This window comes from Cryptomeria japonica, chromosome 5, assembly GCF_030272615.1.
Source record: "Cryptomeria japonica chromosome 5, Sugi_1.0, whole genome shotgun sequence".
Lineage (NCBI taxonomy): Eukaryota > Viridiplantae > Streptophyta > Pinopsida > Cupressales > Cupressaceae > Cryptomeria > Cryptomeria japonica.
The window spans coordinates 719,613,731-719,685,819 of NC_081409.1; the positions used below are offsets into that span (position 1 = coordinate 719,613,731).

Sequence of the window (72,089 nt, forward strand, 5' to 3'; positions counted from 1 at the left end):
AAAAACTTTGAATGATGTCTAAAATTATTTCAACTAATTTAGATAGTTTGCTAAATTGCTTAACTAAAATATTAACATTCTTTTTTCACTTTGTATGTGTAGGTTAATTAACCATTAATTATGGCAAATTCTAATTGGCCACTAGAACCATGCCCATCTAGATATGTAGGCACCCATCCTAAAGGTGTTAGAGATAGGGCTTGGAGGTATGCCTATGAAGGATCGGATCTTGGGACAATGATTTGCATAAAATGTGAAAAAATACTTCATGGAAGCATAAACCGCCTCAAATACCACCTTGTAGGCATAGACAAGCATGATGCTAGAGAATGCATTGGGACCACTGATAAAATAAAAAAAGAAATAAATGTCGTACTTGCAATTGGGGAAGAGAAGAAATTGCAAAGGGAGAGGGCAAAACTAGCCATGGGGTGTATTTATGAGGCCATGGATAGGGCCAAAAAGTCTATAAAAAATTATTAAAAGAGGGATAGACTCAAATTTGATCCCATTTGGGAAATTATTGACAAGAGGTGGAACAATCAGCTCCACCAACCCATTCATGCAGCAGGGTATTTCCTCAACCCTCATTTTAAGTTTGGGGGTTCTTACTCAGATCCTAATGGACAGGTCATGGAGGGCCTCAGTACATGCATTCAGAGGATGAGTCCCGATGTTGAAGTGAGAGACCTCATTGTGGCCGAACTCCAAAATTATGAGGAAGCAAGGGGTAAGCTATTCTCTTCAGAGTTGGCCATAAGAGGAAGAACCACTCAAACCCCAGATATAACATTTGCCATTTGAATTGATAAATTGATAATTTATGTTTTCGCTTTTTTCTTTGCTTTCTAACTTTTCAATATTTTATTTTGCAGATGCTTGGTGGCAAAGTTGGTGTGGAAATTCCCCAAATCTCAAAAAATTTGCCCTTCGAATTTTATGTCAGCCTTGTAGTTCATCTAGTTGTGAGCGCAACTGGAGCTTGTTTGAAGCCATCCACACAAAGAAGAGGAGCAAGTTAGCACAAAAATGCCTCAATGACCTTGTCTTTGTGCAATATAATCTTCGGTTGCGCCTAAGGAAGGCAGAAGAAGCATCAGCTGGTCCACTTGACTTGGATGATATAGATCCTTACAGTGATTGGACATCACAGGAGCAACCTCCATTGTTTACAGAGGATGACATCACTGATTTGGAGAGGTAGGCTATGGAGGAGGGGGGTGGATTTGGTTTCACACTGGATGACATTGAGGAGGATGAGGAGTCATTGCCAGTGCCAGGAGCAGGGAGAGACATAGCTTCATCCAGGATGGAGGACAAGCCACAGCTTGAGTCAGACATACTGAGCGAGAAGGCACAATCACACTCACGAGTCTCGCCACGCCCACAACATACTTCTAGAACTAGACCCTCTAGTTCTACCTCTCCCCCAGTTTATACTAGAACTGGGAAGAGGAAGATGTAATTGTAATGATGTATTTACTTTTAGTTTTACAAAAACTATTTACTATTTTGCTTCCAGCCATCAACATTCCTCATGAGGATGCGATTTTGTACCCACTTTGCATTTAAATATATCTAGAATCAACTTGTTTCTTTTGTGTTCTCATTTATTGACTCATTGGATGCATGTTCTCATTGAATTTTGCAAAGAAATGCATTTTTAATTAAATCTAAGCAATTTTTTAAGTTCCCAAGTTTTTTGCTGAGTTTTTGCTGAGTACTGGCCCAGTTTTCCCAAGTTTTTTTTTCAGGCCTTGGCGAGTTTTTGCTAATGGTGAGTAGTTCAACTATGGTCTAAGTACATTATTTGGATCTCAAGCTTCCACTATCAAGATGTCAATCAAATAGAAACTCTTCAACCTTAATATGAGTGAAAAGGAAAGTGTTGTTCAACACACCAGTATGTTTCAATCCCTTCTAAATCAATCTATTGGTATACATTCTAAGATAGAAGACGACGATGCCAAAAATAATCTAAGTAGTATGCCTTCAAATTTTGATCCTGTTGTTTTTACATTCAATTATTGAGGAAAATACTTTGCTTGTCAAGAATAAGTCTACCATTTCAATAGGGAATAACAAAAAATTCAAATTCTATTGTTGTTAGAAAAATGGATATGTTGAAATAAATCACATTCAACATGCTAAAGGTCTTATTGACAAGAAGTTGAAAAATAAAGCTCTCATTGCAATTGAAACTACTTTGCTTGTCAAGAATAAGTCTACCATTTCAATAGGGAAGAACAAAGAATTCAAATGCTATTGTTGTCAGAAAAATGGATATGTTGAAAATATTGCATTCAACATGCTAAAGATCCTATTGGAGGGAATTTGAAAACTAAAGCTCTCATTGCGATTGGAAATGAAACAAAAGATTGTGGTTTTGCAATGCATAAGAAAGACTCCCCACCATGATAATGAGGAGGACTATTGATGCAGGAGCCTCACATTAATGTCTTCAATATGACAGTTCTAGAAACATTTGGAGTTTATTTCATATTATCTTAGGATTTGTTATATCTTTATAGTCAAATTTGATATAATCGGGTCCATATCATGATTAAGGTTTAGTAGTATTTTAAGTGTCTTTAGAAGACTAAACACTTGGGGTTTTACACCGGTCATGTTGAGTTATTTGTCGGAAGTTAGAAATTAGTTGGTTGTGAGTTAGTTATCGGTTTTGAAAGCTCTTTATGTCTGCAATTTACAGAATTGAGGGTAGCAGTGGTGAAGTAGGGTTGCGTGGAGTCGAATAGAATGGAGGGGAAAGAGAAATCAATGTAGGCAATGTAATGCAAAGATTGAATAAATTAACATTTTGTATCTACATTCGATTGTCTCTTTGACTGTTCGAAGTTTATGAAAGTTCATTTATTGAATTGCAATCTCTTTGTTATCAAAACCGTGAATGGCATGATTGGAGTTAATAGCTTATTAATCAGCTTGCTCAGTCCCGAGTTTGAATGAGAACCGAGTTCAAGAAGTTATTTTATTAATGGATTACCATATTTTGATGTTTCAGTTTCTATGAAAGAACAGACCAGAGAATGGAATCGGGTTTCATTGGAGTGATATTGTTCATTGTAATCAGTTGTGTTTGAAATTAACAACCGAGGTTAAAGAAATTATGTTTTGATTTGTGTAGATGCATATATTTGTTTTCAAAGGAGTACATAGTTTATATGTTTTAAAAAATGCAATAGGTTATTGAATTTCATGGAGAAAGTTTAATAGTTTTGGTATCGAGTTTTTGAAGTTTAATAATTTTGTTGAGTCGAGAGAAACCAAAATTGTGAATAAGTCTCAGTGTGTAACCGTTTTCCCAAGAACTGCTGCAAGTGCTTGTACTGGACTCAATCTATGGTATCGGCAAGGCTAATGAGCTGATTGATATTGAATATCACTGTATTTGTTTGGGCTAACCAAGCTTAGCGTTGTAGCGCTCTGCATCAACTATCTTTCTAGAAATTAAGTAGAAAACATTGGAGCTTGAAGGCATCAAATGAAATTAATGCTTCTCATGCAAAGAGATGATATTTTGCATGAGAAGCACTAATATCAATTTGTGTCCCTTAATGGAGCAAGGGGGGGCTTGGCATTTATTTATAGATCTTGTGGATAGTGTAATCCCTAAAATAGGCTGAGATTAGTGTATTTCAATTGGTTCAATTTTTTTTTTGTACATTAGAGGAGGGTTTGGTTCTCATGGCATTGGAGGAGGGATATTAACACTTTTAGAGAAAAGTGGTCTCTCAAAGGAGACTTGTTCTCATTAAGCATGGAGGATGGGATGATGTTGTCTCATGTTGTACATAATATTTGCAAGTTTGATAGCTAGGAGATACATTGATGGATTTAGTTTGGTGTTTGTTGGGTGAGCGAGGAGAATTGATGGAGGTATTTCATCAAAGTTGCTTGAAGGGTTGTTGTGTTTAGTCCTTGCAGTGTTCAATCCTTTGTTGAGATTGATGTAACAAGGGGGGAATGGTGGAATATATTGCATCCTTACTGTATTGTTTAGATAAATGAAGCAATAGTTAGTCAATAATAAATTAGAATAGTTTGTTTTTGGGAAGTTATTCCAATAGGTTATTTCAGTAGTTTTTACATAGGAAAATAAGGCTTTATAAAGCCACATTTAAAAGCAATGTAATATCATCTGAAAATGCCAAATTAATTATAATATCATTTGCACATTTTTGTCTAATTCAGGGCATGTTAACTTTGAAGTTTCATGCTATTACATTTTCTAAAATTGCCACCACGTTGCCTTACTAGCTTTACATTTGTTCTTCAAACACCAACTTGACAACCGACCAAAGCCAAAACAGTTCTAACATCAAAAGCCAACTTTTCATCATCAAGAGGTTGCTTCTAGATGAAATCCCTAATTTTCAGCTAGATATCCACTAGAAGAATCAAAGGTAAGTCCAAATCTACTAAAATCCATGGAAAAGTTGAGTGGGAGTGCCTTAGTGTTTCAAGGGAGATTGAAACAAATTAACTGTAGGTGTGTTGCCCTTAATTTTGACATGACAAGTTTTAATTTTTTGAATCCTCTAGTTGAAAGACGTCACTCAAAAATCTCTTTTTGGTAGTTGTGCTAAGTGCATTAATTTCTTTATAAATGTTTTTGTCATCTAAGTGTGGTTGAGTCAAAAATCATTAATTATTCATGGTCTCGGTCGTGAGCAATTAAAACTTGCAAGATGTCTATATCTAGTCGTAAAGTCACTTGTCATCATGTGTCAAGCTTAAATATCCTTGACAATCATATAATAAATGTTATCCAATGTTGCACAATGTAGTGTGCCAAATGTTTCAATTTTGTCAATATTGCAGGAGCTTTAATGTATAGACCAATGGCTTAAGATGAATTATAAGCTTCAAGGTATAATAATTGTAATGTTCCTTTTCAATTAATTCTTTATAGTGTCCCATAAACCAATTTCTTTATATTTCTTGATGGATTGGTGGAAAAAATCTCTTTTGAAGGGGGTTATAGTTTGGGAGAACTAGTAAAAATAAATAAATAACATTTAATGGCATTTTCCTATTTACTTACGTCAATTTTTGAGAGTTACAAATTGACTTTTCAAAGAGGGTAGTTATGTTGTTAAAGTGGGGGAGTTGAGTTATGGTGGCATTTTGATTTGAATAGCTGCAATAGCATTTGCGGTTTTGGGAATGTTTTTAGTTTGTGGGAGGAAGTACTCGGCTTTGGGCCCTTTGTCATACCATAAATGAGGCATTTGGATATTAGAAGTCTACATTTTTTGTTATATTTTTGCATTAGTGTTCTCTAGCTGATCTGAGGATGAAATCCCTTGAATGTGGAAACTAAAGGACAAAACAGTTCTGGCTCCCTTCCTTTGGTAATCTCATATAAGGGCTACAATCATGCTAAAGATATTCTATGGTGAATGTTTGGTGGTCTATCACAGTTGTGCATAGTGAATTAGTTTTAGAAAATTGTTTGGTCATTGCATGTTAGCATGCAATATATGTGTAATTCAATTATATGTTTTCAGTAAAACATAGTATTTCAGTATGGCATTCTTATAAATTCAGATATAGTAAGTTATGCAATTTTTAGAGAGGTTATAACAATGGTATCGGAGATAACATCTTGCCAACCTGTGGGGTATTGCAAAAAACAAAGGACCCAAGTCAAAAGAGAAAATAGTAAACCTGTTTCAAGACACCATGATAGGAATCTGGATGGGGCAAAGAAAGAATGATTGAATTGTTGACACAATTGTTGCATACCAGAAAAACATGCTCATTGCCATCCCATTACAAAATCAAGAAAATACTAGAATGTCAAAGTGGAGCCAGAAACTTTTTCCATGGAAGAGCTAGATAGATTATTCGGAGAATATCAAGGAAAGAGCAATTATTTCAAGGCAGCTATATCAAAGGTGTGTGAAGAAGCCAAGGAAATAATCAAGGTGACCATAGAAAGGAATTGAAGCATAAAATAAACAAATTAATTGCACACCCATTTGATGGCACAAACAAGATTGCTGTTGGGGCTTGGTTGTAGAAACTATAAACACATTTTAGACTAAGCCCATGAAGGAAGAAAGAGAAATTTAATTTACTACCTTGCACTTGGAGGGAGTAATATATGGTTGGTGGCTTTATGGCCTTGTCACACAAAGGATGGCCTTTTGCAAACTTATGAAAATTTTGACCAAATTTTGACAGATTTGAGTTGAAGGATGAGGAAGAGTATTTAAGAGAGCTAACCATAATAAAACAACAAACCTCATTGGATGCGTATGTAGCAAAGTTCCAAAGAGTTGTAGTAATGGTACCTAATATTTTAGAGGAGATTATTTTCTGCTTTGTTGAGAGTTTATTTGAGCCTCTTAGGGGCCTAGTTAAGATCTTTGCACTGCCTTCATTGCAAGAAGCTACGAGAGAGTATTGACACTTGAGCCCTTTGTGTTAAGGAATTAGTTTACATCATAGTCATAAACAAGTTATTGCTAGATTCCAGAAGGGAGACCTTCAAAGGGGTGGATTAAGCTTATAGCCATAAAAGATTACACAATGACCATTTACAATGAAGAAGATGGATGACAATACCATAACTAAACTCAAGAGAAAGAAGCTATGTTTCATTTTTAGAGAGCTCTGAGAACTTGATCACAAATGTCTTGGCAATGGTCAAGTACATTACATAGGGGTGGTGTTTGATGAAGAGAATGATTTTGAAGAATCAAAGCCACAACTAACTATAGAGGAGAAACCATAAAAGATAGTAGCAACATAGTGGATGGTAATGACACTCTTGTAGCTCTTTCGGGAGCACAATGGTACCACCCATTTAGATTTTATGGGGTATTATCTGAGCAATAGACTATTGTATTGGTAGATAGGGAGCCACCCAAAAACTTCGTTGATGAGAGCTTGTTGACTAAGAGAAAATTGAAAGTAGGGGAGTTTTTGGGGTTCATCGTCATTGTTGTAGATAGGTTCACAATCCCCTACAAAAAGTTCATGTGATAGCTCAAAATAACCCTCGGTGTTTGACGTATGTGATGATTTTTATGTTGTGGGGTTAGGGAAACCAAATATCATTTTGGGAGTGCAATAGTTGCATTCTATTGGGAAATTCTCTTATAACTATTAATCCATGGAGTTGAATTTTAAATCTCAAGGAAAATATGTGACTCTTAGAGTTATGCTTGAGGGGTCACCACAAGTGATAACTAAATTTTGGAAAGAACATTTTGTAAGGGACAGGTTGCATGGGCAGCAAGTTTCTTGGTGATGTAGGGCATGCACACTATTTAGTTTTTTGGTGAGCAACACAATTATCATGTTGATATTCAAACTCTTTTGGATAAGCATAGTATGGTGTTCAATGATATGCCTTTAAGATTGCCACTAGATAGAGGATTCTAACATATTATAGAGTTGGAACCAATCTCTAAGCCTTTCATGATCACTCCTTATTGTTATCTAAAGACATATAAAGATGAGATAGAGAAGGCTGTAAAGGAATTGCTTAGAATGGGCCACATCAAACCCAACCCTTGTCCCTTTACTTCATTAGTGGTCCTTTGAAAAAAAAAATGATGCCACCATGAGAATGTGCATAGATTATAGAGTCTTGAACAATAGGATATCCCATTCCTAGGATCAATGAGCTCATTGATGAGCTGCATGGGGTGGTTTATTTCTCAAACATCAATTTGATGTTGGGATACCATCAATCCATGTTTGCAAGGAGGATGTGCACCAAAAACATTCAGATGTTTTGATTAGGTAAGCATGAGAGAGGACCCAAACCTGTTACAGTTCGACTATCAAAGCATAGAAGACAAACAAAAAGAAAAAACCACCAAAAAGGTGAGAAAGACGAGTCTCACAAGGAGTGAGACTAATGAAACCAAAGGCTTTTGACTGGATTATTAACTGGTTGGAAACAAGGGTCTCAACCTTGAATTGAGATTACATTCTCATGATCTTCAGATTTTGATAGTGACCTTGAAAATATTAAAATATCACCTTGAGTTGTAATGAGAACAACTAAGGAAGGGTCCAAAGAAGAACCCCAATACAAAGGAGGCATGAACTAGCTACCAGCTATAGTTAAATCAAAAAGAGGAGAAAAGTGACTAAAGAGAATCATAGAAGAAGCGACAAAATAGAAGAGGTTGAAAATAGACAGAAACCTGAGCCAAGAACCTTGCATGAGCCTCCTATAGGGGAGAAATAACCCTTCAGCTGTGACCATCCAACTTGTAGATAAAGCCCTAGCTAACCTTGCTTCTAGAACCACCTCTATAGGATCAACAACAATAAAATCCACTGTAACCATGGAACCAACCTAGTTAGAACTAGAAGCCATGAGAGGGAAAGAACCCGCAACACTAATGGGTCCCAACTACTTCCAGAATGAACTCCACCTCAATAGGAGATGTTGGCATGTGGTCTAGAAATGGATCAATCTTCACCTCAATAGGAAACTTTGGAAAAATAATTGGGACGAGGCTAGTAGAGACACCATACTCATTAAAGGACCATCCACCTCAATAGGACTAGCAAACAAATGGATGTGGAAAATGACAATAGAAGCCTCAACCAAGTAGTCAAATCTAGGGAAAGGAGTAGGGAAAACTTGTATGCCTCAACCAACATCCAAAATCGCCCAAGCAACCCTTGTCATAGAATATCGAAGAAACCCCAATTGCCATAGCTGGAGCAAACAAAGGCTAAGGGAAGAAACAAAGTCATGGGCAATAAAGCCCTTAACATTCATCACAACCTCTATGCCCGCAAACCGAAGCATGTTTGATGCAAGGGCATCCACATGGAGGAAGAGAACTCCAAGTTTGAATTTTTAAATTTGCTTCCTGTAGGCACGAGACTATAGGTGTTTATGTTTTTTTTTTTTGTCAGGCTCATTTGAGACTCCCAAATGTTAGTAGTGGGATTGGACCGATTGGTAGTGGGTTTAAATTTTTGGACTGATTTTGGAAACTTTGTTTGGACATCCTCCCAGCCCATACATAAAATGGAAGGCATCGGTTATCTTGAATTAAATAGATGCAGACTATAATGAGTATGTGCAGTGAATAAATTAGGGGAAAATGAAGCCACGTGGGAGTGTGGTTCAGAAATAGAGGAGGAAGTGTAATAGATGGAAGAGTAAGGGCATCGAATGGCATAATGTGATAGAGGTGCAAACAGGGAGAAGGGGTATGTTGCGTAGCAAGGAAGAGAGGGGACAGCTGCATAGAAATTGGAAAACTGTATAGGGCATAAGAGGGGGAAATATTTTTGGATTGCAAAGGGGATGAGTACAGAGAGGATGTGATCAGATTTTTGGGGGAGTGAAAAGGAGAAGGATATTGGACCTGCGTATAGTTAGAAGGGTGTGAAGACAGGGTGCATGGGAATTTGAGAATATAATGCTACATGGAAGACATAGGAATGGAGATATGGAATGCGTGCAATAGTAAATTTGCATAGTTTGTTTGCATTATAAGGCAGATTAGAGAAGGCCATTGACAGGCCAATAAATGTAACTGTTTTGTTGTAGATTAGATGAATAATATTATTCTTGTTTGTAGAGTCTCTGCCAATGCTTTGTTGTTTTGTCCTCGAGTTTGAGTTCATAGGTAGGTTTGTTTCTTATTGCATTAGTGGTATAAAAGCCAAAAGATCTTGAGTGTGCAGGCAGATTTCCTGGAGGGAGGTAGTTTTCTCCATGATCGAGCTTGTGGGTATTGTGAAAAATGTATGTGAGAGGAGCCCTGCATGTTTGGGGTGGAGGAAGAGTTAGTGATGAAGGTTGAAATCCTCCAGATGTTTGTATTGATGATTTTAGAGCCCTGAGTAGGCAAGTTGAAGTCATACAAAAATAAATAAGAAGAGGGATTGCTTGCAAAAGAGAACTTGAAGGTGAAGAGGATGAAACTGTAGAAGATGTAGATGATGAAAGACATGTTGAAGATGAAGTAGCAACAACAGGTTTGAATGATCCTTTAGTAAGGGCATTGACAAGAATGGGAAAGAGACCGAAGATTGATGTTCCTACCTTCAATGGGAACTTAAATCCAGAGGAGCTGATAGACTGGAAAAATGATGTGGAGGAATATTTTGAGTTTGAGGAGGTGGAAGATCTTGACAGAGTGAGGTTTGCAAAGACCAAGTTGAAAGCCTCTATTTAGTGGAGAAAGGTGCAACTTGAAAGAGGAAGAGGAGGTAAAGATAAGATTCACAAATGAGATAGGATGGTAGAAAAGATGAATAGAAAATACCGGTTGATTATGAGTTAGATTTGTTGAAGAAAATGCAAAGTTTGAGACAGTGAAGTAGAATAGTACAAGAATACATTGATAAAATTTTAATCAGAACAATCCATTCAGAGGTCAACAAGGAGAAGATAGCCTGTTAATAAATGGGTTAAAGCCAAGCATTAAAGAAGAGTTGTCGTTGATAAGGATTTATACCATGGAAGATGCATATCAATTTGCCTTAAAAATTTGAGGAAAGTATGAGTAAAAGGTATGAAAGTAAGCAAAGAGGAAGAGGCAGAAATGAAAAGAAAGAGGGAAGGTCATATGAAGATTGGGATGAGGATTCTAATCAGGAAAAACCAGAAATTTGAAGGCCAAAGCAGCATCAAAACTCAGAGGTATGATGACTCGTATGGTCATAGAGATCAAATTTCAAGAGGTAGAGGAAGATTAGGTAGAGGTTTTGGAAGAGGAACTTTCAAAGGAACCTGCTATAAGTGTGGTGAATAAGGTCATAAGGCCTTTGAATGCCCTCATGAAGAGGAAAGACCAAAAGGAAGATCAGAAAATCAGAATAGAGATAAGATAAGATAAATTTACTAATGTCCAACAAATGACCACAAATGGGTCAAAGGGACTGGAGGTTACAAATGAGGAAAGCAGCCACCAGCAAGGGCACCAAATGGTGCCGGCAAGAAACACAACAAAAGCAAATCAATCACAACATTGAGAGCAGAGACTAGCCGAGCAACCCTAGGGGGTTGCAGCATAGGAGAAAAACCTCAAGATTGAGGGATAAGGGCGATGCCTCTGAGTGATCCGAGTCTGACTAGAGGAAGGGGAACGATGCATGGTCATTCTGCAGGGCTTGGCTTCACTGATTTGGAGTGATTGGGAGAGGTAGCCAACCGTCTTTTGGTACCACGAGTGGAGTGAAGCCCGTAGAAGGAGGTGATAAGCTGGCAAGATGGAGGGCGCGGGAGGCGTTGCATCGAATGATCTCAGAGTCTAAGAGTCTCCTGTAAGTAGAGAGCAAGGCATCTTTGATCGGTGAACCTGAAGAAGAAGGAGAGAGTCCGAGTCTCTTTAAAAAGCCAGTAGAACCTCCCTTTGATCTCATAGTAAATAGGGCATCGAAAGATAAAGTGTTCCTCTGATTCAATCACATTGGTGTCGCAAAGCTGGCAAACTCTCTCAACCCTGTCCAACTGGTGATCAACATCGACCCGAAGCCGGTGTGACCCCACCCTAAAAGAACGAAGGGGGATCTAGAGGGAGTGAGATTAATGGCGTGAAATTTAAGAGGGACGAACAATGAGTCCATCTTGTATCTCGAGAAAGTACTCCGCATAGGAAGCCATCTTGGGGTGAAGGCCCCCATGGGAGTTGACCCAAGTGGTATGAATGTATTGTCTGTAAATGTCGTCTCTGATGCATCTGTTCAACTTTTGTCTGGAAGGGAGAAGATGGAGAGGGGCATCAAGAGAATACTGGAAGGGGGGGAGATGATCAATCTCGATCCCAATATAGCCAAGGAGGACCGAAGCCTCGACAAACCAACAATGAGCCCTCTCAGAAGGGGATGAAGAAGCAATAGCCTCTGAGGAGCAATAGGTAGGGTAGGGGTACCTGTGGCACCTAGTGCTAGAGTCTGCGAAGCCACGAAGATGGTGAAGAAACCAGATAAGATCAAAGATGGCCTTAAGTCTGAAGGGGCGGGCACCGAACTTAGCCAAAATGATATTGTGGGGGGTGGATTGCTTACACCTAATGATGCATCGAAGGAGGAGGATTTGGATCCGCTCGATACAAACCCAATCAGACTCCAAAAGGGAGGCCCCTCAGAACATAGAGCCATAAAGTATAGTAGGTCAGATGAGAGTGTCCAAAAGAGTCATCTTGGATGAGGTGTCCTGGAAGTGATGGCGGAAGCATTGTCTCTCAAGAAGGGCTAAAGAACCATACCCCTTGTTGATGCGCGACTGGATGACAGGTCTCATGCTGAAACGGGGGCCTGAGAACTTTATCCCCAAGTATACATATGAGGAGATAGTCTCGATATTGGAACCACCAAAGGAGAGCTGAAGATGAGAGGTTTTGAGACTATTAAAGACCATCACCTTAGTTTTCCCTAGATTAATTGTCAACTATCTCAGGTCACAGAAAGAGGCCAAACAATCTAGCTGCCTCTGCAGACCCTTAGGGGAGGGTGCCTGCCCCTTCAGACTTAAGGCCATCTTTGATCTTACCTGGTTTCTTCACCATCTTCGTGGCTTCACAAACTCCAACACCGAACTTAGCCAAAATGATATTGTGGGGGGTGGACTGCTTACACCTAATGATGCATCGAAGGAGGAGGATTTGGATCCGCTCGATACAAACCCAATCAAACTCCAAAAGGGAGGGCCCCCAGACCACAGAGCCATAAAGTATAGTAGGTCAGATGAGAGTGTCCAAAAGAGTCATCTTGGACGAGGTGTCCTGGAAGTGATGGCGGAAGCATTGTCTCTCAAGAAGGGCCAAAGAACCATACCCCTTGTTGATGCGCGACTGAATGATAGTCTCATGCTGAAACGGGGGCCTGAGAACTTTATCCGTAGGTATACATATGAGGAGATAGTCTCGATATTGGAACCACCAAAGGAGAGCTGAAGATGAGAGGTTTTGAGACTATTAAAGACCATCACCTTAGTTTTCCCTAGATTAACTGTCAACTATCTCAGGCCACAGAAAGAGGCCAAACAATCTAGCTGCCTCTGCAGACCCTCAAGGGAGGGGGCCAAGAGAATGTCATCAGCAAAAAGAAGGATAGAGATCAAAACCTGATGAAGATAACACCCATCACTCTCTAGCAAATGCTCGTGAAGGAAATCCTCGAGCTCATCAATGAAGATGCCAAACAAGGTAGGGGACAAGGGGCAGCCCTATATAACACCAATGGAGCTGTTGATGAAGCTGGAAAACCCAGTAGGGGTTTTGAGCCTACCCAAAACCCTCTCATTATAGCGATCAGGAGTGTCTCGGAAATACCAATGTCATGCAGCCTCTGAAAAAGAGCCCATCTCGGAACAGTATCAAAAGCTTTACAGAAGTCCACAAAGCAAACAATAAACCTTTGAAGCACGATAACGAGACTCCTTAATGATGGCCTGAAGAGTCAAGATGTGGTCCACGGTCTAATAATCCTGCCTGAAACCCGCTTGCCCCTTAGCACGACTATGATGATGATCAAGCTCTTTGGAGAGGAGAATATTTAGGACCGTGGCATAAAGCTTGGAGAAGGTGTGGCTGACAATGATGGTCCTGTAATTGTTGGGGTCAGATGGAGGTCTTGACTTGTGGATCAGATGGATGATGTGGTGGGACCAAGAAGGGGGAAAAACCATGTAGACCACTTGATTAAACAGGTTGGAGAGGTAAGCACCCAAAACAATGGCACCATGCTTGAAGAAATTAGCCTGAAAACCTTCCTCGTCAGCAGCCCTACTAGTCTTCATGACTCTCACCGCTTCTTGGATGATGGTGCAAGTGAAAGATGGCAGGTGGAAGGAGGGGCGGGATGGATGGGGAGCTGGCCAGGGATGTCATAGAGTATGGAAATATGGGATACCAACAGGTAATGATCCAACTCGAGGGGGAGGGGGGAATGGCGGGGTAAGAGGGTATGCCAAAAGGTCTTGGGGAATGAAAAAGGGAGGTCCAAAGGGCACTACCACATTGGGAGATGAAGAGGCATTTCTTGCAGCGGAGTAGGCGACGGTAGGAGGTTTTCATCCAAGCGAAGGAGGGGTGGTGGAGGGTAAAAGAAGAACGGAGAAGTTGGTGTAAGGTTTTACAGTCACTGTCATACCACCAGTTCATAGGACAAGAGCGCCTAGTCCTGGGATGGGGGCCAGAAGGAGAGGTCGAATGGGGGAAAGACAACAAGGCAACCTCCCAGATAATAGTGGAAAGGCGGGAGAATTTAGTGGTGACACACTCAATGGGGAAGAAGAGGGAGTCTGGAGGGAGAAGCTGCTTGAAGTGGTAAACAAAGAGGCTAGGATCCCCCTTGTCAAAGTAGAAAGTAGTACGGGGAGGACGGAGGGGAGAAGAGGAGACGGCGAGGGAAGAAGGGAAGGAGGGGGCGGGGAGAGGTGAGGCGCAAGGAATGTGTTGATGTGTTTTTTATGCACATGCGAACACAGAATAAAATACCTAAAGGTACCTTATTCTCTCTTGAATAAAGCTTCTGAATGCTGAAGATATCGCAGAAGGATCAATCGGAGAAGCTCCAAGGTTCTGTTTTGTAGGATCTCTACTCGTGGATAAGCTCTCTGTGGTATGATGTGATTTTGCTGGAATCACAAGGGGACTTACACTTGATGACTGAACGTCTGATTCGCTTTGAATATTACTGGAACACAGGATTTCACTAGTCTAGATTTTGAAAAAAAGGAAAAGGATGAGGGCGAGGAAAGGATCTAATTCCGACACTAAGAATGTAGGAGCAATGAATGATCTTTGATGAAATTCTAACTAAGTCTTGTTTTGACATCCCAGGACCATCTCCACAAGGTTAGTGCGATCTTCGGAGGAAAACTTTATGATGTTCAGATCATCGCTACAGGCATAGACACCATCAGGCTGATGCATATCAATGAAGAAGTGACAATTGAAGTTAAGCTTAAGCTAAATGATTCCAGTTGACTACACAAGGCAAGTCTGCAATCAACAAACTACTAGTAGTATGGATATACGAATTTCACCATCAATCAAACACATTTCTTCCACTCATCTAATAACATGAAATCAAATATGAGAAGTATAGAGACCATGCAAATTGTTGAATCGACCCATAAATTTCACAATTTCTTCAATGAAGTTTTACAAGTCTTTTACAACAACATCTTGGCAACAATCTTTGCCTTCTCTCTCTATTCTACTTTAATTGCTATTCTATCAATTGACTATTCACTATTTCTAACTATTCACCTTCTAACTACTGACTAACTATTAGCCTTTACAAATGAGGAGCCAGAGCTTATATAGTGCCCACAATACAATTCAATGGCTTAGATCAATTTGAGATCAATGGCTGAGATTTTACAATGAAAAGCCTAATTAGGGTTTGTTACAACAAACTTAATTCTGACCAATGAAATAATTGCATTATTTGGACACATGTCTTCTCTGGAATATTCGACCAATGGATACTCGGGGTAGGTACATCGAAGTTTGTGCCATCTCCCATGTGTCAGGTACATTGAATCTAGACACGCTGAGGTGGACCAATCCGTCTGGAGGAGTGATGACTGGGATGCCACCTTGTCTGACACTTGTAACTTGGTAGATATTCAATTTGATGTTGCTGAGAAGCTAGTTTAATTAACTTTTCTGAAACTGTTTGCTTCTTCAACGAACCCTTGCTTTAACTTCCTTTGTCTTCGATGTGCAGGATGGATGGTGTACCTTTCCTTCGAATGCTGGATTGGAAGAGGTCGTCCCTAATGATGTTGGGCCGGAGAAGGTCGTCCTTGTCTTGGTCTGATCTTGTGGAGGTCGTTATTTGATGCCTACACAAAAATTTAAAATTAGTCTTTGAACATCATACCTTAAAGCATAGAATTTAAGACCTTTCAAGGGAATGATTTAAGATATTAATTTGAAAATGACATGATAAATCCAAGGATTATAAATTTTCAAATTAATTACAAATGGAAATCAGATTTTACAAGACTTGGATTTTTAAAAGATTGCTATGAAATCAAAATAAGTCTTGAATATAAACTTCAAAAATTTGATTCTTCATACCTCCTTCTTTGAAAGCTTAACTATCAACCTTGGAAAAATGAAGAAAGAAGATCAGATTTTGCTGGATAAGGATCGAATTTTGGTCTCCCTTTGGATGAATTATGCCTCAATCAGCCTTCAAAAGAACTTCGCTTTCCACCAGCTTCCAAACACTAAGCAAATTCTAGAAATTAGCCTCCAACTTAAAAAATTCACTCCTCTAATCTGCTCCTCAAATTCGCATGTGAATAATGAATGAATGATTTGCATTTTGTCCACAATACACCTCCCTTATATAGGGCGCTCACCCTAATTCCTTATAAGGCCGACCTAGGTCAATTAGCAATAAAATACAATAAAATCCCACTTAAAAGGCGGCCGACTTGCCTAAAAAAGACAAAATAAAAGGCTTGAGCGCTCACCTTAACCTTTTTAATTTTAAAATTAAATACAAGGCTTCCAAGGTGAATTTTATATTTATTTTAAGGCTTGAAAACTAATTAATTCAATTGCAAATGCCTTAATTCATGCGAACTTGCTTTAGCCTCCCTAAATGTCTTGAATTTGGCAAATTTAGAGAAAATTTGGGAATATTAAGTTTTGATTGAGGCTTAATGAAGTTTCCTTTCTCCCTTAGGCATTGAAATATCCAAGATGATGAAGGTCTAGATTATTTCAAGACTTGTTTGAACCTCTCATCTAGACTTACTCACTTCATGAGTTAAAAACTTCACAACTTATTTTTGCAACTTTCCATGACTTTGTCTTCACAATCTTGCAATTTGCCTTTGACTTAATCCAACAAGGTTGAATAATAGGCTTTTTGATGATTTCGCCCTGGACCCTTTGGAAGGGTCAGGAGCGATTTTTCAAATTAGGACTTGAATACCTTGTTTTCTTGACTCCAAAATCTTCCGAAAGGCGAGTTCATGCTTGTTTTGACCTAATCAAAGTCTTGCATTTCAAATTTTAGCATTTCACATGAGTAAATTGGGTGAAAATAGGTATTTCGCTCTGGACCCTTTGGAAGGGTCAGGAGCGATTTTCTCTTTTTAGGTCACAATTTACCTTAGCTTGATCATTAAACTCCTCCAAGGCAATCTCCAGGGTCCATTTATCTCCATCACTAGGTTAGCTCATCAAAACTTTGAAGGAAATATTGCATTTTTGGGAATTTCGCTCTGGACCCTTTGAAAGGGTCAGGAGCGAAATTCTCTCGAGCTCAAAATTCTCATTTTTTGAAGGTCCAAAACCTCTTCAAGGCATTCCAAATAGGTTCTTTCATTGTAGTCCAGGCCTAGTCTCACTCAAATCAGGGAGAAAAAGGTGATTTTAGGGTTTTTCGCCCTGGACCCTCTGGAAGGGTCAGGAGCGATTTTTCATGCTTAGGCTTACTCCTCCATCATTCTGACTTCAATCCACCCCTCAAGGTTAGGCAATGGTCTTCTTCATTCACTCCACCCAAGCTTGGTTTGTTCTTGCAAGGCAAAATAGGGGATTTTGAGATTTTCGCCCTGGACCCTCTGGAAGGGTCAGGAGCGATTTTCCTTCTCTGACCTAGAATCATCAAATTTTGAAACAAACATCTACTCACAAGTGGTCTCAAAGGCCTTTTCTACCTTGGTCTAGTCTTGCCTTAGCACAAACTTGAAAGGAACATGTTGGTTTTAGGATTTTCGCCCTGGACCCTTTGGAAGGGTCAGGGGCGAAAATTAGGTTTTAGGGCAATTCCTTCATCTTTTCAACTTCAAATCATTTCCTAGGCATAGAACATCATGCCTCACTCCTCTCCAAGTCGTGAAAAGCAACATCTTGTCTTGAATTGCAAGGAAAAAAGGAGGATTTAGAAATTTCGCCCTGGACCCTTTGGAAGGGTCAGGAGCAAATTTCTTTCTTGGCTTCAAAACTTGCATTCTTGGTAATCCATTTCCACTCTAAGGCAATCCAAATGCCATCTCACACCCATGTCTAAGCTTGGTTTAGTCCAAAATTTGGAAGAAAGGATGACTTTGAGGATTTTTGCTCTGGACCCTTTGGAAGGGTCAGGAGCGAAAATCTCTTCTAGGCTCAATTGCTTCATCTTTTCAACCTCAATCATCTTCAAAAGGCAAAAACACACTTCCTCATACCCATTCAAGCCATAAAAACCAAAAAGTTGTTTTGACCTTGCAAGGAAAATAGGTGTTTTTAGGAATTTCGCTCTGGACCCTTTGGAAGGGTCAGGAGTGAAATTCACTATTTGGCTCAATTCCTTCACTTTTCATTGATTTCTTAGCACTTCAAGTCATTCCCAGGGGCAATTCCTTCTATTTTTCACCTTATCCCATACTTGCCTTAGCAAAACTTGATAGCAAAGAATGATTTTGAGAAAATTCGCTCTGGACCCTTTGGAAGGGTCAGGAGCAAAATTCTCAATCTTGACCAAAAATCTTCATTTTTTCACCTTGAAAACTCTTTGCAAGGTAGGATTTCATCTTTCATTGTGCTAGGAATAAAGTTTCATGTCCAAGAAAGGCTAAAAAATAGGTTTATAAGGAATTTCGCTCTGGACCCTTTGGAAGGGTCAGAAGCAAAATTCACTCCCCTGGCTAGAATCCTTCATTTTTACAACTTCTAAACATGCCTAAGGATTTCAATATGCTCATTCTTCCTTTCATCATGTCTTGGACACCTTAATTCGACCAAACCAAGCAAGAAATGTCTCCTATAGAGATTTTCGCTCTGGACCCTTTGGAAGGGTCAAGAGCGAATTTCGTAATTCAGGCTCAATTCATCATCATTTCAAGTTGATTTCACCTCTCAAGGAAAAAGACACTACTCTTCTCTCACCCAAGCCATAAAAACCAAAACTTGACTTGATTTTGCAAGAAAAATAGGTGGTTAGAGAAATTTTCGCCCTGGACCCTTTGGAAGGGTCAAGAGCGAAAAATTAGTTTTTAGGCAAAATCCTTCATTTTTCCAAGTCAAAACAACCTCAATAGGTAAAAGCAAATTATTCTCGTTTCATTCATGCCAAAATCTTGACCTTTTTCATTGCAAAATAAGAGCATTTGGGAATTTCGCTCTGGACCCTTTGGAAGGGTTAGGAGCGAAAATCTCATTCCTAGCTAAAATTCTTCATTTACTCATGCTTTCCAAATCTTCAAAGGTAACAATAATGTCCAATCTTCCTTCCAAGATACCCTGCACATCAAAACCTAGCCAAAGTTAGGAAGAAATAAGCTCTAATAAGATTTTCGCTCTGGACCCTCTGGAAGGGTCAGGAGCGAAATATCCATTCCAGGCCAAATTGCTCAGTTTTCAAGTTTCAAACCACCTCAAGAGGCAAGATTAAATCATTTTCCACCTGAGGAAGAAGGTTTCAAGGTCAAACAAGGTAGCAAATGAAGTTTATGATGAATTTTGCTCTGGACACTTTGGAAGGGTCAGGAGCGAAATTCTCCTTTAGGCCAAAATCTTGTTCTTCAAAATCAATCAAACTCCCTCTCAAGGCAAAACATACCCATTCATCTCCCATCAAGCCAAGGCCTAGCCAAAATAAGGAGGAAAACAAGAGTTATAAAGATTTTCGCTCTGGACCCTTTGGAAGGGTTAGGAGCGAAATTCCTAATCTTGGCCAAAATCCTAACTTCATTTTCACATTTCTTCATCCAAACAAGCGTTTTGCCTTCACAAATGCCTGGGAATGAACTAGTTCATGACTTTGGGCAATGTAGAATGTCTTATGGAGAATTTCGCTCTGGACCCTTTGGAAGGGTCAGGAGCGAAATTTGACTTTTTGAACTCTCCGTCAGGATCATTTTATGGAATATAACATTTCTTCTTTCTTATACTTTAAGTTATATTCCATATATACTTCCAGGATGTTTAAGAGTGGTTTTAGACCTCCAGGAGTTATATTGCAAAATCTAGTTTTGGGAGGATTCTTCAGTTTTCCAGACTTAGTCAAATTTCAGGATCAGGACATTCCAGACTTAGCCAAATTTCAGGATCAGGACATTCCAGACTTAGCCAAATTTCAGGGCATTTGAAGATCAGGATGACATTCCAGACTTCATCACTCACCAACTTGACCTAGCTCGGACCTTCAAGAATGATACTCACTCGCCAAGCAAGACACAATTAGCAACAAGAGCAAAACCAGGCCCTAAGGAAGACTTTCAAAGAAACCCTAATTCCGAGGCCCTAAAAGACTCACCTTGCTCAAGCAAAGCTGACCATCCTATTGATCCCCCTGGCGACACTCGAAAAGCAAAGGCTAACAGACAAAACTCTAAAACCTAGAAAGCAAAACCCCATAAAGCGAAAAAAGCAGGGGTCCCCATTTGCAATGGGGCGATTTGTGAATATGTCACAACAGAATGGAAAGACTAAGAAGAGAGTGATCAACCAAGGGAATGGGGATAATGACGAAGCGACTAATGGAAGGAAGGAACGACCGGTTGGATATAACATAATTGACCACACTAGAGCCACCACCACGAGGTCTGTAAGTGAAAGAGTGAGAGCCTGAAAAGCAAGCTAACCCGTTACAAACAACCAAATCTAGAGATTCGCAAAACTGAAGGAGGTGCCGACCATACTTAGTCAAGGGACTTGAGGCGTCCTTCGAGGAGCAGAGGAGCCCCAAAGGAGTGAGGTCCATATCGTCGATGGATAGGGAATCAACCGCTCGGTTATGGATAGGGGACTGCACAGTCTGAGTACGGGCATTGAAGTCCCCAATGATGAGAATATCACTTGTGACAAAAAATTGTGTAATGCAATTGTAGAGATTAGTAAAGGGTTCCCCGTCTGGACTATTATGAATGACATAAAAAGAAGAGGCCGGAGGAAAGTAACAAACACCAATAAATAAGTCCCTGATATGGGGAGCAGCGTATTAGAACCGGACCCACATGAATCTACCATTGACATCGGAGGAAACCAATGAGATCTGATTCCGAAGACGATCTCTGAGAAGACAAGCAACCCCACCAGACCCACGGACCCCTCCAGAGCTCCTAGTCTCACTCCTAAAAGCAGAATGCCAGTGGCAACCAGCGATGCTCGGAAGAGGACAAACAGGGCTCTCATGCCTCTCCATAAGAAGGAGAATGTCAGAAGAACCTAAAGCATCCAAGAGTGAGCCTGGTGACAACCAAAAAGACCGATTCCCATTCTAGCAGTTCACAGCGAGGGATGAATCCCTTGCCTGGCGAGCCACTCGAACATGGGGGGACCGTCATTTGGTGGTAGCAGTAGGGTGGCTGGGATCCCACCCGGGGGGAGGAGAATCCCTGATGATGGCCCTCAGGTTCTGAATAACCACCCACTTACCAATGCGTCTAGCCTCAACAACCAGCCCCCGAGACTGTTTCAGTTCTGCCACTTGTGTCTTAGTGAGATCCTCATCAAGGTAAACCTTTGTAGGCAATGTGAAAAGCTTCCGTTTGGCCCTAAGCGCACACAAACAATCCGCAATGGACTGAAAATGAAGAAAAAGGGTGGAATCGTGACTGATGCACGCCCTATCCAAAATGATACCGCTGATACCAAGGTAGTCGCAAAGGAATGAAGAGCCAGTAACCATTGGATCTGAGGAGAGAGAGAGACCACACACCTTGAGGTTAAGCTCGCGGGAACGCCTTGAGCGTTCCTCAACGAGCTTGGACTAAATGAGTTCTTCAATTCCTACCAAAGGAGGGCCATTATTGCTACAAATCGTAGCCCAGGATTTGAACTGATGCTCTGTTTTAGTCTTGAGAGAATCTTGTAGAGTGATGAGTTTGGTTTGTTTGGATTTTAATTCCAGAATGTCTGTATTTTTCAAAGTACCTGTTCAATGTTGGTGTTCAGCTGGTTATGAAGTTCACTATTCTCAGATGCCAGTGACAAAACTTTGGTGGAGATGTCTTGCAGCGAGGTCTCGAAGTCATGAACAAACTTCCTCAAAGAATGATTCTCGTTCTCGACCTTGGCCACCCGATCGAGCAGATCTTGGACCACACTATTGGGAGATAGTTTCCGCTGGTAAGTATGCAGGGGAGTAATGCACGGGATAGGGGGGATCTACCAGTGACTCCATGGCAAAGTAGTGCAGAGCGAGCAGAAGCAGAGAGTAGAGAAAGGTTGGGCCGTCTAGAACAACCAAAATGAGGATGAGCAAAGAACAAAGGTCGCGCGAGGGAAGCACAAGCAAAAAAGGAGGACGCGTGCAGACCGCAACACAGACACACGAGAGAAGGTCGACATCATAGTCAGAAGAAGCCGAAGGAGGTGAAGTCCTACTGACAAGAAGAGCATTGTTAAGTGAAGACAATGAATTTGATCAAAGGAAGAAGTTGCTCAAAACAAGATGCAAGTGTGAGGAAAAGTGTGTAATGTCATCACTGATAGTGGAAGCATGGACAACCTTGTGTCGAAAGAAATGGTGAGAAAATTGAAGCTAGAGAAGAAGAAACACCTGAATCCATACAGGATAGCATGAGTACAAGATGATAAGAAACTTTTGGGAAGTGAACAAAGTTTGGTAAGATTTAAGATAGGAGGTTATTTTGATGAAATATTATGTGATATTATTAGTATGGATGCATGTCATATGTTGTTAGGAAGACCTTGGCAGTTGATAGGAAAGAAATGCATGACGGTTATACCAATACTTACAAATTGACTAAGGATGGAGTAAGACATAAGTTAAAACCTTTGAAAGATGATTTGGTTCAAGTTTTGTGAAATGCAAGAGTTTGTTTAGTAGATGACTTAGATGGTATGAAACAAGAACATGTTGAGAAGGAAGATTTAGTGAAGTATCTTGAAGCAGTTGACAGAGAATGAGAAGAGCTGATTTCAGGTGGGACGAAGGTTGCAGCAGAAGGTAAAGTAAAATCAGATTTTTATTTGTTCTTTGATGTGAATGAGAGTAAAGAGATAGAATAAATAATTGCAGCAGTTGATAACTTTGATAAAGTCAATTTCTAGATGCATGATGAGGAGGTAAATGAAGGGTTTTATAGTAAACCTTTGTTTGAGAAAAGTACTAATAAAGGCCCCTTGATTAGAGATTTTGATTTCTAGTTAGGGGATGTGGAATTTGAGTCTCTTGATTATTATACTAACACTGTTTTCAGTGAAGGAAACCAGGTTTCAGTAGTAGTATGTCTTCCAAAAGACATTGAAATAGTGAAAATTCATAAAGGAGAAGTGGAAGGAGAAGGAAAAGGTAACACAGCAAATGAGGTAAGGGAAGATATTTGTTTTGTTGAAGGAGAAGGTATGAATTCAGTTGTTTATTCTGATTTTGATAGACTATGTTGGTGGGAAGTCCATTTTGATACTTCGAATGTTATGAAGGGTAGAAGTAATATTGTGAGATTGCAGAAAGTATTGAACATGAGAATTTTGGTGGACAAAGAGGAGAGATGGATCCAAGACAGGCATAGGGGCCATAAATGCTTTCGACTTTAACTCAGAATACATTTTCTTTTCATGCAGGGCATCCACGTGGAGGAGAACTCCAAGTTTGAATTTTCAAATTTGCTTCCTGTAGGCATGAGACTGTGGGTGTTTATGTTTTTTTGTCAGGCTTGAATCCCAAATGCTAGTAGTGATTTTGAATCTTTGGACTGATTTTGGAAACTTTGTTTGGACATCCTACCAGCCCATACACAAAATGGAAGCATCAGTTATTTTGAATTAAATAGATGCAAACTATAATGGGTATGTGTAGTGAATAAATTAGGGGAAAATGAAGCCACATGGGAATGTGGCTTAGAAATAAAGGAGGAAGTGTAATAGAGGGAAAAGTAAGGGCATCGAATGGCAGAATGTGACAAAGCTGCAAACAGGGAGAAGGGGTATGCTGCGTAGCAAGGAAGAGAGGGGACAACTGCATATAAATTGCAAAACCTGTATATAGGGCATAAGAGAGGGGGAAGTGCTTTTGGATTGCAAAGAGAAAGAGTATAGAGAGGATGTGATCAAACTATTGGGGGAGTGAAAAAGAGAACAATATTGGACCTACGTACAGCTAGAAGGGTGTGAAGGCAAGGTGCATGGGAATTCGAGAATATAATGCTGCATGGAAGACATAGGAGTGGAGATATGAAATGTGTGCAACAGTAAATTTGCATAGTTTGTTTCCATTATAAGGTAGATTAGAGAAGGCCATTGACAGTCCAATAAATGTAACTGTTTTGTTGCAGATTAGATGAATAATATTATTCTTGTTTGCAGAGAGTCTCTGCCAGTGCTTTGTTGTTTTGTCTTTGAGTTTGAGTTCATAGGCAGGTGTGTTTTGTATTGCATCAATGTTTGTCCTAGAATGGAGCAGGCCACTCACCTGGGGAGCAAAGAGGAAGAACACCTCAGAGAGGAGGGACCTAGAATCCATAACTCCCAAAAGCCAACACTAAATCACCAACACAAGAGTAGCTGCGTCCTGAGAGAACCTCACACCATTGACCTTCATCATTCACCAACACATAGCAGGGACGTGAGCATCTCCCATGTCAAGAAATGTAAGCAGAATGCCAAAAACCAAAGACCAAACGCCAAGATTTGAAGACAATGCACCAAAAAACAAGCACAAGGATCCCACCAAAGATTGGGGCTTTGAAAATTGCTCCAACCCAAGGCATAGGGAAGAGGAGAAAGGCTCATGAAGGGCTTCCAATGAAGCAAAAAAAGCCAACATGGTCCAAAACCCTTGCACCAAAAGTGGCCAAAAGTAGGAAATAGACAGCAAATACACTGCCAAATCCAATCAATCTATTGTCCTCCATCCTAGCCACAGTAGCAACAATGCCATCGGAGCCTAAAAATTCTCCGTCCTTGTCTCTTCCCATGGCCCCATAGACCAATCTGTAAAAGCTTATGAACAAATTGCCTATGACAGAAATAGAGGTCATTGGACAAGTCATAAAAATGCCTTTCTGCCATGCAGACGAGGCAGGCAACCATGAAAAACCTCCAAGGGATAAGGGCGCCACACAGCTCCCCCCGGACCTGATCTGCAACAGCTGTTGCATCCTCATCATTATCATTGCTCGCTTCCCCCTTTGCAACCCCATTGCTGTTTGAAACTCTACCTCTACTCCCGTTCCCGCTCATCGTTCCATACATGCTTTGATCAACATTACTAGAATAAATTTTTTTCAGATGTTATTATCGACATTTTGAGTATTTGATCATGCTATTTGGTTTGACTAATGCATTGACTGCTTTCCAATCCATGTTGAATCATGTATTTATTGGTCTATTGGTCTATTAGAGGAAACTAGTTTTAGTATTTTTTGATTGTATTTTGAATCTTTGATATATAGCAAGACATGGGAAGTTCATTTGAGGCACCTAAATGGACTCCTTGAAATTTTAGAGCAAAAGCTCTATTTGTGAAAGAATCTAAGCATGATTTTGTGGCCATAGAGCTTTTATGCTTGGGCCATGTCATTAGTATTCAAGATGTGCAAGTGAATTAGGAGAAAATTCAAGCATTTTGGATTGGCCACCCCTACCACACTAACATAGTTGAGAGGATTCTCTAGTTTATCTAGCTACCATAGAAGTTTCGTTAAGGGGTTTGCACAACTATCAACACTCTTCGACTAACATGACAGGGAAAGGAGCTTTTGCATGATCAATAAAATACAAGAAGCTTTTGATAATCTAAGGAAGTAATTAGCTCATGCCCTATACTTGCCATACCAAACTTCTCACAATCTCTTATTGTAAAATCTAATGCTTTAGGAGAGAGAGTTGGAGTTCTAATGCTAAAGAGCCATCTCATTATCATTTGAGAGTAAAAAATTCAAAGGTTCAAAAGGGGCTTTTCTATTTATGATAAGGAGATGCTTGCCATTATGCATGCTTTGTCAATGTTCAAATACTATCTTGTTTATGGTAGATTTGTAGCTAAAACATACCACAACTACTTGAAGTTCATCTTGGTTTAGTGAGACCTGAATGATAGGCAACAAAAATGAGTAAGCTCCAAGCTTACAATTTTGATATAGGTAGAAGAATACAATTGTTGATTCCATTTCTAGAATGCACACTCTTTGGTCTATTTCTAACACTTTTGCTGATTGGAAGGTTTTTATCATGACCAAATATGCTAAGAACACATTTTCTTTTGAAATCTTAGAGGGGAGTGTGGAAGATGATAGGTATACAACAGTAGATATTCTCATTTTGCATAAGGACAGAATAAATTTAATACCTAAATCTAAGATGAATGAGAAGATTTTGAAAGCATAGCATGGTTCACCTTTGGCTGGTCACCTTAAATTCTACAAGACATACAAGTAGATTAGGGAAAGGTTCTCTTGGAAGTGCCTTAAGGATGATGTACTTTGCTACATCAAAGAGTGCACAACCGATTAACAAAACAAGTTAGAACATGTTTTTCTTGTAGGATTATTGCAACCATTACCTATTCAAATCACAAGTTGGAGAGTGTATCTATGGGCTTCATCATAGGCCTTCATAAGTTAATGGCAGGGACTGTATTATGTGATTATGAATAGATTAACCAAGTATGCACACTTCTTTGCCATTCTTGCAGATCTTAGATGACATTGGGTAGCTGATTTATTTTTCATAGAAGTGTTTAGATTACATGGCTTGCCTAAGAACTATGCTAGTGATAGAGATAGCAAATTCCTCAGCCTTTTTTGGCAAGGGTTGTTTTGTTTGACTAATACTAAGCTTACTTCTAATACTAGTTATCATCCATAGACAAATGGTTAAACAAAGATAGTGAATAAGTAGGTTGAAGGATACTTAGAAAATTATGTCACAAACCAGCAGGTGGCATTGGTCAAGTGGTTGCACCTTCGAGAGTATTACTATGATACCACCCATCACATGTGTATCAGCACTCCATTTATGGCATTATATGGATATGACACATTGCCTAAGTTACTGGGTTCGCCCTTGGACCCCCTTGGTACCGGTCCTGGATCGAATGGGTTCCTAGTTTGGACTGGGTTCGACTAGGGTTCAAAAAACCTAGAGGTGGTTCGTCCCTGGTCGAACCCAAGCGAACTCGGGTCGAACCCAGTCGAACCTAGGTCGAACCTAGTTGAACCCGAGTTGAACCTAGGCAGCTGGGTGGCCCAAAAAAGCAAATTATATGCAAAATTTAATTTTTTTTTGAATTCCGCCTGCTAAAAAGTGAAACTTATACCCTAAAAGTGACTTCTAAAAAACATTATGTTCACTCATTTCACCTCTAAAAGTGGCATTGGCTCATCTAATGTCAATGTCAATGAGGAGGAGGAGGATGAATTAGATGATCCATTTGATGATTAAACTTTATATTGTTGAAAGTTGAAACAATGATACTTGAATATTTTGTCATTTTGATATTAAACTTGATGTATATGATGCTATTATGGTATCATCACGATGCTATGATTACAAGCTTATGTTTGTTTTGTTGTTTATATGATGCTATGTGACATGCAAATTTTAATTCATGCTTATAGGCTTGACAAATATCAAAAAATCTATATATATATATATATTAAATTTACATGTTTTTGTACTAACGAACCCAAATGAACCCAAACCCCTTTTCAAAATTTTGCCGTACCAGTGTATCGGGTTCTTCAAACCCGAACTGATGCCCGAACCCGAACCGGTAACTTAGTTAATTTGGTGTTTATTAACGAGGTACCAGCATCTAGTGATTTGGTGGGACATAGTTGAGACATTTTGAGGTCACTTAAAAATCATTTGCAGCAGGCCCCAAATTAAACAAAAAATATGTGCGAACCAATACTATATTGAGAGATCATTTAAGATATCTGCATCTACAAGCTTATAAATAGATTTCCATTAAGCGAGGGGGGGATTAAAAGCTCAAGTTTTGAGGACATTAGATGAAGTGGCCTATGAATTGGAGTTGCTAGCAGGTAATTGGATTCACAATGTTTTCCACATATTTTGCCTCGAGGGCATTGAGCCAACATATTTGACCATTAGTTGATCTACAACCCTTGGATGATGAGTAGAAACTTATATTGGTATTGGATTCCATCATTGATATATTGGAGAAGAGTTAGAAGGATAAGGCCATCACATAGTACTTGGTCTGTTGGAAGGGCCTCCCTATAGAGGATGCTACTTGGGAGAGGCCAAAGATATTTGAATGCCTAATGGGCCCTTTCCATTTATCCATCTTATAGTGTACCGTAAGCCCATTTTATTATTTTCTCAATGGTTCGGAGGAAAAAATATCTTTAAAGGAGGGGGGGGGGTTACATTTGGGAAAACTAGCAGTAACAAATATTGTTAGTTTTTGGTAGTGCATAATGGGAGATAAATTTTTTTTCAAAGAGGGCAGTTATGTTGTCAGAGTGGGGCATTGAGTTATGGTTGTATTTTGATTTGAACAGCATTTGCTATTGTAGGAATGTAGTTAGTTTATGGAAGTTCTAGGATTTTGGCCCTCCTTTTTGCCATAAAATGTGGCATTAGACTATTAGAAGTCTCTTCCATTTTGCTTTGATATTTCTGTGCTAGTGTTTTGTAACCACTTTCAAAATGAAATTTCTTAAATCTTGAAACTGGAGGACAAATATTCATTCTTTAGCTTCCTTCAGCAGACTCATCAGGGGCCTGCAACTGTGCTGAAGATGTACTCTTTCTTGATTTTTGGCTTGTGCTTAGTGGTCTGTCACTGCTGTACACAGTGTACAAGTTAATCAGTTTTAGCAAATTGTTTGCAGGTCATTGCATGTTTTGCAGGTTTGGCATAGTAGCATGATGTTATCTATGTAATCCAATTTTATTTTGTCAGTAAAATACGATATTTCAATATGGTGTGTTGTTTATAAATTCAAGTTTAGTTAGTTATATTGTAGAGGTTATTACAATAACCAAGATCTTTCTTCTAATTTCTGGTGTAATTTTTCTGGTTGAAACGTTTACAAATGTGCACACATGTGGAAAGCCAAAGATTTGTTTGCTAAAATTATTGTTAGTGGCAAAGTGGATTTATATTGTAATTTTGCAATTTTGTGATATTTACAAAGGCAGTCAAAAAGTCTGACATTGAAGTGTAAGCTTGCAGAGATGAGAAGTTACGATGCAATTTGGCAGTTTTTATAAAGCTACATGTGATATGGAAAATTCCAAATGATACAAAGGAAACGAGATCTCATTGAAGGTCCTATACCCTATTTGAATTCACAGTTATTGCATTCTACTAGGTGTTACACCATTGATCATTTTTTATATTTGCCAAGAATGTTGTGTTAGGAAATACTGGAAATGTACGTGAGCATGACAAGGAGAGGAAAGTCACGGAGTTAGTTGATGTTTTTGTGAAAACTTAAGGAGAGGTAGACTTATGGACTTCTCTATAGCTTTGTGAGCTGCACAACAATCTTGAAATCCAAGTTCCTTATCATCATGTGGACTTTTGGACTTTTGTTACAGTTTTGTAATTTTTACAAATGTGCATTGTAACCTCAAAATCTTGTTTAGTGTTGAAGTGGTGGGGTACAGGGGATTTGCTGCAGTTTTGTAATGTTCACAAATGTGCACAAAAGTTATGGAAACCTGCAATTTATATAAATGATGGAGATTCAAGTTACATGTGTAATCCAAAATCCTGCAATTGAGTTATAAGCTGCATATACAATTGAAAATACCACTCGTGAAGAGTTAATGTGCTGACACAACTCAAAAGCCTGGAAATGAATGAACTTGCAAACAAATTCAAAACCCCACCATTTGTTTGAAAGAAAGTCTAAGAGAGATATGCTCCAACTGAATGGTCTGAATACAGGATAAGCAGGCCCCCCTGGAGAATCCTCTACATTTCTTGACAATTGCAGACCTTCTTTGTTGAGAAAATACTGTCACATGAAAGCTCACACAGCAACAAATGTTGCAATCGAAGAATCTGCATTAAGACAGGTATCAAGCAATCTATTGGATAATGCATTGTTATGAACTTATGGGTGCCTGCTGGAAGCTGGGTTAAAGTTGAAGCTATTGAAGTCCCACGAAATGGTGTTCTTATTGTGATTGATGACAGTGGACCTGATATGAGTTTAATGACTCAAACTGAATCCATAGTGCTGTTTGGATCTAACCTCTCTTCTTGAAAGTATAATTGTAGATAGTATTGCATGGAACTCTGTGGCTGGAATTGCTATCGCTCAAACAAGAACAGCAAATGCACAAAGTAGATTTGTTGAAGGTTTTAGAAACTGTAACGAAAATGCAATTGGTGGGTGTAAAATCAAACCCCACAACCTTTTGCTAGCATCTTACCTGCCTGTGCTCATGCTCATTAGGAGTTTTTGAACAACATATAGACATTGATTGAAGCATAATAAAAAATGGATGTAAGTTCAGACATTATAGCTGCAACCAGTGTGTTAGAACTTAGAATATGTAAAATGTGGAAATTTAGACAAAACATGTAAATTGTTTCATATGGCTGCAAAATGTGGAAGCACGGCCATGATAGTGAGCAAACTGTTTGACAAAATGCCTTTAAAAATGTATAGCATATTGTGTGTAACATAAACATCAATTGAAGCTTGAAAAATGGGAACAACATCATATGTTACAGTTGCAAGTGTCCTTGTAGATATACATGTGAAATACAGAAGTAGAGATAAGACACACGAATTGTTCGAGAGGTGTGTAAAATGTGGAGTTACGTACAAGGGATGTAAACTTTTTACTGAAATGTAGGATGCTAGATGAGAGCACGGACAAGGCATGTCAATGGGTTAACATGTGTACAAAATATGAAAACACACACGACACCTGAAATATTTGACATAACTTCTTCAGAGATTTTGGGTTTTGTTGAATGCACTGGTTGTAAGATACTCACAAAATTTGTATGTTGACTTGTCTTTAAACTGACCAATGGACATTTGCCAGCATAGTCCTAGCTAATTCCCAAATGGAAGCTTTAGTGCATAGTATTCAAAATGTTAAAGCATAGACGAGACAAATCAACTATTTGACAGAATGCCTTCTCATATACATGTGCAAAATGAATCTGTTAATGAATGCTTGGAGTTAGGTACAAGGGATGTAAACTTTTTACTGAAATGTAGGATGCTAGATGAGAGTATGGACAAGGCATGTCAATGGGTTAACATGTGTACAAAATATGAGAACACACACGACCTACTATTTGACATAGCTCCTTGAGAGATTTTGTGTTTTGTTGAATGCACTGATTGTAAGATACACACAAAATGGGTATGTTGACTTGTCTCTAAACTGACCAATGCACATTTGCCAGCATACTCCTAGCTAATGCCAAATGGAAGCTTTAGTGCAGAGTATTCAAAATGTGAAAGCATAGATGAGACAAATCAACTGTTTGACAGAATGCCTTCTCATTATACATGTGCAAAATGAATCTGTTAGTGAATGCTTGGAGTGCAGGGAAGTTTTGATTTCAAAATTTGGGGCACGCACTCTAATTCTCCAGCTAGAGTACAATATAGAGCTTTTGAGCTGATTGAAACCATGAAGGAAGATCAGGCGTTCAAATTTTGAGAATGCATACTTGGTTCGTTGTGTTCCTGCATATAAATGGTTTCAATTTTCAACATCTAATGTGTAATATAATGCCATACTACAAAAAATTGTTTCAGGTGAAAATTGATGGGGTCATGATGAATCAAACATAGTGGTCCTTGTTTAGAAGTTTGGAAGTAAAGAGCAGGCTAAGGAATATGTCAGACCAGGTCCTTTTGGTTGCTTTTGAGATTATTTATCTGAAACATTTTGGTCCGTACTACAACATGTGCTATTTTGAATAGTAAGATCTGGTCTGTCCTAAAGACTGAGAATTATATACTTGTCACGTACAGAGAAAACAGAAATGAGCTTCAAGTTTGTCATAATCAAATCTGAATTAACACCACAAAATCTTGCATGATCATGTCAGTGTTAAAGATGCTGAAATATGATTATTGCAAGCAGCCAAAATATATCTGTTCAAATTTACTCATACATTGCAACAGTATGTATGGGCGAAAAACATATAATGAAACAGAGATCGTTCCAACTGAGCCCACAAAGGATACCTTAAAACTTCTCGTCTCCTAAACCAGACAAAATAAATGCTTTTGTTTGTAGCTCCCAGATTTTTGGGTAATTTTGAGTTTTTTCATCAGAAAGAATGATGCCGAGTAAGATACTATTCAGTTAGCCCTAGATAAGCTGGTTACAATTGCCAACTGCAAATGAGTTCTTATGATGAGAGATGAAGTGATCATGATGGAGAAGAATGGGATGACAGAGCATAGCCTAGTGTTTGCACATGATCCATTTGACAAACTGCTTCTAAGAAATGTAATCTTGTGAACTGCTATGGTTGCAAAACAGAATGGTTATATGAAAGCTTGAGATGGAGGTGCTGAAAAGAAGACATATGATGATTTAGATTGATCAGCTGCAAAGAAGCCATCTTGTTTGTAAAGTAGAGCAGAGGACATGATGACTTTAATAAAGTATTTTAACAGTACTTTTATCATGCCTTCAAGTCCTTTTATAAAAGATGGATCAAAAAGTCATTTTATTAACGTTTTGATATATATTAATTTTAAGTGACTTTTTATAATATTTTAATTGTTTACAAATACTTTTGCTCATACAAGCATCAACATGAGATCAATGCAAGCTCTTGCGAGCACAACCATGAGACTAATATTAGCTCCTTTTGAGCAACAACACTAGAAACCATGCATGGAATACCAAGAGTCACATAAATCCACTTATTTAGATAACACCTCCATATTAGAAGCCAACTATGGAAGACCAGGAGTCAAACTTAGAATTCCATATTAGATGCCCATTGGGAGTTGAACTTGGTTCTCCACAATGAGAACTCAATGCTTTAACCAATTAAGGTCAATCCCTCGAACTTAAGTGACTTTTGAAAAGTGTATATATTGTAATGTGTAAAGTTACTTTATTTAAAAAGAACTTTATTAGTTTGAATTATATTTTCCTGAAATCCCTAGCAAACAAAATGTTAACTGTTCTGTCTTTATAAAGGGCTGTCATGTAATCATTATGAGACATTTTCCAAATTTTCAAGACTTTGTACATGAAACAAACAGGGAAGACTTTTTGCATTCTTTCCGAAGAAATCAGAAGACATTGCAAATGTTTGTTTCTCTCATTCTTCATGAAAATTTGTGCTGCTTTTGAGTTCAATGTGAAATTCGTTTCTTAGACTTTTCTTTCTTTTTTGTTTTTGTTTTGTGCAACGTGCAAACTAGTTAATCTTCATTCATTTGTTAATGCTGTATGTGGTAATTGAACTCTGAATTTTTATTTAATTCCACGTGTATCTTTAGTTTTCCATTCTTTCTTGAGTAACCCTTATGGTTCCCTGCATTTAATCCATCTAGGGTTGCTCCTTTCTCCCTTTCCTTTCATTTTCTATTTTGTGCCCTCTTTGTACTTCCTGGTTAGAAGTACTAAAAACAACAAAAACTTCAATCATATGAGGGAGCTGACCTCTCAAATGCATAGGAAGATCACCTATCACATGGTTGTTTCTTCATTTGTTGCACTATCCATTGCTGGAGTCAAGGGGATAATCACAAATACCACAGCAAACAGTTTACTTGCTAACAAGTTGCCAATGCTCTCCAAGGAAGAAGGAAAAGCCAAATGTGTAAGGGCAGATTAGGCATTCTTACCCAAATCGGAACAATCTTAAAATTTTTGGTTTAAGGATTAAAACCTTGGTACTAGAGTTTTACAAAAAGAGAAGCATTCCCTCAAGCTGGATCCTTTGCCAAAATGTAGTTTCTACCTGCTACAGATTCACAAACTATAATGAAGATGCCTTGGACATATGGATAAATAACAATAGGTTCCACAAGAAAGGGTTTCCAAGAATTAGTTATCCATTGATGTAATTCGGGCAGATTGGACCAAAGATTGTTGGACTTGCCTATCAAAGTCAATTTTGAGTAATGCTCAGCTTCCTCTATGATTGCATCGTCTAGTAGTAGGAGTGGAATCTTCTATGCTAATTTTAACATCTACACCAAGCTCCCTTTCTTGCCACGTAGAGCTTTCTCTGAAGAAAAAAGCGTCCCACCCTCAGAAGGGCCAACTGTTATAGGATGACGACCTTTAGCTTTCTCCCCATCACCAATTTCTGAAAATGTTTGCACAGAGCCTCCATTTTGGAACAAGGGCCTACATCTAGCCAAAGACCCATCCACATTCTTTTTCTGCGGGTCATCTGAATTTTGCTGCCCACCCATGATAAGAGAATAACATAAACCTTCAGAAAGGAGCTGCTTTTTGTAAGGGTTAAGCAGAGCAACTTTCCTGTCAGCTCCATCATGCACAATAGTTGAGAATTTGGAAGTTCCACTTTAAGAGCTTAATGCATGCACAGTGGCATCTGTCTTGCTCCCTTATTGCTGCAGTTGTAGTCTGCTGGTATATTGATTTCAGAATACCATTATGTGCTGTTAGCTGTCAATTGTCAACATACATTTCTATTTTCCTTGCAGGTTTCACAGGGAAATTTCTCTTTTAGGGTTTTAACCAAAGAAACTGCATGAATTTTGGCTTCAGGATACCAAACTCTTTCATGTTTGGTTTTGTAGTTTAACCTCCATTCTGTCAACTTGCCCCCAAGCCGGTGTTCATGTTTATAGCTTAATCATCATATTGTAACCTTGTTCGTAGAATACTTGTCACTACCTAGCATAACATGTAATGTTCAACTACATTAATTCTTTACCAGGTTCAAGATGAGTTTTGACCTGAGCTGTAAAAGTGAGATGAAAATTGCACATGCAAGGAAGGTTGCACTCTTGAGTACAACCTGTCAAATGAACTGGCCATCTTTCCCGCACCCATGAAGTTGATTGAAGTTTTCGAATGAACACCTCTTTGAAAGGAAATGGATAAGATTGTTCTCATTTGAGATCCTATAAGGTGGAATTTTCTCTTGCATTGGGGATCCACTGTCGACGGAATAAGAAGTATGCTTTCTACTTTGATTGCAATGTGAAACATAGCAGAAAGGATTCTTTGGTCCTGCCTGATAGGAAGACAAATTACATTTTGCATTGTTAGAGATTGGGTCTTTATGTCTTGCCATCAAACTTCTGTGCTCACTTGACTCATCATACAAATTTCGATAAGGATATACTTTTCCCAATGACAGTAGCCTGAGCCCACTTTTCCATGCCCTCAAGCAATCACTTTAATTAAATGACTGTGAAATATATTTTTGTTAAGACAAGGTCAATAATACCAATATACAAAATAATTACCCTGAATTACGATCAAATTGTTCATGCACATGCAGCAGGAGAGCATGAAATCAAATGAATGCAGCCTTGTGGACTGGGTGCAATTGTTTTTTTTGCAGCTTAAAATAAATTCTTGTCCTCATCTAAGAATTGACTCAATTGCGTTTGTTCAAATGTTCCTCTCAGCATTGCTCTGTTACGGAGTCTGCCAAATGTGGAAGCTCCAGAAAAGGTTTAGTTCCAACAATGGTATGGTTGTAGGCTTATGCAGCATCATTATGGCAGGTAAACTCTTTTGGAACACATGCTTGAGGAAGGTACAAAACCAATTCAAATCACCTCCTTTGCTGTTCGTGTTGCATATAGTCTTGCAGGGCTTGTAGATGAAAGTATGCATTGTATTGATTCCGAGAGACTGCATGAACTTGCATTTCCAAATTAATTTTCATTTTATTTTTTCGTCTTAATAGCTTATTCTTTTCTTGTCTTTACTTGAAATACAGGGAGGAATTGCTTTGGTCGTATAATGAGCATTATGTATCCAATGTGGAGTAGCAAATTTCTTACAATTTCTGCCACTATTTTGTTTACATCTCTGTTACCGGGTCCCACGAGAACCTTAGCCATACCTTGACTGGTCTGAACTGGGTTTTGATCCTGGTCCAGGTCTAGCTTGAGTTTGCCAAGGATCCTACCTCAGACCTTTGCATTTGGTCTGAATAGGACATTATGGAATCCTGCGTGAATGCCCTTGGTTCAAAACAAAACCATCTTTAGTAAGGGGGAAAAGCCAAATGAAAAAAAAAATTAAACAGCTTCTTTTCGTAGTCAAGGTAAAGGATGAGGGACACAATGCTGGTATATAGGTTCTCCTGTGTAGCGCAGATTTTGGGAATGTCACTGATGCTGCTTCCACCAGACCAACCAATAACGTTGATGCTCTCGATGAAGAGCAAAATAATGGATTGTATTGAATTTCCATGGTAGGTGCACTAACATTAACCATTTTGATATTTCTATACATTTGACAATGGAGTCACTTACATTGAATTGTCAATTATTAGTTGTGTTCTGCACTTAATTTTTGTATTTTATGCAGATCATATCGGTTAAGCCGACTTGCAAGCTTCGTCCGATGGATTGTTCTCACCACAGATGATTGTCTTGAAGCTTGTCAACCATAACTGAAGCATTAGTCGCAGATGCGTCATTTGTATGATTTTTGGCTTTTGTAGGAGATGCAATCAAAGCTGAAAGAGAGGAAACTTGGACACATTCCGTTGTTGATGTAGTAGCCCTACCTTTAACCTAATCACTTGAAGTTGGAGTCGCACCCAAATCTAACGACACTCTAAAACCTGGCTTGCGTTTGAAGTGGCTTCAATCTCATGCATTGAAAAACTAGCGAGATGCCCCTTTCCACCAGGTAGAGAGTGAAGAATCCTTCTTCCCAAAATCCATAGACGAATCTTTTTTCTTTTGTGGACAATGAGAATCTCAATGGCTGTGCTCAAAACAAAAATGATAATGATTTTGTATCCATACCTTGTCTTCTTTTCCAATATTCGATTTCTTTAGGCAACCCTTTATCTAAGTCTATCTCTACACATATCTGGCTGAAAGTGTTAATGAGTGCAATCTGAAGTTTTCGTGGTCACCTCCAAAGAGTAGCCTAATGAATTCCCAATAGCCTTAGAGCACAAATTACACCTATACGGAAGAGGTAAATAAGGTAGGCGCACCCAAACAAGTATTAGAGGAGAAGGAATCCATTCGAGGATTCAAGGCTTAAATTTTAGTCCTCCCAAAACGACGGCCTCAATTTGGAATAGGTAGCTATTCTATCTTCAGTAGACACGAACTCAACAATAAAGGATTCCTATGCATACAAGACATCATTTTTCTCTACTAGTAGAGGCATCCATAATTTGAGATCTACTTATGTAAATTTTTTGGTAGGGTATCCCACTTAAGGTATTTCGACTTCATTTTTTTACACCCTTTTTAGGCAACTTATTTGTTTTGATCAAGAGATAATTTGGGGACATGATCTACTTTCTTTATAGAATCCCCATGTCTTCTAAATTTGACCTTTACATCCAACCCAGACATGTTCAAGGTAATAGGGGCAAGAATAGAGAAATCACGGCGGTTCACAATAGAGAAATCATTTTGAATTTTTTTTATTTTTTTATTTTTTTATTTGGAGTAACTCGTAGTTTTAGAAGAAATCATGGCCTTATTTTTAGAATAATCTATTGTACAAGGAGTAACCTCATTTGGTTGTCATATCTTTAAGTTATAGCTCTACATTGCCACAAGTCAAATATTTGCTATCAAAGCATGGCTTAGTTGTTGATCATTCATACATGATATATAGTTTGAAAGGGCACGAATGCAAAATGTGATATCTTTATTTAAATTTGGTGGTTGTCAAATTTATAATGCAACCAATAGAAATTGCATTATGTCTCAACCTAGCAAACCTTAAATTTGCTTCATAATAGAGGGCAAACTTTCCATGTTTATCTTTACTTGAGGGTTATTTGATTAAGTAATTTATGGGGGTTTCATTATGTTTTGTAGTATTCTATTATGTTCTTATGTAGTCACTTCAAATTAGTAGAATTACATGTGTTGATGATAAGAGATCAAGAATCATTGCATATAACAAGATCTATTATTCTATCTTGTTGGAAACGTTTGAGCCAAGTGATTTTGTGTAGAAGGTTACATGGTTAAACAACAATAAGATATATAAACTAATTGTCTTTCTACTTTCAATGAAGGATATTGTACATCACATAAAGCACATCGAGTGTTGTTTCATCACTTGGATCATAACTTGGTAGTTAGGAGATTCATTTGAACCTTTGTCTATTTGAGATGTCTTCTTCATTGATCCAACATCCAAGTATCTAAGTAAGGCAACTAAAAGATTTCTCCCCCTCTTGATTTTTCTTCTACATATCTTCATGTACTTACACAAATGATGTGAGTAGATTATGGGATATATAATGTAGTCATTTGATCTATCGAGTTATAGAGACGTGCATTGACATTAGAGAGATTAGATTTCCACAATCCATTAAGATTATTGCTTAGTTTCTGGGTTCCACTGTGTAGACTTTTGTTTGCATCAAACAAGTCTACATAGTGGAACCCTGAAACTAAGCAACGATGTATTGACATTCCTTTCTTGCTACTTTGTAATGTCAATAGAATTCACTCAAGACATAATAGTTTTACCAAGGATTGCAATCTATATAAATATATTCAAGTCAATAAATCATAACGCAATACCCAAGTTGTCCAAATCGTGAATTCCCCATAAATCCTTTGCAAATTTGTTGAGCTAATAGACCTTGGTCCTAACTCAACAATGACAAAACCAAGGACCCTGTCCTTAGGTTATCAAAGGCAGGAAAAGGCCTCATCCTTCCAAAACTTAGCTCATCTTGTGAACTCGAACCCTGTCTCATGACAATACCAAGAGCCTTGTCCCTAGCTTGCCAAAGGGTAGGAAAAGACCCTATCTTTCCAAACCTTAGCCCACCTTGTGGGTTGGACCCCATCATGTTCGCAAGTACTAACTAGAACTCAAAATTGATGACTTGGTATATTTGCTAGACTATTGCCAAACAGATTTCTTGATGGATCGATAATGAATCCCTTGACTAATATTTGAATTTTCTTAGGAATAATTCTTGAATGAATTTTTGAAATTATATTAATTGCTAAGTGCATTTATGGAATTTCTTGAATTGATTAGTTGAATTATATATTGATACTTGATTGATTGTTAATTGATTTATGTTCTATTGTTTTGAATTTATCTTATGAGTTGCTGCTCTAAACTGAGGATATGAATTACTTCTCCCTTGCCACCTTTTCTCAATGAAATATCTCCCTTTTATATCTTTCATTTGGAGGGAGACACGTCTGTTCATAAGACCTATTGCTTACAAGAGTTGCACCCCTTTAGTTGAGTGTTGTCATTTAATTTAATCTTAGTCAACCCTCTTTACATTTAACTTAATCTTAGTCAACCCTTTTTACATCTAGTTTAATCCCAATAGGCCCTCTTTAAGTTAATTGATACCATTTTATTTTTCAATCTAGTTGGCCCTCTCTTCATTCATTTGCTACCACAAGTTTATGGGGGCATGATACTCCGCCTTTTTTAAGATTGCTTGTTCTGAGCAATATGAGTTTTAATTCATTAAATTGAATTATTTGACCCAAATGGAGTGTCCCAAATTAACTTTGGAGATTTGTGATTTCGAGATACCTTCGAGTCAAAGCAAAAGTGCAAGCCTTTTTTTTTGTATTAAGATGAGGATTAGAAGCATGAAACACATCCATGACCTTAAATATGATGCTTCATTTCTAATTAGTTTATCCTTTTAGTCTAGTTTCAAAAATTCTTATTTCCTTCAATTAGGTAATTTAGGATCAATGGGTGACTATCATAAAGGTCTTTGCTTGTTCTAGTAATCTTGTTTGTTATATTCTCCTTCCTTTAGAGAGATGTAACTTTTGGAGATCCACTTGATAGACCTTGTAGAATTACTATCTTTCCATTATGTTGGAAACATAGTTCCATCTTTTGAAAATCTTGATAGTATCTACCTAATGATTGTAACCATTGAACGCCTAAAACCACATATGGATCACCCATGTTTACCACATGAATATAACCATTGAATGCCTAAAAGCACATTTGGATCACTTATTTGATGTCTCCCTAAGGTAATACTTAGTTGTTGAGTTTGTTGTGTGCAAGGGGAAGTGAATCCATATGCCATGGCTATCTTAAAACCTTAAAAAAAAAATAGCTTTTAACTTCATCCTCATTACCAGACCTTCATCAATGAAATTATGTGTAAAACCACTATCCACTAAAATAGTCACTTTTGTCCCTGTAAAACACTATAAATTCTAAAGGGGTGATACTTGGGTGCCCTTGAAAGTATGGGCAATGTACCACTTGCAAACTCTTCATCATCTTGTTTTCTCTTCTTCCTTTTTGATCCAAATTCTCTCTCCTTAGATTCATCATCTGTTATTGTGTTTGCATGGTGGATTTGTCCCTTCTTGGAGCATTGATGACCCAAACTCCATGGTTCTCTACAATGGAAACATATATTCTTCTTTCAAAGTTCTCTCAAAGATTCTCACTCCTTGTTGGATTGAGGAGGTAATGCTTTTGGTCGCAAATTATCCTCATCAAAGGGTTGTTAAAGTGATCCCAATGGCACATTCTTGGAATAGGTCCCGTCCTTAGTTGTTGTAATTTCTAACTTTAATGCCTTTTGAATTGCATCTTGTTGGGACGTAGGGTCAAGAGTGTCCACCAAGCCACGAATCGATACCATTAATCCCTCAATAAATAGGTATGTGAGCCTTCCCTCGATAACACTAAACACAATGATTGAAATTCTTTTAAATTCTTTGAAATTCTATCATATAATCCTCCATTGAACCTTGTTACTTTAATTGTGTCAACTCTTTCAAGTGTCTTTTGAGATGCTTTTGATCAAATCGATCTATAAGAATTTGTGTAAATTCATCATATGTTGCCACGTTTTGATGCCCTTGTGTGGCAATTCCATGGTGCCACTAATCATCTATGACCCCCTCTAGGTGTAGAATGGTAAATTTAATAGCATCTTCCATCATGGGGCTAAGAGAAGAATGTGTCTAGTTTTTGGATCCATGCTTGCATAGTGACATTCCCTGATCCATCAAATTGGGAAGAGTCATCTTACTTTGTCATAAATCTTTGTTGGGTTGTCTTCTTTCTCTTCTTGAGTTATTTCTTATTCTTGTATCACAATAATCTTTAAATGGAATATGTCTTCTAAGGTCAAGGTCAATTCTTGAATATGCTTCTACACATTCATCAAGGCCATTTTCTACCATGTTGGGTTCTCCTCTTCTCTTGGCTGCTTTCTCTAGGTAAGAATGTAGGCCTTGTTAACCTAGGTGCTTAATGGAGTTCTGCTATTATTTTTAAGATGGTGGGAAATGACATCTCTTCCATTGGTTTTGGTTAGGCTTGACTACCGATTGTATTGTTCATTTTTTGAAGTATTTGAAGAAGCAATTGTGTTGTCTTCTTTTGTTGCTTCATAAAATCCCTCAATTCATTTCCTAGATTTAACCTCATGATCACCCATTTTACTACCTTTAATGGGGTCGCTTCTTGCCTCTAGTTTCCATTTTTTTCTTTCCAAGGCATGTTGTACTCTTTGGCTTAATTGAATATACTTCCCTTTGATCTACTAGTCGACAAGATCAAGCCTTTAATACAAATTGTAATGTCCCCTTTTGCGATGTTCTTTAAATTAATAGAATTTACTCAAGATATAATAGTTTTATCAAGGATTGCAATCTATATAAATTTATTCAAGTCAATAAATCATAGCACAATACCCAAGTTGATCAAATCATGAATTCCCTTCGATTAACTTGCAAATCTACTCAGTTAAAATTCCTCATCCCTAACTCAATAGTGACAAAACCAAGGACTCTGTCTCTAGTTTGTCAAAGGTGGAAAATATATCGTTTATGCAAACCCTAGTTCACTCTAGTTCACCCTATGAGCACATACCTAGTCTAGTGAAAATACCAAGGACCTCGTCCCTAGCTTGCTAAAGGGTAGGAAAAGACCCCGTCCTTCCAAGCCTTAGCTCACCTCGTGGGCTTGAACCTTGTTTGGTTTGCAAGTATTAACTAGGATTCAAAACCGATGGATATATATTTTTTCTAGACTATTGCTAAATAATATTTCTTGAAAGATTGACAATCACTTCCTTGAATAATATTTGAATTACCTTACGAATAATTTTTGAATGAATAAATATGAAATTATATGTATTGCTGAGTGTATCTCTAGAATTTTTGCCTTGAATTGATGAATTGAATTATAGATTGATTCTTGATTGATTATTAATTGTGTTTTGTCTTGCTATTATAAATTTATCCTCTAAGTTGTTGCTCTAAACTGAGTATTTTAATTACTTCTCCTTTGCCCCCCTTTCTCAAATGAAATATTTCCCTTTTATATTGTTCATTTGGAGGGAGACACATCTCTTCATAAGACCTATTTCTTACAAGAGTTGAACCTCTTTAGTTGAGTGTTGCCTTCTAATTTAATCTTAGTCGACCCTCTTTAAATTAATTGGCACTGTTTTAATTTTTAATCTAGTTGTCACTCTCTTCATTCATTTGCTATTACCCAAGTTTAATTGCTATTTAAGGCTGCAATTTATTTTTGTGAAGGTTGTGGTTTAGGTGGGGGCATGCCATACTTCTATAGAGATGCTTGTTGCTTCTCCAAAGGCTTCAAATAGTTCCTTTTAGTAGGATTGTTCATATCTATTAGATACACTTCATTAGGGTGCTTACTTATCAAATCCTACATGCAAGTTTGTCGAATCTCACCTTTGGGATTCAGATGAGATTATCGATGAACTATTTTTTCCTTTAATTATTTCCTCCTATAATTGTATCATCTTCTTTAAATAGGACGAGGGCACTTCTAAATCTTTTAGTTGTCTCTCTTTATGCTTTCTTGATGCTACATCTTGTAATTTTGTCTAAGAACATTGATCAAATCTTGACACATCTCAACATAGACATGAAAAAAATTGAGTACTTTTTAAAGATTTTTATTTTATTTCTTACATCACATCATTTTTTAGTGGGGATGTATTTAACATGAACATATGGTTACATCTCTTCCTAAAGAAAGAAATTTTGTTGATTGCAAGTGAATTTTCGTTAACATCTAATATCATGCACCTTAATCTATTTTGATGTGAGATGCAACTTATTAGGTAGCCTATACTAGAATTTGTCAAACATAATAAATCTACCTAGGACTTAATGTTTGAGCTATTAAAAAATTTACATTAGAGAATGAAGATTCTATATTAAAGATAATGGAACTACTAACAAAAAAATTAATTACAAATATATCTCTTGAATGCATGACTAAAGGAAGTGACCTGTTCAAAAGGTCACGAGTTGACTCTCAAAATACACCCATTTAGGGGGTGAAATAATTCTATCTAATTAAGATAATCATGGCCTTGACCAAATAAAGGTGACACCTAACTATCATCAATCAAGGATTGATGAGAGAATGGTAACACTTGAATACCTTAGGTCAAGGTACATGCTATTCTTAGCTAACTAGGTGATGGAAAACAAGAATAATCTTAATATTTTAAGCAAAATTAATTATGAGATGCAATATATAGTTATAATAAAGATTAGCCTAGGTTAAGTATAATATTGGCACCAACCACCCTTCTTCTATGTAATTTAATATGAAATTAATGAGACCACGTTAGGTACCTATGTGCAATATAAATTCCACCAAAGAAAGGAATAGAAGAATATCCCCAAAGATAGAAAATAAGTAATTGAAATCTAGATCGGCCATCAAAATGTGTCGTGTCTTCCTCTAATGTAGTAAGGATAATATTATAGGTTGACGAAGATGTATGCTTGCTAAACAACATTCCTTTATGAAGAAGTGGACCCACATGTGTATGTACAAGGTCCTCCAATAAATAAAACAAAATGAATGAAGGACATACAAGATGGATTTCTTTGGAGTCTATGCAATGGTCCCCATGTTGGTGATGAGTGGTGTCAAAATCAAATTATGAGTCCCAACTCTAATTGAAAATGATGACTATTCAACATTAGGTGGAATGCGATACATAATATGGGACAATTAAGTAGTGTATAAATGTGGAATCTTAGTGTTCCTATGTGGCTACATTACTTTTCCCATGAGATATTCTACTATAAAGAATATTGAGAAGTCCTTAAAGAAGCATCAATCTCATTCCAACAAATCTCCTACTATGAAGAGTTGTAAGAAGCTCTTGGTGAAGCACCTTAGAACTCTATAGTGTGAATGAGAGGTGGAGCCATCATATATATCAAGTGACTATATTAATCATTCCACAATATGTCCACATAAGTTGCTTGAGTGTGAAAAAGCTTGAAATTGTTAGAGGTGTTGTAATCTTAGTGTGTGAGAATTTTCCAATAACAACCAAGATCTAGAGGCCAATGAATAGCACAACAAAAGAGAGACAAAGATAGACAAGAACAAACTGTATTCTCATGAAGATGCAAAAATCGATCAACTAGATTACATACAATGTTTATGAGCCTACTTATAAAGGCAAGGCTATAGGGAAAATAGAGCAAACAATCATGACATTTGGCCCAATGAGATACAAGGGTAGAAAAGGGTAGGTAGGATAAATAATAGATAATTCCACTAAAGGTGGATCACCCACCGAAGGTGGAATGTGATAACAAGTTAACACCACCAAAGGTGGGATTTTTCCTACAACCATGTTCCCTAGATATGCAATTCTCCAAGTGTCTCATATGAAAACTACACTGAATGCATTATCCTAAGTCAACTTAAGTAAAGTGTAATTATGAGACATAATTTACACCAACATAGTGCTTGTCAAATTACTATACTACACATCCCTTGAATTTCTCATGTCAATAATGTGAGTATGAAAAAATATAGATGGGGCACTTGGAAGATCAATTGTTGTTTTAATTACATTCATATGTGCAAGATTCTCTAAGGGAATATCAAAATCTATTAGAGGTTCAAGATCTCCATACATTAATCTGATTATGGTCATGGTAGTAATAGGAAAATCAATATACTTATTGTGATGTAGAATGTCCTTAGAAACTATAAGACACATTATTTCATAGGTAATATTATTATAATTCGACCCAGTTCATTTTTTTCATTGTCACTTGGCTTAGGAACAAGTTCATAGAGATAGAGTAGTAGATCCATCTAAAGGTGGAGGTTCTTTATCCGTTCTTTCTAGGACAAATAGTTCCTTTTGGACATAGGGTGGAAAAATAAGGGTGAAATTAAATCTTTAAAAACATGTTTGCACTCCCCTAAGAATAAAACTCCATCTCAGTTCATCATTACTATATTCTTAAAGATGATTTTCATAATCACCTTAGACAAGTACAATATGTGGTACTTTATAAGTAGTACATTTACAAGTTTTTTTAAACATTGAACCATATGAAGATTCGATTCATGTCAATTACACCCAATCTAATTACATTAGATATTATACACCTCGTGCTACAATGTGGAACTCAAAAAGAGCTTCTCGTGCCTATAAGAAGGTGAAGATTTGATACTCGGAGATAAAATTATGTTCATTTGAAGAAATGAAACTCTTTATGCATAAAATGTGTTCTAATTATAGTTCTAGTGATGTGGTGATGGATTGATAGGGACAAATAGGTTGGCTTATCATTCTTATTGAGGTGAGACAATGTGACTAGACATGAAACATGTGATATTTTTGTTTTTTCTTATGTAGTAAAAGTTTCCTTAAAAGTATGTAACTAAATGACAAAATAAAGTACGTAAGAATTACAAATACCAAATTTATACTATATGACAAGTTGTTGAAGAACTTCCAATTCCTTGTCAATGTTCATCAATTATTCGTTAGACACTTGTATTGAAGGGTCCTCCTCATCATGAGAAGCATGAGGGGAATGCTTTCATAAATGTTAGGCAATACTTGTGTCAGATTAAGGAAAGATTTCTCTCCTAAACTCCTCGGTGAGGACATGTTACCACTCAACTCATGCTCAACACCATTAGTATTTAAAGCAGAGGAAGCCATGAGTCTATAACTTCTTCTTACAAAAATCTCAAATTTAGAACAATTGGTTATAAAACTCGTAAAAAAGTACAAGCTCCAACAACACATAATTGCTCCTAGGAAACAAGAAAGGAAAACTAGAGGCAAATATAAGGGGATTGGTTTATGCTTGCAATGCATTTAATTAATTAAAAAAAAAAATTGCAAATGTGAATAATGATAATGCAATCAATTAACCAATGATATGAAATGATAGCAATGATGCAATTTATTAAGCAAATGATTAAACTATGTGATATAGCAATGATATGATCAAGTAACCACTTAATTAAGAAATATGAGCCAACACAATGATGATTAATTAATGAATGAAAGCACGTGAAAGATGAATTTCATAAATAAATTCTTCTAAATAAGATTTTTTTATGAAAATAAACTCATATATAAACATGATAATAAAAAATAATACAAAAAATAGTAGGGTTCACTAAAATGAAATATGGTGGAAATGGAGAACTTAGCCTAAAAATAAAAACTAGGAACTTATTCATTCAACATTTCCAATTGGGGATCATCTCATTAAGGGAACAATCAATTAGGTTCAATTTCAGTCCTCAAGGAGAGTTGAACACTTTGATTAATTTCTCCCCTTTTTTATTTGATATGATTGGATATAAAAATATAAGCTCTAGGTACAATGATAAGAAATTGACAAGATTTAGCATAAAAAGATAGATACAAGTTTAGAAACAAACACAAAAGTATAGATTTAGAATCAGGAGATAGAAAAGAAAATTGAAATCTAAAACTAAATTTGTTAGGCTATGAAGATAGGTGCTCTAGTCCTATAGGTGTCTTTGTTAATTGAGGCTTTAGATTATGGACCAGGAGGCTATGTAGATCCTTCCCTCTAAAATTCAACCTAAAAGTGTCAAATAGGTGAGCCAATCGACATACTCTAGGGGTTTTTGCCTATTCAAAGTCTAGGATTGTACATCTCAGTTTACTTTATGCAATTCTTCAACTTTTAGCTGTCAAATTTGTAACCAACACACATAAAAAAAAGGAATAATGTTGTGTTGTATAGGGGCTTGCCTAAGTCAAACCCTATGTTGGTGTTTCGAGCTTCACTATAGTAATGTTGGATGAAAGAGAGCTTACCCCTGGTAGGGAAGAGGCTGAAAACCTTTTAAAAAAAGCTTGAATTGACAAATTATACCTTTGATGTAAAACTCTTGCCTTGAAGAAAAATCCCTTGCCTTGAAGCCTCACACAAAGCTTGTTGTTGCTTGATGGATGTCTTGATGATGCTCGATTGAATGCTCAATTGGAGTGCTTGATAGAATGTAGATGTAAGAGATAGATGTTCAAATAAGAGAGAGAGTTGAATTTATACACAACGTACACCTTTTTAGGTTTAATTTTTGAAGAAGGTCAACATCGGGGAGCATTTCCTGCTACTCACAAAGTTGAACATTATGATTTCAAATTTTGGGCCAAAATGTCTAGAAAAGGTGCTAAGTGCCCTAGTCCAAGAGGATAGGGGTGCTAGGTGCTCTAGTTCTGACATTTCATGCCAAAAAAAGGTCTCTGAGCAGGGGATTGCATTGAGCCTCTAGCAATAGTGCCAAAACTAAGCACAATGAGGCATAAATCAAGAGCATGAGGCGCAACCACTAAAGTGAGCCCAAAATGAGTGCAATTGTAAAGGGTTACAATTTACAATACTACAAGTTGACCTAGGCATATTAGGAATATATATGATATATAGAAGCTATTGGTTATTTTATTATGATGATATTGTGAAATATGTTGTTGTTGTTGAAGACTTTTGGAGGCTTCGCCACTTGACATGGATCATGATTCTCAAGTATTATCAAGTATTTACAACATGCTTCTTATTATATTCTTCTCTTAAATGCAAGTTATTTCATTATAATATATCTTGTCACTAACAATCCTTTGTTGAGTTTTCCATTTAGTAATAGATATTGATAACATCACCATGTTTAGGTTGATCATGATTACATGACATTGTAGTGCTTGATATGTCATTTCATCCTACAACCACTACACTAGGTGGAACATTACCATTCACACTTTCCATACAAGTGGAGTTTTTAAAACCTTACTATCCCCCCTTTCTCACGATCATAAATTGTGTGACATAAGTTACTTATTACACATTTTTCTCTATTTTGTAGGTTCCCATGGAGCACACATGCTAAAGGATTGACATACATGATGAGATCTAGTGGAGTCCCTTACTCTATATGGACCCCAACATCCTTTTTTTTTAACGTTTGAATATTTACTTTACTTGTATGTTTCTAAGTGCTCATAGACTTTGAGATACATGATCATTTTAACCTCAAAGAGGGGGAAAATGTAATGGTGAAACTTGCATGCCATTCCAATTGTCATTTAGTTTTGGGTAGATTTTGATGGAATAACAATGTGATTAAATATAAAAAAATGGTGCTCTATTATGCAAATTTGGGCTCATTCCCTATTTTCAAATCCATCCCCATCTACATATGTTTTCTACATATTCATGCATATCTTATCCTTATTTGCACATATTCCTATACATCAAGAATTTATTATGGCTATGATTGTCCTTATTCCTATACATTCATTCCCCTTTTTCTAAGACAATTTAGTAACATGCATGATTGATATCATGCCACAAAGAATTAGTCTAAAATGTTAGAGTATTCGGGTATTTCTTCGGGTATTTATTTGTTTAATTATTTAAGTTCCCTTTATCTCTTTTACACTTAAGTTAACTTTAGGTGCATAATAATTAATTCTTTTATTAATTATTATGTGCAAACTTAGGTTTTCCCTTTTAGGGTTTCTTGACCTATTAAAGGTTGAGTTCTTTCTTTTCATTGTATGAAGAAGGATTATTATTGACAATACATTTTTGGAGAATATTGTGCTCTCTCTTTTTGAAAATATTTTTCTTGTGTTTTTGTTCCTTCTGTGATTTGCTTCTTGCTTCTCCCTGTAACAGGTTTTTCAGCTTGCAGTAATTATTTGGGCTCATGTGGTGTTGTATTTTCTTAACTCCAACATCGTATCAAAGTTTCAGATCTGTAGCTACTTGTTCTTGTTTCGAGAATTTTTGCTTTGGAAGCAGATATGGGGTTTCAGGAATTTTTTTATGTACCTAGGGTTTGACCTTTTTTCTGAGCACTTTGGGCCTAAACAGACCTCACCATCGTGCTCAGAAGGCCCGAAAACCCCTATGGTCATATAAAATTCAACCTATTTTGGTTCCTGAGCCTGTGGGAGTATTTTTTTCTCAGATCCAGGGCGTACGACCTTGGCATGGAAATTGAGAAAAAAATTTCAAAAAAAATATTTTTTGCCTTTTTACGGCATGCAGGCCGAAATTTGATTTTTGTAAAAAAAAAGGAAAAAAAAAATCAAAAAAAGGCGGAGGTTTTGTTTTTCATGCAGGGTACCAGGCTGACAGTCCGACCGCCATATGGCGACCAGATCTATCAGTCCGGCCCCCTATTGGCCTCGGCCCCCAGCCCCCTGCCGGCCTCGGCTTCCAGCCCCGCCGACCCTCTAGCTCCCACAGGCCCCCGGCTCATCGGCCCCAACGGCCTCTGCGGTCCCCGCCGACAACTCCCTCTGGCCTCGGTGGCCTTTGCGGCCTCGCCGACAGCCCCCTCCGACCCCTACAGCCGCTGGGTCGAAGATCCCGCTGCCACCGCTCCGCCAGAACACGCCGCCACCGCTCCACCCGGGATCACCACCTCCGCTCGGCCCGCCACCACCACTGCTGCCCTCTGTCCACCTCCTCCTCTCTCTAGTCCTTTTTGAGAGGGGTTTGGTTTTTTGGCCTTATCTTGGGCATACAGAGTCATTTTTTAGAAAACGAGTAGGTGTTGGAAAGCTGGTTCCGAGCCGGACCTCATGGTGTTGGTAATTTTTTCCAATTTTGCTGTTTGATAGTGTTTTTTTTCCAGTCAAAATGAGGTCTTGTTTTTTGCACTCCAGGAGACGTAGAATGAGCATTCGAACTCTGTTTTTTGAAAAATTTATATTTTTGGAAAGCGTGTGCTATGTAATTTCTAGCCATATGAGTTTTATTTCCAAATTCTGTTCCATGCATATTTTATTCAGTTTTTTTTCTTTTCAGGACTCTGGTGGATATCTTGGTTGTTTCAGGTCTTGGGATCTCTTCTCTGAGTAGGATGTCTCTATTCTGGTTTTCGTTTCTATTTCCAGTCTTCTTATCATTTTAGCATTGTATTTATGCAACTGCACTGAGATAAAGTGCCATCATGCATTGTTTACTTGGGATCTTGCACATCTTGTGTCTTTTTGTACATGCACTATTGATAAAGTGTCATGAGAGGGTTGATGTTTGCCTTGTTTGCCATCTACCATTGTCCAGTGAGTGTTCCTTCCATGACACCATGTACTTTTCTCAGCACCTTTCATGTTCCTGGTTCTTCGTCATGCAGTTCTTCTTGGCTGTTCTTTTTAGTGTTCCTGTCCCTCTCCCTCTTCAGCATTATGGGGAGGTTTGTCCTGTTGGTTCTAATGCTTCCGTGGTTCGATTGATCAGTTCTTCAGGCTTTGGTGTTTTCATGCCATCTGTATCTTCGATTTCAGTTGTTTGCCTTGTTTGCCTTCTAATTTGAGTAGTGTCATTTGAGGGCACTCATATAGATTACAATCTTCTCTACTTGGTCATGTTCTATTTCAGTGGAGGTTCTTCAGATCAGCAGTTATTCTTCGACAGAGTTTGCAGGTTCTTCATACTTCAGTGGTGTTCTTTTCCATCTCTTTTTGGAGTAGAGTTTTGTTCCCACGTGGTTTTCTTTATTTCTCCAGTTCATAGAGATTTCATTGTATTTGGGTACCTGATCAGGCCTTGTTGTCAGGACCCATCTTTCATGCTTTCAGTAGCTGTTCTAGGTTTTAGCTTCTCCCTAAGTCTAGCTTAAGGGGGGGTGTTAGAGTATTCGGGTATTCACTTGATTAATTAAACAATATTTGTTTAATTATTTAAGTTCCCTTTATCTCTTTTACACTTAAGCTAACTTTAGGTGATTAATTATTATGTGCAAACCTAGGTTTTCCCTTTTAAGGTTTCTTGACCTATTAAAGGTTGAGTTCTTTCTTTTCATTGTATGAAGAAGGATTATTATTGACAATACATTTTTGGAGAATATTGTGCTCTCTCTTTTTGAGCATATTTTTCCTGTGTTTTTGTTCCTTCTATGATTTGCTTCCTTGCTTCTCCTTGTAACAGGTTTTTTAGCTTGCAGAGATTATTTGGGCTCTTGTGGTGTTGTATTTTCTCAACTCCAACATAAAATTCAAAGCTTTGTTAAAGTCCTACATATTCCACTAGTTTTTGTGAGTCGACTTGGTACATATTTCACATGACTAGTTGTTATTTCTTAGTATTTAATAGCATTCAAATGTATCATTTATACACCTAATAATATATAATTAATATCCAAAATTCTTACCCATTGAGAAGAGAACTATTCTAGGAACACTTCCTTTAGAGTATTGGAAGAAACCTAATTCTAGATCAAATCATTCTACGACATTTACATGATAGAAGAGTGCTAGACTCAATAATTTCCATGATTATTTAGCCAATCCAATTAAGGAGGCTAACTTGCGAAAATTTGGCCCTTGTGATTTAATAACTTAATGATGGTAATTTTCAATACGAATAGTCCTTGACAATTAGTGAAGATCATAGATCATGATGAAACACATCACATATATCCACTATTAGTAGGTCCATTTCTACGGGTTATAGGATTATAGATCACTTTTGTGTGTTAGTTTATCCTTGCTATGCTTGATGTTGATTTAAATGCACATGTATTTAATCTACAAAGATATGAAAGACTAATTTCACTTTGATGAGATTTATAGATAAAGAGTGCCATTTCCCAATACCTATGAAAGTGGAATTCAAAACTATATCAAATTATATTCTTTATCATTATTCTAAAAGCTAAATTTAGTCCTTTACATTTAATTTCCAAAAATAACACTTTAATTAAGTACATATCATTTTAAACTTAATTAATTTGAGTTAATTTACTTGTATTTATTTATTTATTTTAGTTGACCTTAATTATATGAGGGAAGGATTATTTTCCGAATCAAATATGGATGTATTGTTGTGACTTCGATAAATGAATGATTTTTTAAATTTTGGCATGACATGTTTAAAGAGATTGAAACATTCTAAATGAAATAAATATATGGAAAAAAATTGTTGACTTTGGTATGATTGCTTTGTGAACGAACAATTGATTTTTATATAGCTATTTATTATTATTATTATTTTTCAATACATCAACTTCGTCATATCTGAAAACCACTTCTTATGAAAGAAGTGCAATCGGTGCAGTTTTTCGTGAACAGATGATGTTTGCCTTTGAAGTTTGAAGCCAGTTGATTATCTTATTCGGAGCACAATAATGGTGTCCCGGTATTATATTATTGTTCAGTCATTTCATAATTTTTTCTAAAATTATTTTTTAATTTGATTTTGTTCAATGGGCATCTCATATTAAGCATTTTCCATATAGGAGAAACAGATTTCAAAAGCATATTTGTGAAATATGAAACGTGTATGGATCTGATTCAGTAGTACTGTGGGAGGATCCCTAACATACCGAGAGGCTAGCCCATTATAAACTCTCTGTCTAGGGGTGTAGAACAAACAGGCATCTGTTTAGATTGATAAGCATCATGTTTAATTCAGCCATCGTATTGGATCAATCTGATGGTACTTCAAAAAGATTTTCAATTCCCGTTGTTCAGGAATTGGCATCTCAGCATCTTCAAAGCCTTCCTCAAAGGTATATCAGGTCAGAGAAGGAGCGCCCAAGTGCATGTCCTACTAGTCATTTGGATATCCCTATAATTGATATGAACATGTTTTTGGGGGAATCAGATATCTGCAGGCAAAAGGAAATGGAAAAGATTGGAATTGCATGTAAAGAATGGGGATTTTTTCAGGTGGGTAGGACGAAATTGATTGTAAGTTATATAATAGACTTCGGCTTTTATGAAAGAGGTGAACTGCATACCAATAGATTTGTCTATCTGAAACAGGTTTGAAATACAACTCTCTGTTTATATTTTAGTTTGACTCCATTTTAGTGCCCTGGACTACTATTGAAGGCAGTTTCAGTGTCATTTCTTGTGGGCACTTTTAAAGAATACATCTTATTTTACCTTATAGTTAAAGAAGAGTTACATTAATCACACACCATGTGTAAGTGGGATGTCTCTCCTTAAGAAAGCCATAGTAGTGATGATAAGATTCATATCAGTGTATAGTATGTAGCAAATTTTAGAGAGAAAATAGAAACTACAGGAAATGCAATTGTTGTAAAAATTATATATGTGCCATGAGCTATGTACTAAAATGAATTTTTATCGAATGATCCCCTGTTTTTGTGGAGATGTAATGTTTTGATAAGAGCTTTCCTGACCGAATTCGCAGGAGTTGCTTGTGCATCCTTTGTAGGTTGTGGTCGTTGCTTATGTGATGTGATACATCAGTAACTTACAAGCTATTTATTATAATGTTACTAACTTGATTACTTGCTAAGATAGTATGCATGTCTCTGTAAGAGGCTGTGAATCATGGAATTCCTCAGTCTCTCCTGGACAGGATTAAGGGAATTATGAGAGAATTCATTCAACTACCATTGGAAGAAAAACTCAAGTATGAAGTGCAAGAGCGTGACGGCTATGGCCAGGCCTTCATTGCCTCAGATAACCAAAAACTGGACTGGGTAGATAGGATGTACTTGACCATTTTACCCACAGAGAATAGACAAATGAAATTTTGGCCAGAAAAGCCTGTGGACTTCAGGTACCTAAATGATTGTTAATTCAGATGGTTGTGAGTCCTTTAAGATCATGTACAATTTATTGTACGGAATGGTTAAAATCAGATTATTGCAAATTATATATGATAACTAGTGTAATTGCCATTTATGCCAAACCTATTTGGTAAATTTGTATCGATGTAAACTCCTAGCTCTATGCTTTAATAGGAAAAACTTAAACAATGTTCGCATTTAGAGGGTTATAGTTGGCCAAATCACAGTTTGAGTAAGTCCAATGGTGAAGTCATGTAATAGTATACCTCATAATGGAAATCACATGTTCACTCGGATCACCTAAAAGCTACCTTTACCTTTACACTTTCAAACTACTGGAGCAAAGGGAAATTCAAAGTGATTAATAGTTAGTTGGTCCTGTGTAACATGAAAATTTCAGCTTACAATACCATATTTTTCAAAACTTAGCATGTAATGTTGATGGAATTTATCAAATGCAATTGGATTCAATTCAATTCAGGTTAAGAAGAAGCTCTTATTTTCATCTTACTTTGATTTTACTTATTTATTCTGATAATGGATCACAGAAGGTGATCTGAAATGTTGATACAAAAAATAACACACACTCAAATCCAGAAACATTAATTCTAATACCTCTTATTTTCTTTAGAGATTTTTGACAGACCACCTCTTGACTTACTATACTAGACTTTATTTTCAATTTCATTATACTTTTTAGATATTTGTATATATTAATACTAATTTCAGTTCAATATTATAAGCCTCTTCTGTTATAACAAGTCTGAATGCCTATCCATTTGTATAGAAAATCTACCTTTTCAATTTTGTTTTCTCAGTCGGTTCACTCAAATCTGTCATGATATCTTGTCTTAAATTGAAGAATTTGCTTGCCATGATAACCTGTTCCTTTCCATTCATATTATTTAACAGCTGATTGCTTTGCCCATTCTTGCAGAGAGACCCTGGATCAATATGCTACTGAAATTCAGAAACTTTGCAATACAGTTTTGCGTCTTCTTTCTGAGAATATTGGCCTAAAATCAGATTATTTCATTAACATGCATGGGGAGATTTCCCTCTCAATTAGATGCAACTACTACCCACCTTGCCATAGACCAGATCTGGTTTTTGTCTTGTCTCCTCATTCAGATGGAGGTAGTTTAACAGTACTGCTGCAGGATGATGAGATAACGGGACTGCAGATCTGTAAGGATGGTGAATGGATTCCTGTTCAACCCATCCCAGGCGCGCTTGTTATCAATATTGGGGACATGCTTGAGGTATTAATAAGATAATATGAATGTTGTTATTTTTGAAAATAATTGTGTTTATTTTGTTTGTATTAATATTTTAGATCACACTTTATGATCTACAATGAGGAGAGATCTGAATAAAACAAGATATGACCTGAAACATTAATTCAAACAAAATAAATACAATTATATTATGAAACAATTAAACTCAATGCTCATGGATTTTGCAAACATGATGTTTACCAGGATAAGATGAATCTGGACAGTCTTTAGCTAAAATAGTCTGTGAGAACTATCAAAAAATAGTTACTTTTCAAAAAGATATATCTATAGGTATCTAGTTTTAAAATGATTTCTCCAAGCTTTGTAGTTTGTGTGATTGCCTTGTCTCTTCATGTATTAAGCAAAAGTCACTTCAATCCACCTTTATAATGTCTGAGACGTGGGCTTTAATAGGTATGGGTTAGTCTTGTGTCCTGTGAGCAATCAGCTCCAACTCAAATCTAATTTTTTGGTTGTGTTTATTTTAGGTGATGAGCAACGGAAAATATGAGAGCATTGAGCATCAGGCAGTCACCAATATGCACAAAGATCGAATCTCTGTTGCCATGTTCTATGCTCCAGGCAAGAATACAGAAGTGGGACCTGCCCCTGAGCTTATAGATGAGTTGCATCCATGCCATTACAGGAGATTCATCGTTGGTGATTATTTACAACATTTCTTGTCTAACAAGTTTGATAGGAAGAAGAAAATTGAATTTGCTAAGATTATGTCTTAGTTTTGATTTCAATTTTCAATTTAAGAACACATTTAATCGACCATGTATTTGAGCTTGTTAAGGTCTATTAGTGTCAGTAGGAGTTTTTGGAAAACGATGTGTAAATATAATTAATATCAATGTTTCAGACTGTACTTCCAAATAATAATAATATTGCAGAAAAACAATATATTTCTCTACTAATGTCAATTTTCAAATACAATCTGAAAATCGATGTTATAAATGCTTACTATCACCAAAAAAAACATCTAGAGAAACATTTCTCAGTCTTGAATGAAACACCGGCATCCTTCTGCTACGGCAAGAATTTCCTGACATCTCTGTAATCCACAAAGATTCTCATTGTAAGTAATTCAACTTTTGATGTTGATGCAGATTAATCTGATCTGCAGAGAAAACTCTGGCTGGAGCACAAAATCCATGAACCATGAACACTAAAATCAACAGAGAGTATACAAGATTCCACAAAGGAAAAGAAAAAAGAAGTAAATTTTTCATTTAGGGACTGAAAAACGGTATACACTCTGCAAAAATGGCATAAGCTTAGCTCGGCACAAAGTCTTTCCCCCTTCTTCCCTTTTCTGGTAGTTGCAACCCCATCTCCTCCCCACCACATCATAAACAACATTTCCCATTTCCATTAAAGAATTTGTAATAGGCATCCCCTTTATCCTCATTTTAATCCTCTGTTTTACTATTTTTTCTTCCAGGGGCTGGGCCTCCAAGGATATTTCATTTTGCATGATAATATCCTCAATTGAGAAATCTAGAACTCATTCAACAGATTGCGAGGGGTAAAAAGTATTTGGCGCCTGATCATTCATAGAGCAGCTCTGATTTCTCTAAACAAAATATTTTTCAGGCTTTCCTTTTTGGGTCTCCATTCCTGCAGCTTGATCAACCTCGTTTGAGATTCCAACAGAGATGGGTAATTTGATTTCTTGTGTCCCATTTGGTTGCAACTGAAGCATATGAATCATTCAAAATCCACACATCATGAGAGGATTGACTCTGAATAGACCAGACCACCGGGGTAGTCAAATCAACCAATTCACAAACCCTAGCGTGGTCGCCCTGAACCCAATCCCTTTGCGGGCTATCATACCTATATCTAGAAGATTCCCTATTTAGAACATTCCCAACAAATTTCTTCACTAGGAATTTTTCCGAGTAGTTGTTCAATTAAGATTAAACATTTTCATCGAGTTGTCAAGGTTTTTATAGTGATTTCCATTTCCTTTAGTTAGTAAACAACATTCAATCGTACTAAAACTTGCTTACTTTCTAGACAATTTATATACCCTCAGAGTAATAAAATCTAGATATTGTTATTTGCTGTTCTGGACAGCTGGACAGTTTAATGTTTCCTTTTCTTGACAGTCTTTTGACTGTTTATTTATAATTTTTATTGCATTCTTTTAATATATATATATAAAAAGGAGATTAGCCCCCCCCCAAAAAATCTATATATTTAACCTCCAAAATTCTCCCAGTTAAGATTTGATTTGTCATATTATAATTAAAAAAAGAAAGCGTTTCTTATCATTCTATACGTGGAGAGTAGCTTATTTATAGCTAATATAGTAACTCACAAAACTCATTCCAAACATACTTTTATCAATCTATTATGCGCAAAAAGGTATGTCATGTGAGTCCTTGACCCAACAAATTTCACCACAAGAAATTTTTCTTGATAATCATATAAAATCTATTCAACCAACAATTGAGGAAGAATAATCACGATAAGATTTGTTATCCAATTAAGAGGGCAATCGCAAGCAAGAGGGTTCAACATTTCCCTCCATTAGCAAGTTGTTGGGTTTTCATATTTGTCTCTACCTTCTTCAATTGAAATATAAATCTAACTTTGGTAAATAGTGTCTACTTTCTAATTGAGCTATATCCACTTCTTCCATTACTTTGGTGTGATAAAACCAATACATTTGACCTCCAAATTTCCATCAATTAGAATTTTATTTGCCAACTCATAATTAAAAAAGAGTATTTCTCCCCACCATAAGCTTTATGTCGTTCCACAAATAATTTTTTTTTAAACACATTAGAAGCTCATTCAACAATTAAGGACTCATATGCCACACTTTTTTATTATAATACATTTACAATAATAAGTGGAACGGGTTAATGAATTACTACATTGACTATAGATAAGTCACTCTTGCAACACCTCTATACAAGGCTCAAAGACTCAAAGACCATACTTTTTTGTAGCATAAATTTACATTAGTCACTACAACAATAGAAAATTCACATTGACTAAGATAAGTGATTGTTGCAAAACATTTGATTCAAATTCACAAGATCTAGAGTGGACTTCTAAGACCCCCTCTTCCACCTCAACTTAAGCAAGTACAAACTCTACACCTTCCAAATTCCATGAACCTAAGCCAAAAGATAGAGTAGCCTAATAATTAGAGCCATCCTGATTCAAATCTTCCAATTCAATGTCACTCTCCTCATCCACTAATACCCAAGTGAATATTCTCTATGTATCTTTGTGTATGCCTTACACAAGATTGACCAACTTTAAATGTCATAGTCAATAGCTAACAACTCTTTATATATATATATATATATATATATATATATATATACCTCATTATTCATGTGTTGAATAGAATGATCTTTCATAAATTAAATGACTAGATTTGTTCAGATTGATTGAAAAACAGGTTTTAAGGACCCGAAACCATTACAACATAGATAGAAAGAAAGCTGAGAAAATAAGAGTCCACATACAGAGTGACTGGTCAAAAGACCAGCGAACAGAAAGAACAGCTAAACAACAAAAAACAGCAAAGAAACCAAGGAGACACTACATAGCAATTTTCTTAAGCAAATCCTATGCCTTTATCACTAGCTCATCATAGGTCACCCCGACTGCTTTCAGCTCCTCCAAGTCCTTATTCACTTTCTTTTCCTTCCTGTTCCCATGGGTGCGGGTTCTGGGACCTGGGGCTTCCCCTGTTCCTTCAATGTCCATGTCAATTTCTTGGATTTCCTTTTCATCATCGAGCTTGCTGATGAGGGTATGGGTGTTGTTGGCTGAGATTTTCAGAATGCTGAGGCTCTGCTCCGCAATGTTCTTAAGGCACTCCTCTATCTTTTCCACTTTGGCGACTGTGTCCGAGAGCATTTTTTCACTAGTTTCCACCAGGGTTTTTCTGTCCTGTATCTCCTTTTCAAATTTCTCAAACCTAGGATTAAAGGCATCTCTGATGTCTTCCGCTTTAGCAATAGTGTTCTTTAGGTCCTCAATATAATTGGCCAAAGTGTTCCCCTCTCCAATGTTAATGGTCTCTAGGATCAAGACTCTGTTGCAGAGTTTTTTGTACTCATCCGTAGTTTTCTTATTCCCATCAATAAGCCATTCTATTATATCTAAAATTTGTTGTTTGATTGTTTCCATCACAATTTCCTAAAATATATATATTAAAATATATTATATCTAAGGAGTGTAATATTTACTATGAAGGAGAGAGTATTAAATTGATAGTTGCCAATTTCATTTTATTCTTTTCCATGTATCTTTATATTTAGAGTAGGAAAATGAATGTTTCCTCTAAAATAATAGGGGTTTATTTCAATGATGATTTGAATATTTATTATTTAATTCAATAATTTTTTTGTAATGAATTGGTAAATTTCTTCTTATAGAGACTTTATCAATTAAAAACGGTCTTGTTATTTTTGATATTATAGTTTCCAAACAAAATTCTATCACATCCTTCATTTTAGGAGAGTAAATACTAAATAAATTAATCAAACATAAATTAAAAAAAAAGTCTATGAGGGAATATTAATGAGACATGGGTGGTTGAAGAAAAGGGGACAAAAGGGACAAAAAATACTGTAGAGTATATGGAATGTAAGGATTAGATGACAAAGAGCTTGTAGATTTTGTATGGGAAACCATTTGTACCCATTAATGGGGTAAGATAGGTGTTACTGTGTAGTAGCATAGGAAGGCATGTATATCCTTCAAAGCATAAATGAAAAAAGTTTTTTTATTAGATGAGATCAAAGGTGAGAGTGTGTAGAGAGGAGAGGAAATAAGGAGTGCAACATAATATGGTAGCTACTTTAAAAACTCATTTTTGCCTCTATGTTATGGAAGATGCCAAGATTGAGCAAGTGTGTGTGCATAGGTCTTGTGATGCAGTGGAAATTGGGTTCACTAGTCTAAACTATCAATCAAAACCATTCACATTAAAATTAACATACATTATTCTTTAATCAATATGCCCAATTTCAGACCCTTGCGAGAGTTGGGCACTAGGTTTAATTACTAGCAATTGCACCTTAGTGTGCAATGGGCATGCCGAAGATGTGTGGAAGGTAAATCACAAAAAAAAAGGTCTATTTTTAGCATCCATTTGTGCAATACATGAAGTCCATTGAATTCTTTTTTTTTTTTTTTTGTAGGTAATGGGTCGAAGTCAATAAAGTGTACATACCCTACCCCCTTGTGGGATTTGAAATTGTGACCTCTTTTTCAAGATCACAAGCTCTCCACCACTAGGCCAACTTAGGTTATACAATTGAAAAATGATGTTGTTTGTGCAACAAAGGTTACAATGGATAAGAGATAGCTTCATGTGAATTATGCATCCACTTACAAAGATCTGGACAACTAAAAGAAAACCTTTGAAATAATAACATAATCAAGATCTATTACCAATAGGACCTTTGAAATAATAACATAATCAAGATCTATTACCAATAGGCTTATATTATTTTTTCAATATAGAGAGTGGGAGAGAGAGAGATACATAGGGACAAAATGAAGGAGAGATAGAGGGGGGAAGAGCGAGAGAGAAATGGGGTAAGGATATGGAGAGAGAGAGAGAGAGAGAGAGAGAGAGAGAGAGAGAGAGAGAGAGAGAGAGAGAGAGAGAGAGAGAGAGAGAGAGAGAGAGAGAGAGAGAGGTGGGGGCCATATAGAAAGATAAAGAGATACAAATATGAAGGTCTAGAAAGAGGGAGATATATACGGAAGGATTGAGAGAAATATGTCAAGAGATAAATGGGGATAGAGGAAGATAGAGGTAGATATATCTATGAAGAGAAAGAGAAATAGAGATATATGGGAAGATAAATGAAATAAGACATGAAGGTAGAGAAATAGAGAGGGGGATAGGGAGGGAGTGAGGCAAGGAGATATGGGTTGAGGAGGGTTGTTAACCTTTGAGGTGGACTAAAGGATGGAATAGATCTAATTATATTTCAATATTCTCACAATACAAGGATAACCACCCTTGAGATTGCAGTTTGCAAGCATTTCCACTAAATTCCTAATGTGGTTCACTATAAGGAATATGTCTTGAACCAAATATTAATGATATTATGGTGTATTGATATGGATTTGAATGATGTTTACATGCATTTATATGCTATCATTGATTTTTAATGTCAGTTTCTAGTGATTAATATTGTTTGTAGGACCTAAAGCAAGATTATACTATTAAGGGCATTACAATTGACAATTTTGTTATAAAGTTATATTTATAAATATAATGCATTTCTCATCTTAATTTAGATTTAATGTTTCAAGACTAAATTCAACTAAATCCCAAAAATGGACATTATAGAAATCATATTTGCATAGATTAATGGTGTGATATCAATTTGGTATTTTACTAACACAAGTTAAATAGATAATAGACATCTCAAGAATGGTATCACTTGACATATTATATATATTATTATTATTTAATATATGTATGCTAGTTATGTTTTGTTTTTATGCATTCTATCACATAATATCTATGATTTGCTATGTTGCTGCTTTTCAAAAATTAAATATATCATTCAATATTGTCTAACATAATCATTTTCTTTTTTAACTTTTTTTTAATGATAGATTATATAATATCAAAAGATCAAATATTATTAAATTTAAATAATATAATAATTAAAAAAAATTGCATTTGGAATCTGGATGGTGTTAGCCAATGCCATGGAATCTAGAAAGAAAAATATTGCTAATAAAAAAGAACAATTTTAAACAATATTTCTGCAACCACTTGTCGGCCTCCGCCATGAAAGAAGGGCTAAGAGGAACCATCATAATGCAAAATTCGTGCTCATTTAGGGCTTCGTCGCCATCCAAATCTCCTTCCTGCACCATTGCTTGTATGTCTGAATCTGTCAAAGATTCCATGCCTAAAACAACAGAATTTCTCTTTAGACTTTCAACGGTGATCAGGGCAAAGGCAGATATAGATGCGACAAAGTTAGTATACAAGGTAGAAACATAATCATTTGACCCCGAAGTTAGGGTTTTCGATCCCATTTTATCTTTGAATATAGATCTACGCCCTCTAGTAGCAAAGATACAGGTAGCTTAGGTAGGCATATTAAGATTGAGACCCGACATAAGTGCCAGTTCTTTAGCAAGGCACTTATATATTAAGATTGATTTTATATTTAATTTATATAATTTTATATTATAATTATCTTTACAATATTGTAAATAAGATATTATTTAACATAAATTGATTTATTTTTAATTGCATTAGAAGATTAAATTTATTAGATTTCCACAATCCATGATAGATTTTATGAGAAATTTTCTGGATTCAACTACGTAAATGATTTTTACATCAACATTTCTGGTCACACTACATGAACCATCATTAGATGTAAGAGAGCAACTACATGAGAAAAATGAAAGTAAGTAGACTTAGTTTGATTGAATAGATGACATGGAAAGATGAGGAGCACAAAGTTCAAAATCAAAGGAAATAAAAGAAATAAGAAAAAGAAAACCATAAATTAAAAGAAAGAAAAAAAGTTTAGAAGTAATAGTTAAAAGGGGGGAATAATTGAAAGGGAGAAAATAAAAGGGAAATGAACAAAGAAAGGAAATAAAAAGCTAAATGCTAAACAATTTGATAGTTTACATAGTGTGCCCTAAAACGTTGATGCAAAATCTTTTAAACAATTGAATCCAAAACAAATCTCATACAATGCATCAAAATATTTTGTGTTTCTTTTATGGAATATATTTAATGTCTCAAATAGCATGTGAAATTTATGGAAAAATCAGTTTTTAAAGAGGAAAATAGATAATTTCATCTCTTAATATCAAAATAATCTATTGCATAACCTTATATGTGACTATCTCAGTTCTACAATCACACGTACCTTCTTACTTATATATATCTTTCAATCTATTTTTAAGGTGTAATACCTTCTTACTTATATATTTATACATATTCCCATGTTGTGCAAACACACACACACACACACACACACACACACACACACACACACACACACACACACACACACACACACACACACACACGAGATAAAGAGGGAGAGGCAGAGATGAAAGGGTATAGAGATATAGAGGGAGATGGAGACAGAGAGAGACATAGATGGTAATATAGAGTGATAGATAGATCTAGATAGAGATATAAGGAGATATAGCGAGAGGGGGAGAGGGAGAGGGAGAGATAAATAGATACATGGTAAATAGAAAGAGATATATAAGGAGATATAGATAGAGGGGGAAGAGGGACACACAGATAGAAAGACATACAAATAGAATTTTAGACAAATAGAGATAAGTAGAGATAGATATAGGTTGGGGGGATAGAGAGAGATATAGAGTTATATAGGAAGAGAAAGAGAAAGATAGAGATATACAGGAAGAGAAAGGGAGAGAGTGGTAAGTATAGAAATATAGATAGGGGATAGAGAGGTAATGAGGGAGGGAGAGAGAGATGTAGCTCTCTCTCTCTCTTGATACAAAGTGATGTAGATAGATAAAAAGGGATAGGAAAAGAGATAGAGAGATAGAGGTGGAGAAAGGTATGGATAGAAAGAGATAGAGAGAGGAATGTGATGGATACGATGAGAGAAATAGAGATAGAGAGAGAGAGAGAGAGAGAGAGAGAGAGAGAGAGAGAGAGAGAGAGAGAGAGAGAGAGAGAGAGAGAGAGAGAGAGAGAGAGAGAGAGAGAGAGAGAGAGATAATTAGAGAGAGAGAGAGAGATGGGGAGATAAAATGGAAGATAGAAATAGACAGGGAAAGAGTGGGAGAGAAGGAAGGTGACATAAAAGTAATAGAGAGAGGGAGAGAGATAAGGAGGGGGGAAAGGTACAAAGATAGAAATAAAGAGCTGGGGAGGGAGAAATGGGATGTGTGTCCATATGAGTGAGAGAGATATGGAAAAAGAGAGATGGAGAGGGGGGAAGAGAAATAGAGAGAGGAAAAAGAAGTAAAAAGACATAGAAAGAGGGAGTGGTGGAGGCATAGAAAGATTACACCATTAATTCGAATATTTAGAAATATGATAAAATAAATAAGATAAATAATAATAAAATAAATAGTTTTCAAATAATATCATAATCACTAGATATTATATAATAGAGAACAATAAATAAAATCATTTTTTTAAAGGGTAAACGCTTTTGACTAGGAGCTATGAAAGTGAGGTCGTAAATGAGGGACATTAGATGAGAATTCAACAATAACACTCCAAAAGGACAATAACCACAACACCACAATTTAACCATTACATTTTGTCAATAACAACAGTAACTATAATGATAATATTAATTATATATAAATAGTTGTACAAGTGTACATACTATTATATATTTATTATATTTATTTGTTAATTTAATTTGATTATAATAATTGTATATTTGTATTTAATAATTTTTATTTTAAAATATAACATCTAATAATGTAATTCATATATGAAATATTTCATATAATAATAAGTATAGTAATAATATATAATTGAATTTTTACTATATAAAATAAATTAACTAGTATGCATTAATTATGTATTGTATTATATTATATGAAACATATATTATATTTAATTGTAATAATTTCTAATATAAATATAATATAGTATAATAATAAATATAGTCATAATATTTAAAAAAAAAAAAAAAAACTTAATTCCGTTATATAAAAATTTAAAAATATAATCATAATATTCTTTTAAAAATAAATATAACTTAATTCTTTTATATAAAATAAAAATTAAATTAAAATGAAAATGAAAAATAATTAAATATGCAATCAAAGTCATGAATGCCATATTTCGATGATTAATTAATTTCAAGAAATTCACAAAGATGCTTTCCTTAAATATTTGATGCCTCCCACGTATGTCCCATCCACATATTAATATTATACTGACATCTAAAAAGATCAGATTTTCCCGTTTCCGAGGGCAAGTTGGATTATTTTGAAAGTTATTCAGGCTATTTTGATCACGGGCGTCAGTCTAAAACCTGCCGGTTTGTGTCCTCTTAAATATTAGACTCTCATATAGTAGGTGAAAGCAGTTGGAAACGTACGAAAAAGCAATCGAAAACACAAAAAAACCAATGAACGGACGCAATGCGTATGCAACAACAATGGTAGATATCTTCTGACAGGTTGCGCATCTCAAATGTGTCCGCCATTTAGGTTTTCCAAAAGAGTAAAAACGATGAACGGACGAGATCTGTTTCATGGTCTTGCACGCCTCTCTAGAATTTGAGACCATTGGATTTTCAAGTGAAGGTTTTTTTTGTCATAGGGAATGCCTTTGGCATAATTATCCTTTTGTGATTGATTGATTAGATATAAGTAGAGATTGAAAATGAAAGTATTACATGTACAGATGCAAATTTGACAATAATCAACATAAATAGTAAGCTACATAATGGATATGCAAGTTCTATAGATAGATTTGGAAATGGAATTCAAAAAGGAAATTGTGTCTACAATTTGAGCTTGAAGGTGTTGGTCTATGTGGTTAGGCACCATTGATGCAAAGATACAAATTTTATGATGAAATTTTAGATAGGGATACCCTACAGATCATCTCCTTAATATTTTGTCAAACAAGTGTCAGTCACTATGACTGATTGATAGTGACCAGGATTTTTGGCTTCTTCAAAATCTGAATTTATTTCCCTTAGTTTGCACTTCACAAATTTGTAATCCAAATGTGCCAGATCTGAATCCTACATGCAAAAGAGAGAGAAGGTGTTGGGTTGTATAGGGGCTTGCCTCAGTCAAACCCTGGGTAAGTGTTAACCTCCACTACAACAATGGTGATTAGATAAAGAGAGCTTACTTGTACAATGCAAAGGCTAAATCTAAAGTAAAATGTCAAATCAATACTTGATTATACCTCAAACTTGATAATGATGGTGATGTAATACTCTTTAAATAGGACCCTCAAGGGTTGATGCAACAACATGACATGAAAAGACAAGATCAATCATGAAAAGATACTTACATGAACATTTTTGTAACTTGTTGCTCCATAATGCTCAGATCTAAAGAAATTTGCTCATAATGATTGTTTTAGGAAGTGATTAGGATTGTGTAAAATGAAAATAAATTAGGAAGGATTCTCTTATATAGGGTTCTTAAGGTATTTCGTCAATTAGGGAAACCTCCAGTGGTCATATTCAAATATCATAATCAAATAACAACTAGTGGGAATTGACACACTAACGAATTCAAATTTGGGCTCAATTTTGGGGGGCTATGGTGCCTAGCACCCTAGTTCCCTAGTCCACCTCAACTATAGTGCCTAGTGTCGTATTCCACTTAGAAAGGGGTAGGACAAAGGCAAGTTTGGCATGAATAGGATTAGAGAATAAAATCTAATCACTTCATGAACACATGACTAGAATTTGGCGATAAAGGGGCCATAAACAGGCTTGAAAAGAGCTATGAGAAGACACACTAAGGTAAGGGCACAAAAGGAAGAGTGAAATTATAAGGATGTACAAATTATGACACTCCATTTATCTCCCACTTTAGTGGGAGTATGTACTTACACTCATACACATGAAAAAGTAGAAGAGAGAGAGAGAGAGAGGATACCAAAAGATAAGATGTCACTAAGTTCAACAGAACAAGCCCCTAAGCTTAGGATCTTAACTCACACAACCACATACAAGGAAGTCCACACAAAACAAAGCAAAAAAAAAGAAAATCCAACAAAAGGGGAAAAAGGAAAATAAAGGCAAACAAAATGACACACTAAAGGGGTTAGTATTATACACAAAGGCTCTAATTGAACTAGTTGAAGAGACCTCAAAAATAAAAATGTCTCAACTACTAATATCAATATCATTCTTAGAATGTTATTTCAAAAGCACAAGTAGTCCTATATAAAGAGAAAGAGCATACACAAATTGATGAGACAAGAAGCCATGATCCTACAACTAGCAAGGTGAGCTATGCTATGGGTTCATGGGGAATCATGAATGCTATAGACCAACATGGTGTGTTATGTTGGGTGATTCATGTTAGAGGAATGGATTCTATTGGCAAGCAAGTTGTGTTATGTTGTTTGTTTCGTAGGAAAGCAATGAGAGTCAAACAAGTTTAGCAAGGTACAATATGCTAGTTGACTCACACTAAGGAAAATTACAAAGAAAAACCTTTTGTTTGCTAAATAATTTAAAAAATCGATTACATCATGGGTGTTGTAGTGCACACCAAACACAAAGATTACAAAACAAAGCCTCATCTTGCAAAGTAATCTAAAACCACATCTGCAAAATTGGTGTTGCAGTGTTCACCAAGCAAAATTTGATATGAGATTGCAAGATGGGTGTTGTAGTGACACCAAGCACAAACAACTAGGAGGCCTCATATGCACCCCCTTAAGATTTAAAAATAAATCCACATTGATATCTTAAGGAAGATAGAGATCCACATCAAGGACAAACACCCTTACCACCAAGGATATATCCTTTAAGAAAAATGCATGCATTCCAAACTAGAAAGAGTACAATTTCCATGCTAGGAAGGGGTAGTTGTAAAAGAGATATCTTACAACAAGTGTAAAGGAATCCTTTTAAGCATAATTGACTATCAATGGGGAGGAAGAGATATTTGTTAAAAAATATCTACCTCCAAGAGGAGATCTTTAATAAAGATGATATTTTCAACTAAAAAGGGAAGAAGACCAAGGATACACACCTTCCCTATTGCTAGGGAAGAGATTATTGATGAGGGAGCACACACTTTTAGCACCAAGAAGAAATTATTTACAAAAATACATATGCTTTCAAAAAAGGAAGATGTCTTAATCAATGATATACACCTCCAAGGAAGGAGAAAATTTGCATGAAGAACAAACAATTCTATGTAAGAAAGGATTTCATTGCAAAGTTAAACAGGTCGAAGAACCACATCCCAACCACTGCTCAACCTACTTGAGAGAACCTCAAATGATTCTTTGATAACTCTCAACTACCAGAGGCGAGTTTCTTATTAATAAGAGCACCTGCAAGAGATATAGCACATGCATAAACTCTAGCGGTTGAAGTGGAGGATGCCCTAAGGCTTGCCAGAAAAATCAAGAAGGATCCTCATTAGTTACCATAGATCCTATGGTACAAAAGTTAGCTAATGAGTTGCTTGTTTTGAAAAAGAAAATTTCTCAAGGTACGTTCTCAACACCATATAAAGATATCCCATGGAGAACATATCCAAATCCTACTACAAACTATGCTCCAAAGAATCAATCCAAGTTACCTCCTCCAGTAGAGAGGATTTCCCTTGAATCTCCTCCATAGAACTCAACAGTGGGGTACTTTGAGACTGACCAAAATGAAACTTTGTCTTCCAAATTTCACATGAAGGATATTGTTTCACTTTATCAAGAAGAAGAAGAAGATGCAACTGACGAATCTACTATTTGGTAAATGCATTATGAGGATCACGAATAATCTAAGGAAACCAATGGTAAAGATTTTTTTGTTCTTACTCGTTCCCAAACAACTTGAATTCCCTAAAGATGATGAAGTGAAAACAAAGGATGGTGTTAAATTACCTATTTTTATTGTAAAAACAAGGATACAATTGCTAGTCTTCTCAAAGGACACAAAAATGAATAAACAAGTAAGTACCCATGATCCTTTGTGGTTTCTTCAAATGTGCCAAGACCAAGTGCTCCAAATCCCAAGCCCCAGACATATAATTTAGTATCTTCTTCATCTAATTCTTTTCAAGATTTTTCTATAATTGACCATGCTAAGAAGACTAAAATTCAGATGTCTAAGGTATAATACCTACAAGCCAACCCAAATCAATTTGATAGGTTGGGTAAGTTTGTTAAAGATAAGGATACAGTTTATCCTATTCCAAGTTCTTCCTAGAGTATACCTGTTGCCCCTAAGCCCAATAATTTTCTAAATAAACTTTTCACAATTCCTTCATCCATCCTAGGTAAGATAGAGACTTTCTATATCTCTTTGTTGATAAATGGTTTCAAGTTAAGTAACTATGCAATAGATTATGGAGCCTCAGATAATGTTATGCCATCTGAAGTGGCTAATACCTCAGGGTTAACTTTGACCAAAAAATTTGGTAACTATTATTTCATGGAAAACAAACAAGTGCGTCTTGTGGGGTAAATCAAAGATGTACACTTTTCTTTCACATCTTTTCTGGATGAAAAGATCAAGATGCCAATCTTGGTCACAGATGTTCCCACCTCCTACAAAATGTTATTGGGATGTAACTTCTATAAAAATGTAAGAGGGGAACTTAATATGGACATGTCTCAAGCTAAGATTCATGTCAAGGGAGTTATGCAAAAACTTATTCTTGAGAGGGAAACCGAGTATATAGTGGTAAAGTCTGATGACCCTCATGCACCAATCTTGTTCAAGTCCACTAGAATGGGAAAATAGCTTATCTACATATTGATGAGGTTTCAAAATTTTCTCAATATTGGTCAAAAGTTTTTGAGGTATCCAAAGGTTTTGACTCTTCAAGTGTCTTGGATAGTTAAATTTTGCAGATGATGATGAAGAAGCTACATCATCAAGTAGTGATGATAGTGGATGTCCGAGTTTTGAATTTGATGAATCCTTTGTATTAGTTGATCAAGTTAAAATCTCTACAAATGATCAAGTTCAAATTTCTTTAGATAATAATGATATTTAGTCTCTAGAGTTCAACGAGTGTTGTGCTTTTGTTGGATCTAGGGCAAGCATTGTTCTCATATCTCCTCTAGGAGATATTTTTACTTATTCAAATTGTAATTTGCCAATACTAGCAACATAGTTGAATACAAATCTTTGTTGTTAGGTATTGAAGTTGCGCACAAGAGAGGCATCAAGAATCTCCATGCACAAGGTGATGCTAAGTTAGTGGTATGTCAAGTGAGAAAAATATATTAGACAAGAAATGATAGACTCAAGCATTATGAAAACCTAGTGTGGGATTGTATCAAGGCATTTGATGCATTCAACATCTCAATAGTTCCCAAAGAATTCAATGATAGGGTTGATACCCTGCAACATTCACCACTCTCTTGATTCCTCACAATGATTTTAGCCAAGATAAGTATACTATTGAGTTGGTTTGTAGGGGAAAGTTTTCTCGATAATTGGGATCATTTGCAAATATTCAATGATGGTACTTGAAAATCATCAATTTTCTTGAAACCAAAGATGACTTCAATAATTTGTACTTTGATGATAGTAATACTTATTCTTCAGAGTCAATTTCTGACAAAGATTCTAAATCCAGTGAGGATTTTACTCAATTGAAAGGGAATAAGATTTCCAGGGGCTTAGTTTCATTGGAGATGTTGTTTGATAAACACAATCATTTTATCAAGTGACAACAATAGTCAAGACCCGATTCAACCATGGAGATTGAAAAATACAATCTTGGATCAGAGGTTGACCCAAAGTTTGTGAATATTGGTAAATGTTGTATGTCAAAAGAAAAGGATAATTTTGTTCAATTTTTGCATCAATATATTGATGTGCTGACTTATTGTTATGATGACTTAAAGTATTTTCATCCAAAAGAAGTACAACATGATTTACCCACTTTAAAAATCATAAACATTCCCCCAAAATGGCATAAACTACACAATGTTTAATTTTCCACTAAAGTGCTTTATGAAATGTTGATATATTATAGGTGAAGCAAATTGGACACCATGTTTCATTTTTGTGACAAAAATAGGAGCGCTTGGTGTGTTCCCCCTATTTGAACCCCTTAAATCTCCACAATTCTACATAAAAATCAGTAATTTAGAAACTAGATTCCTACCATTATAAATCTTGTTCTTGTGATATCTTTAAATTTTGAGTATGATTATCTTTGATTCGATTTTAGAAAAAATTGGCCACTGTTGACCCCCTTTTGGTCCCTCATTTCCATGCATATCCAAGATTTATATTTTTCTATTGAGGGTCATCTTTACCTTTTCCTTGGTAATTTGTGGCCTTGCTTAGACCATATCATTCATTGAGCATATCTTACTAATGTATCATATCAGGGTGATCACACCAACTCCATTTTATCATTTTCTCATGCTCTTAGATTTACCCTATGGGACATTATAACCTTCTCCTCAACATTATCTTGTGGTAGTGGCTATTATGTCATGTACCTATATTTATCTTACCACTAGGGACATATTTTCATAGCTAGTCCATTAAATGTGTTTGTGCTCTTAGAACCAAGTTTGGAGAATACAACCTTTCTAATTTCTACATACTTACATTGGTGTATCTAGTAATTTAGAGCCACATCACCATTTTCATTTTCCTATATTATCGAGGACCAAAATTATGTTCCTTAATTCTTATATACAATCTATGTGCTTACAATTCTTATTATTCAAGATGTTTTATCTAATTGCTACTTGATGGATTCATGACTATTGGTGTAAATAATTATTCATCATGGATATTATTACACCTTACTTAAGTTTACTTAGGTACATGCATTTCATAGTAGTTTGGGTATGAGACACTTGGGTGTTTGTGCCACATTGGGATAGTGTGTGTAGGAGAATTTCCACCTTTTATGGTGTTGATATTGTTACTACTCTATCATATCCACTTATTGTGGAGTGATAATTCCACCTTCGGTGGGTGATCCACCTCATGTGAAATATTTTATTGTTTCTCCTACCTACCACACCTATTTCCTACCTACCTTATTTCTTATTGAGCCACATGTCATGTTTGTGTGCTCACATATCCATATAGCCTTGCCTATATAAGAAGGCTCATATTCATTGTATGTAATGATTGAGGATCCAGTTGATCAGTATTTTCATCTTGATAGAATACAATTTATTTCTATCAATATTTTGTCTCTATTGTACTTTTCATTAAGCTCTTGACATTGGCAAAATCTCACA

General features: G+C 36.5%; 2 protein-coding genes and 1 long non-coding RNA gene across 3 annotated transcripts in view; all 3 read left to right on the forward strand.

The window, feature by feature from the left end:
- The window catches only part of LOC131876403 (uncharacterized), a 3,059-nt gene extending 1,492 nt beyond the window's left edge, over positions 1-1,567 (forward strand). Inside the window, exons 1-2 of the mRNA XM_059221678.1 lie at positions 1-730; positions 876-1,567. The exon at positions 1-730 is cut by the window's left edge and continues 1,492 nt beyond it. Coding sequence (XP_059077661.1) covers positions 634-730; positions 876-1,204 — 426 coding nt within the window. The 5' untranslated portion in view covers positions 1-633 and the 3' untranslated portion in view covers positions 1,205-1,567. The remainder of the gene's footprint in view (positions 731-875) is intronic.
- Positions 1,568-22,872: 21,305 nt separating this feature from the next.
- Positions 22,873-37,830, forward strand: LOC131055935 (uncharacterized). The gene is made up of 2 exons (XR_009108562.2): positions 22,873-36,279; positions 36,396-37,830. It is a non-coding gene; the product is annotated as an uncharacterized LOC131055935 (long non-coding RNA).
- A 14,919-nt stretch (positions 37,831-52,749) lies between these two features.
- LOC131055922 (protein SRG1-like) lies at positions 52,750-55,975 on the forward strand. The gene is made up of 4 exons (XM_059220912.1): positions 52,750-53,019; positions 53,667-53,884; positions 54,832-55,156; positions 55,660-55,975. Exons 1-4 carry the CDS (start codon positions 52,750-52,752, stop codon positions 55,906-55,908), a joined length of 1,062 nt encoding a protein of 353 aa, XP_059076895.1. The 3' UTR covers positions 55,909-55,975.
- Positions 55,976-72,089: the final 16,114 nt, after the last annotated feature.

Bases quoted from the DNA above. Each gene is read 5' to 3' on its own strand.
- LOC131055922 (XM_059220912.1), top strand. From the start codon at position 52,750: ATGTTTAATTCAGCCATCGTATTGGATCAATCTGATGGTACTTCAAAA. The intron at 53,885-54,831 runs GTACCTAAATGA...CCATTCTTGCAG, and splicing joins GAAAAGCCTGTGGACTTCAG to AGAGACCCTGGATCAATATG. The intron at 55,157-55,659 runs GTATTAATAAGA...TGTTTATTTTAG, and splicing joins ATATTGGGGACATGCTTGAG to GTGATGAGCAACGGAAAATA.